Source organism: Somniosus microcephalus, chromosome 8 (genome assembly GCF_052327205.1).
Source record: "Somniosus microcephalus isolate GS21.2 chromosome 8, FLI_Smic_1.0, whole genome shotgun sequence".
Classification (NCBI taxonomy): domain Eukaryota; kingdom Metazoa; phylum Chordata; class Chondrichthyes; order Squaliformes; family Somniosidae; genus Somniosus; species Somniosus microcephalus.
Genome location: NC_140994.1, coordinates 27,736 through 99,824, shown reverse-complemented (window position 1 = coordinate 99,824; position 72,089 = coordinate 27,736). Strand labels below are relative to the sequence as shown.

The following is a 72,089-nucleotide window of genomic DNA, read 5'->3' as shown; positions in this document are numbered from 1 at the left end:
GGTTAGCCTGAAGGCGAGCCTGTCTCTGCTCATCAGTTTCAGCAGCTCTCCGAGCCTTATCTCGGCATGCATCAGAAGTGCTGCGTCCAAGTCTGCAACGTTTTTTTGAGCCCATGTTGTTAAGAAAAAAGTACAAATCTATATACAGGAAACTTTGTGCTATCCGGTACCCATGGGACTGAGCTGCTGCCATTCCCTCAAAACTGCCGTACACTCCAGAGTTATCTGACAACAACCACTGTTGCTTAGCAACAGCTTCTAAACACTCGGGTGTGGCTGCAAGCCTCTGTAGCTAAAGCTGTTGCTATAGCTACAGACCTTGCGAAGCTTGACTGTTCAAATAAAGCAAAGAAAACAAACAAATAGAATAAAAAATGGCTCCTGATTTTTGCCGGTGGCTCCAGATTGCCGGATAGTTCACCTTCGGATAGCACTGTATATAAATGAGTTTGTCTGTCTGTCTGTCTGTCTGTGTGTATGTGCACGGTGAAATGAGCGGATTTTGTCCGTTTTTTGTACACTGTCTGAGCAATTTTTGTCTGACCAAAAAATAAAAATGCCTATGACACTCCCCTAATCATAAGCTTTCTTTTGATATAACATATGTGTAGGTACGCTCTATAACTTTTGAGTTTACCGCACGCATACACACAGACAGACAAACTCATTTATATATATACTAGCTGGAGTGCCCGGCGGTGCCGAGGCTTTTTCGAGGGCATGTTGTTATTGGAAGAGAGAGAGAGAGCGACTGGGGGGAAGAGAGAGTGCGACTGGGGGAAAGAGAGAGCGACTGGGGGGAAGAGAGAGAGCGGCTGGGGGGAAGAGAGAGAGCGACTGAGGGGAAGAGAGAGAGCGACTGGGGGGAAGAGAGAGAGCGACTGGGGGGGAGAGAGAGAGAGAGCGACTGGGGGTAGAGAGAGAGAGCGAGTGACTGGGGGAAAGAGAGGGAGAGCAAGCGACTGGGGGGGAGAGAGAGAGAGCGAGCGACTGGGGGGAGAGAGAGAGCGAGCGACTGGGGGGGAAGAGAGAGAGAGAGCGAGCGACTGGGGGGAAGAAAGAGAGCGACTGGGGGAAGAGAGAGAGCGACTGGGGGGGAGGGGGAGGGGGGAGGGGGAGGGGGGAATGGGGGGCGAATGGGGGGAGGGGATGGGGAGGGAGGGGAGGGGATGGGGAGGGGGGAGAGGAGGGGGGTGTGGGGGGGGAGAGCGGGGAGGGGAGGGGGGAAGAGGGGGGAGGGGAGGAGGGAGGAAGCGGAGAGGGGAGGGGAGGGGGGGTGTGGGGGGAGAAAGGGAGTGGGGGAGCTAGCAGACCCGATGGCTCCGCAGAGCTCCGTGCCACCCCACGCACTGACATGGCTCAGCCCGAGCCCCGCCCTCCCGAGCACCGGCCTCCCGCTCTCTGGAGCCCCGCCCTCCCGCTCTCCGGAGCCCCGCCCTCCCGAGCACCGGCCTCTGGAGCCCCGCCCTCCGGAGCCCCGCCCTCCCGCTCTCTGGAGCCCCGCCCTCCTGCTCTCCGGAGCCCCACCCTCCCGCTGCGCTCTCCCGAGCCCCGCGCACGCGCCCTCCCGAACTCCGCCTTCCCGAGCCCCGCCCCCCGCCCGAGCCGGCTTCAAGACCAGAGAGACGCCGCCGCGCAACCTACCGCGTGAGGCCCGGCCGGACTCAAGTCGCGCTCCGGGCGGAAGATGACGCGGACGCTGACTCCCGCCCCGCCCGCCTTTACTAAGATGGCGGCGGTGGCGACGCTCGGCTCAGGCCCACCCCCTCCAGCCTTCACAAAGATGGCGGCGATCGCTGGCCTTTTGTCGATCGTGACGGGAGGCGCCTAGCTCGGGCGTGGCTGGTCAACAGACGCCCAGGCTTTGAGGCCTGGAAAAACGGTGAAAGGTAGGAAAATTATAGAGGTTAGACAAAAGATTTGCAAATGAATTAACTTTTTTAAAAAACAATTTGTCTTTTAAAAGCAACTTTTTTTTTGCTGGAAATGTAGATTTGAAAAGAAACACGCAGAAAGCGGGAAAAAGAAATGAAAAGTTTGGAATCAAGATGGCGGCGACTCACCTCGGTTCAGAACGATAAGGCCCGCCCACACACGCACCGATTGGTGGACCGTCAGGTCACCGAAGCGTAGGATTGGTCAATCGTCCCATCACTTGACCGTAGGAGGGCCCGCCCGCACGCGCCAGGAACCCGCCATACGATTGGTCGACCTCGACGTCACTCGATGCTAATGAGCGGATAATGAGCAAAATGTTGAACGTTTTTTGGATGCCGCAGGCGCACTTTTTGTCCGGCCGAAACGTAAATATGCTTAGGACGGTTCTGGAATCGTCAGCTTTCTTTCGATGTAACACACGTGTAGATACGCTCTATAACTTTCGAGTTTATTCAATACAGACAGACAGACAGACGGAATGACAGACAGACAGATGTATCCTTTTATATATATAGACTAGCTGGAGTGCCCGGCAGTGCCGAGGCTTTTTCGAGGGCATGTAGTTATTGGAAGAGAGAGAGAGAGCGACTGGGGGAAGAGAGAGAGCGACTGGGGGGAAGAGAGAGAGAGCGAGTGAGCGACTGGGGGGAGGAGAGAGAGAGCGAGCGACTGGGGGGAAGAGAGAGAGAGCGAGCGACTGGGGGGAAGAGAGAGAGAGCGAGCGACTGGGGGGAAGAGAGAGAGAGCGAGCGACTGGTGGGGAAGAGAGAGAGAGCGAGCGACGGGGGGAAGAGAGAGCGAGCGACGGGGGGGAAGAGAGAGAGCGACTGGGGGGAAGAGAGAGAGCGACTGGGGGGAAGAGAGAGAGCGACTGGGGGGAAGAGAGAGAGCGACTGGGGGGAAGAGAGGGAGGGGAGGGGGAGGGGGAGGGGAGGGGGAGGGGAGGGGGGAGGGGAGGGGAGGGGGAGGGGAGGGGGAGGGAGGGGAGGGGGAGGGGGGTGGAGGGGGAGGGGGGTGGGGGGGAGGGGGGAGGGGAGGGGAGGGGGGAGGGGAGGGGAGGGGGGAGGGGAGGGCGGGGAAGGGAGGGCGGGGGGGGAGAGGGAGGGCGGGGGGGAGGGGAGGGGGGAGGAGGAGAGAGGAGGGTGGGAAGAAGGGGCGGGGGAGGGAGGGGAGGAGGGGGAGGAGGGAGGAGAGAGGAGGGGGGAGGGGAGGGGAAGGGGGAGAGTCCACGAGCCCCCTGATCCCCGTCCCCCCGAACTCCAGAGGTTGGCCCCCCCCGAGACTCGCACCCCCACCCCCACCCCCGAGGCTCGCCCACCACCCACCCCCACGGCTCGCCCACCACCCACCCACCCACCCCCGAGGCTCGCCCCCCCCCACCAGCCAAGCACCGAACTCCGGAGGCGCGATCTTCCGAGCACCGGCCTCCCAAGCTGGCTTCAACATTGCGGCTGTGCGAGACGGCCGGAGGGCCCGGTTGCCAGGGTAACCGTGACGCCGACCAAGCCCCGCCCCCCGGCCGAGCCAGAGAGAGAGATGCCGCGTCTCAGCTGCTCCTGCTGCGCGCGCGGCCCCCCCCGAGGGCCGCGGCCCCCCCCGAGGGTCGCGGCCCCCCCCCCCGAGGTGAAGACCGCCGATTGCGGCTGTGCAAGACGGCCGGCGGGCCCGGTTGCCAGGGTAACGCTTGACGCTCAGCAAGCCCCGCCCCCCGGCCGAGCCAGAGAGAGACGCCGCATCTCAGCTCCTGCTGCGCACGCACCCTAGCGGCGCTGGGCTGAGGCTCGGCCCTCCAGCCTTCAAGTGGGGCCGGGAGGTGCCTAGCTCGGGCGTGGGTGCGGAGGAGACGCCGAGGCTTCTAGGCCTACCTGGAAAAATGGGGAAAGGTAGGAAAATTAATGAGATTAGATAAGTTAATTACTTTCTAAATCTTTTTTTTAAAAAACAATATGTGTTTTAAAAGCAACGTTTTTTTTTAAGACGCAGAAAGCGGGAAAAAGAAAGGAAAAGTTTGGAATCAAGATGGCGGCGACTCACCTCGGTTCAGAACGATAAGGCCCGGCCACACACGCACCGATTGGCCCGGCGGCACACGCCAGCAACCCGGCGTACGATTGGTCGAGCTCGAGGTCACTCTGTCGCTAATGAGCGGATAATGAGATGCTAATGAGTGGAACGTTGAAGGTTTTTGGGATACCGCGGGCGCGATTTTAGCCCGGCCGAAACGTAAATACGCTTAAAACCGTCTCGGAAGCGTAAGCTTTCTTTGGAGGTAACGCGCGCGTAGGTACGCCCTGTAACTTTCGAGCGCATAGCCTGACAGATGCACACACGATGACAGACTGACAGAATGACAGACAGACAGACAGAAGTACTGATTTATATATATAGATATATATATATAGATATATATGTTTCATAGAAGAGGGGATAGTGCCAGAGGAATGGCGGAGAGCTAATGTTGTTCCTATATACAAAAAGGGAGATCGAGCAAAACCTGGGAACTACAGACCAATCAACTTAATGCCAGTGATAGAAAAATACTGGAATCGACACTAAAAGAAGTGATAGAAGAGCATCTAGAAACAGAAAATATAATTAAAAATAGTTAGCATGGATTCCGAAAGACTAAGTCATGGTTAACTAGCCTGATAGAATTATTTGAAAAGGTAACGGAAGGAGTAGACAAGGGTAATGTAGCGGATGTCATATACCTGGATTTTCAAAACAGAGTGACTGCTGCCAACGAACCGGAAGCTGCGCAGAAGCATTTTGCGCATCAAATTTTAATTTTAATTTTCTTTTCAGCTCAGTTCGGCAGCGCATAAATGTTAACTTTCTCTCTCAGCTCAGTTCAGGAGCAGCGATCTCTTTTCCCCACCCCTCCCTTGTTGATAGTGTAATGTTAAATATTACCATCAGCTATGTCTATTATTACTTAAATTTAAAGCTCGGTGGATGCTGATTGTTGACAAACTCCAGGAGCTTTCACTTCTCAAACTCCCCAGCTACATGCGAGGAACCCGGTGCCGAGCCGGACCCCACCATCAAATCACCACATCGGCGACCAGAAATGCGTTAGACATTACTGGAATCCACGAGTATCTTTACTTCTAATAATTACAAAGATGATTTATTTCACGAACAAACCACATTAACATAACAGAGTGACTGCTGCCAACGAAGTCCGGCGAGAACAACCAAGAAACCATTGGATACGCAACTACTTTATTTTGTTGGCAGCAGTTGCGTCCTTTTCAAAAGGCCTTTGATAAGGTGCCACACGGTAGGCTCATGACAAAGGCTAGGGTATGTGGAATCAGGGGACAAATAGCTGAATGGATAGCAAATTGGCTACAAAATAGAAAACAGAGAGTAGGGGTAAAGGGTAGTTATTCAGATTGGAGGAAGGTAGAAAGCGGTGTTCCACAAGGATCAGTGCTGGGACCTTTGTTATTCATAACTTACATTAATGATTTGGATTTAGGAATAAGTAACTCAATATCAAATTTTGCAGATGATACCAAACTGAGGGGTGTGGGGTGGGTGGGGGCAGTTGGCAGGGTACAGCTAACACTGAGGAAGAAAGCAACATAATACAAGAAGACATTAGAAAACTTGCAGACTGGGCAAATTAACTTTAACATAGGTAAATGTGAGGTGATGCACTTTGGTAGGAAAAACAGAAACAACACCTACACCTTAGATAATAGGAAACTGAATGGGGTAGAAGAGCAAAGGGATCTAGAGATACAGTTGAACAAATCATTAAAAGCAGCATCGCAGGTCAGCAAAGCAATTAAAAATGCTAAATAAGCACTGGGATTTATTTCTAGGGATATAAAATTGAAAAGTACTGAAGTTATGTTAGGCTTGTATAAGACCCTTCGAGCCTGCTCTGCCATTTAATATGATCATGGCTGATCCTCTATCTCAATACCATATTCCCGCTCTCTCCCCATACCCCATGATGCCTTTTGTGTCTAGAAATCTATCTATCTCCTTCTTAAATATATTCAGTGACTTGGCCTCCACAGCCTTCTGTGGTAGAGAATTCCACAGGTTCACCACCCTCTGAGTGAAGAAATTTCTCTTCATCTCAGTCTTAAATGTCCTACCCCGTATCCTGAGACTGTGACCCTTGTTCTAGACCCCACAGCCAGGGGAAACATCCTCCCTGCATCGAGTTTGTCTAGCCTTGTCAGAATTTTATACGTTTCAATGAGATCCCCTCTCATTCTTCTAAACTCTAGTGAATACAGTCGACCCAATCTCTCCTCATACGAAAGTCCTGCCACCCCAGGAATCAGTCTGGTGAACCTTCGCTGCACTCCTTCTATGGCAAGTATATCCTTTCTTATGTAAGGAGACCAAAACTGCACACAGTACTCCAGGTGTGGTCTCACCAAGGCCCTGTATAACTGTAGTAAGACATCCTTGCTCCTGTACTCAAATCCTCTTGCAATGAAAGCCAACATACCATTTGCCTTCCTAACTGCTTGCTGCACCTGTATGTTTTCTTTCAGTGACTGGTGTACAAGGACACCCAGGTCCCTTTGTACATCAACATTTCCTAATTGACGGTCATTGAGTCATATAGATGGTCATTGAGTGACATGGATAATGTTGGATGACAACACATCTACAGCTTCCCACCACCTTCTCCAATGACTGAATGTGTGCAAGAAAAAGGTGAAGGCCAAGCACCTCAACCAGATCCAGGGCCATCTCAGGACCTGCTCACCCAGATCCAGGGCCATCTCAGGGCCTGCTCACCCAGATTTATGGCCATCTCAGGACTTGCTCACCCAAATCCAGGTCCATCTTAATTCTAAGAGCCCATCACAGACACAAGCAGCCAATCAGTTAATATACTCCTGCCCCTGAGTAAGCATTTAGATAAAGCACTAAATTAGAAGAAACATAGAATCATAGAACATAGGAGCAGGAGTAGGCCATTCGGCCCCTCGAGCCTGCTCCGCCATTCAATGCGATCATGGCTGATCATCTAAATTCAGTACCCGGTCCCTGCTTTCTCCCCATACCCCTTGATCCCTTTAGCCTTAAGAAATATATCCAACTCCTTCTTGAATATATTTAATGTATTGGCCTCTACTGCCTTCTGTGGTAGAGAATTCCACAGGTTCACCACTCTCTGGGTGACGAAATTCCTCCTCATTTCTGTCCTAAATGGCCGACCCCTTATCCTTAGACTGTGACCCCTGGTTCTGGACTCCCTGACCATCGGGAACATCCTTCCTGCATCTAGTCTGTCCAGTCCTGTCAGAATTTTATAAGTTTCAATGAGATCCCCTCTCATTCTTCTAAACTCCAGCGAGTACAAGCCCAATCGACCCAATCTCTCCTCATACGTCATTCCAGGTATCAGCCTGGTGAATCTTTGCTGAACTCCTTCCATGGCAAGAACATCCTTCCTCAGATAAGGCGACCAAAACTGCACACAATACTCAAGATGTGGTCTCACCAAGGCCCTGTACAACTGCAGTAAGACATCCTTGTTCCTGTACTCAAACCCTCTCGCTACAAAGGCCAACATACCATTTGCCTTCTTAACCGCCTGCTGCACCTGCATGCTTACCTTCAGCGACTGGTGCACAACGACACCCAGGTCTCGTTGCACTTCCCCTTCTCCCAATCTATTGCCATTCAGGTAGTAATCTGCCTTCCTGTTTTTGCCACCAAAGTGGATTACCTCGCATTTATCCATGTTATATTGCATCTGCCATGCTTTTGCCCAATCACCCAACCTGTCCAAATCATTCTGGAGTTTCTCGGCATCCTCCTCACAGCACACACGCCCACCCAGCTTTGTGTCGTCTGCAAATTTGGAGATATTACATCTAGTTCCCTTGTCTAGATCATTAATATATATTGTGAATAGCTGGGGCCCAAGGACCGATCCCTGCGGTACCCCACTAGTCACTGCTTGCCACTCGGAAAAAGACCCGTTTATTCCAACTCTTTGCTTTCTGTCTGCCAACCAGTTCTCTATCCAAGTCAATACCTTGCCCCCAATCCCATGTGCCTTAACTTTACACGTTAATCTCTTATGCGGGACCTTATCAAAACCCTTCTGAAAGTCCAAATACACCACATTCACTGGTTCTCCCTTATCTATTTTACGAGTTACATCCTCAAAAAATTCCAGTAGATTAGTCAAGCACGATTTACCTTTTGTAAATCCATGTTGACTTTGTCCGATCCTGTCACTGTTTTCCAAGTGCTCTGCTATTACATCTTTTATAATGGACTCTAGCATTTTCCCCACTACCGATGTCAGGCTTAGCGGTCTGTAATTCCCCGTTTTCTCTCTACCACCTTTTTTGAATAGTGGGGTAACATTAGCTACCCTCCAATCCATGGGTACTGTTCCAGATTCCATCGAATGCTGGAAGATGATCAGCAAAGCATCAGCTATTTCTAGGGCCACTTCCTTAATACCCTAGGATGTAGATTATCAGGCCTTGGGGATTTATCGGCCTTCAATCCCATCAATTTCCCTAACACCATTTCCCTACAAATACTGATTTCTTTCAGTTCCTCCCTTTCATCAGACCCTATGTTCCCCGACATCTCTGGGAGGTTATTTGTCTCCTCCTTTGTGAAAACAGAACCAAAATATGTATTTAATTGGTTTGCCATTTCTTTGTTCCCCATTATAAATTCCCAGATCACAGATCACAACGTTGTAACGCTGTCACCAAGAGGAAGCACTGGGATGGGAAAGATTAGCAATATGCACTGACCATAGCTAAGAAAATAACATTTAGCAGTGCTTTAGTTGTACTGTGTCCACGGGGGACAGAAATGGCATGTTTGGCAGTTCAGCGGAAGGTGAAAACTCTGTAGGTGAAGATGCATTTGTTGAGGAAATAGTGACCGTGTTGGGCTATTCAGTAAAGGATTAGAGGCAGTGATCATAAAGGAGGTTTCTGCATTGAGAGTCTGGCAAAGGGCTCTTGCAGTTCCTAAAGGTGTTTGAGCAGTTAACTCTCCTGTACATTGTCTGCTTGCTGTTGTTCATTGCTCAGGTGTTTCATGATGATTCCTTGTTACACTGTGAAGTTGTGCAACATACAGCAAACCATGATGATGTGTGAGACTCTGGCTGAGCTGTACTGTAACACAGCCTCTGATCTGTCTAGGCATCTGAACCTCTGCTTGACCAAGATTATGGTGAGGTATGGTGATTGATAGTTGCATGTACCTCATTATGCCGCAGCTCAGCTGGTGTGATGGGTTCTTGCAGAAGTTCTTGAGTCTGATAGAAGCTAATTTTGCACTTTTCCTTCTGGATCAAATAATGGGGGCGTGGTAGATTGTCCTAGAATAAAGGCACCATGGCCACTGCCAGGGAATCATAGAATCATACAGCACAGAAGGAGGCCATTTGGTCCATCGTGCTAGTGATGGCTGTTTAAAAGAGATATCCAATTAATCCCACTCCCCTGGTCTTTCCCCATAGTCCTGCAAATTTTTACCCTTCAAGTATTTATCCAATTCCCTTTTGAAAGTTATTATTGAAACTGCTCCCACCACCCTTTCAGACAGTGTATTCCAGATCATCATAACTTGCTGCATAAAGAAATGTTTATTCATGTCACCTCTGGTTCTTTTGCCAATCACCTTAAATCTGTGTCCTCTGTTTACTGACCCTTCTGCCACTGGGTAACAATTTCTCCTTATTTACTCTATCAACACCATTCATGATTTTGAACACCTCTATCAAATCTCCCCTTAACCTTCTCTGCTCTAAGGAGAACAACCCCAGCTTCTCCAGTGTCTCCACATAACTGAAGTCCCTCATCCCTTGTAACATTCTAGTAAATCTCCTCTGCACTCTCTCTAAGGCCTTGACATCCTTTCTAAAGTGTGGTGTCCAGAATTGGCCACAATACTCCAGTTGAGGCCTAACCAGTTATTTATAAAAGTTTAGCAGAACTTCCTTGCTTTTGTACTCTATGCTTCTGTTTATAAAGCCCAGGATCCCGTGTGCTTTTTTAACAGCCTTTCTCAACTTGTCCTGCCACCTTCAAAGATTTGTGTAAGTACACCCCCAGGTCTCTTTGTTCCTGCACCCCCTTTAGAATTGTACCATTTAGTTTATATTGCCTCTACTTATTCTTCCTACCTGTGGTGATTATTCTTGTTTTATAAGAAGCATTGTAATTGGTTGCCTGTTTTCCTGCCTTGAGATATATGCTGTAAACTTATTGGTTAGTTGATTCCATGTGACCTGTGGTGGCCATCTTAAATTCAGTTTTCTACAGTTTGGTTGAGACTGGGTGCTCAACATGTACTGCTGGTTTTTTAAGGTTAATAAAGCCTAGCTTTTGAAAGGCAAGCTACTCTTTATTTCACTACCAAAGTGCATCACTTCACACTTCTCTGCGTTAAATTTCATCTGCCACGTCTTTGCCCATTTCACCAGTCTGTCTATGGCTTCCTGAAGTCTGTTACTATCCTCACTGTTTACTACATTTCCAAGTTTTGTGTCATCTGCGAATTTTGAAATTATGCCCTGAATACCAAAGTCCAAGTCATTAATATATATCAAAAGAGCAGTGGTCCTAATTCTGACCCCTGGGGGACACCACAGTATAACTCCCTCCAGTCTGAAAAACAATTTTGACTCATTTTCCAAGAAGTATGTGACCTCCTTATTCCATCTACCAAAATACACCACCTCACAATTATTTATATTGAAATTAATTTGCCATTTACACACCCATTCTGCAAGTTTGTTACTTGGTCTCAACTGAATGCTACAATTAGTCTCAGCGCACATCAGCTTAAGAGGTGAAGAATCAGCCAAGATGCTTTCTCCTGATCGGTATGCAGTGGCTGGTGTTGGAAGTGAGTGTGTGGACATTCAGAACGAGGCCAGGATCAGGCTCTGCCTGATGCAAACTATGGTTACATAGCTCACTTTGAAGATTCACCAATGAATAATGGGCAAGATACTGTAAGGCAGTCATGGAATTGTACCTCAGAATCAAAGCTTACAGGACAGGAGGGAGTGGAGAAAATCATAGAATCATACAGCACAGAAGGAGGCCATTTGGCCCATCGTGCCTATGCCAACTCTGAAAATTAATGAAGAAAAGTGGTGAATTAGTGAGAAAAATGACTGAACAAACACATTGATTAATACACAGATAAATAAAAATTCCACAATGCAGTGATAGCCATTTTCAATTTGCTTAGCAAATAGTTAGAGTCCACGGAACCAGTCCTACCATCACAGATCAATGTGCATCATAAGAAAGGTCCTCAACTAGAACCTGAATTAGAATCTGAGGACAAGGAGGGCATTTGGCCCATGAAACCTTCTTGCTCTGTAATGGGACTCCTCAGTCGAACACTTTGAACTGAAGCTGGTGTGTGAGACAGGACCATGTTCCAGAAATGACACTAAACTGTCAGTAGTGCAGGAATCTGTCAGTCTGCAGTCACTCAGCACCAGAACATAACCCAGCATTCTATGCCAGCTACCCAATAAAATAGAAGAATTTACATTTATACAGCACCTTGTGTCTCAGAACTGTTACAGAATGTTTCACATACAATGAATTGCTGTTACTGTACATTTTGCAGCCAACACTGAGATGCTTTGGTGATGGTTTTTGAGGGAATGAGCAATACTGGAAGAATTCTATGCACCTTGAAAAGAAAGACTTGCATTTCTATAGCACCTTTCACAACCACCAGACATCCTATGGGATCTTTTACATCCACCTGAGAGGGCAGACGAGGCCTCGGTTTAACACCTCATCCAAAAGATGGTACCTCCGACAGTGCAGTGCTCCCTTAGTACTGGAGTGTCAACCTTGATTTTTGTGCTCGAGTCTCTGGAGTGGGACTTGAACCCACAACCTTCTGACTCAGAAGCAAGAAGTGCTACCCATTAAGCACGGGCTTGAGTAGCACTGTGCGATTTTTAACCAACAGACATGGCCTTCATTTAACACCCACTCAGGGCCTCTGACAGTGCAGCACTTAGTACAACACCAGCTTAGATTATTTGTCCCTCCTAGGTTGGAGTTTGAATCCACAATCCTCTGACTCTAGACACCAGTTCAAGCTACTAAATCAAACTGCCATTCTTCCAGTGTCCTTGAAACAAGTTCCTTCATCCCAAATCACAGTGGTTAACACCCAACGAATCTGTCGTTCATTCAACCTTGGCACTCAATACCTCTGCCTCAATCCAACTGGGTGCTGGTTAAAGACTCGAGCCCTGTATGGACATCCTCTGGTCGTACCTGTCTACAGGTGAGCCGCACACCTGTCTTCACAGTTCTTACCTTGAAGCAAGTTGTGCTGGGAAGTTGCAACATTTCTTTTCTGGATTTTCTTGAAGAAAACTGCAAGGTGGGAGATCCTGTTGCCCATGAGGATCACGGCGCAAAGGGGCCTCTTCTTTCTACCTCTTCCTCTCACTCCCTCTTTCCAGCTCTCTTAAGAACATCGTCCGTCCGTTTCTCTCATGTCTCCTGGAACTTCCTGGTCATTGGCTACAACTCACGTTGGAGAAGTGGATTCGGGCCCCGCTCCGTCTCCCTGGGGTTTGATATTCCAATTCTTTCTCAATCTGTCTTTTCCCGCTATTTTTATCTTAGATTTTTCTCTTTCTATATTTCCTCAATCTACATATATTTCTCTCATATATATATATTACCTTCCTTCTTTCCTGTATTTTCTTTCCCCCGCCCCCCGGTATTTTCTCGCTGCTATAGAAACCCTGGGTTTAATTATTAAATATCGCTCCGTCACTTGGCCGGAGATGTGTCACTGGCGGGTCAGAAAGTGGTGGCGGGTCAGGGTCGATCCTAACCTCCTCGTCACGGTCGGCGGCGGGGAATCTGCCCTGTACCCCTGGATCTTCCCATTATCTCCGGCGATCTCCCCATAACCCCTGGATAACCCCTTACCCCAGGGATCCCCTTTATCCCCAAGGATTTCCCCCTTAGCCGTGGGATATCTCTATTTCCCCCATATCCCTTTTATCCAAGGAGATTTCTCCCTTATTCTCAGGGACCCTCCCTTACCCCAGGGATATCATAGAATCATAGAAAGTTACAGCATGGAAGGAGGCCATTTTGGCCCATCCTGTCCACACCGGCCAACAAAGTGCTATCCAGCCTAATCCCACTTCCCAGCTCTTGGTCCGTAGCCCTGCAGGTTGGAGCATCCCAAATGCACATCCAAGTACTTTTTAAATGTGGTCAGGGTTCCTGCCTCTACCACCCTTTCAGGCAGTGAGTTCCAGACCCCCACAACCCTCTGGGTGAGGAAATTTCCCCTCAAATCCCCTCTAAACCTTCCCCCAATTACTTTAAATCTGTGCCCCCTGGTTTTTGACCCATCTGCTAAGGGAAATAGGTCCTTTCTATCCACTTTATCTAGGCCCCTCAATTTTATACACCTCAATAAGGTGCCCCCCTCAACCTCCTCTGTTCCAAGGAAAACAGACCCAGCCTATCCAGTCTTTTCTCATAGCTAAGATTCTCTACTCCCGGCAACATCCTTGTAAATCTCCTCTGTACCCTCTCTAGTGCAATCACATCTTTCCTGTAATGTGGTGACCAGAACTGCACGCAGCACTCTAGCTGAGGCCTAACTAGTGTTTTATACCCTGGGGAAATTCCCCTCATCCCCAACAACCCCCAACCTCCGGGAGAACCCCTTTTCCTGGAATATTCTACTTGCTCCGCAATCAAATCCAGTTTAGTTCCAGCCTGACAAGGTCCTCAATGGAAGAACCCAGAATAATTCATCCCTTCCTGAGATTTCTCCACAGTCAAGCGCCCCTCTTAAATTATAAAGGAATGCATCAATATCTGCAGAAATTCAGGGTTCAGCATGGGAATGAATTGAATGAATCCACCCGCCTCTAGAGTGTGAACCCTGAACTGATTGAGTGCGCGGATTCCCCGGAATGTGACCGTTCATTGTCGGTCAGAAAACTGGAGAACCGCAAACTCAGAATCCTAAATTGGAACAGCTTTAACCAATCAGAGTGCGTGACATCACAGGCAGCTAGTGACATCAGAGCGAGATGGTGAAATCACAGAGACGTCAGATACAATAATAGGTTATCGAAGTCACTCATCATAAAATAGACCCTCTTATCCCTATGTTACTGGACTGATAATCCAGAGAATGCGAGCTCAAATCCTACTGATAGTTTGAGAATTTGAATTCAATTAAAAGAAAATATGGAATTAAATAAAAAGCTGGCAGGACTAAAAGTATCCAGCTGTCGGAAAAACCCAACTGGTTCACTAATGTCCTTTAAGGAAGGAAACCTGCCAGCAGCAACGGCGGCGGCAGTGCGGACCTGGGAGGAGCGGCGAGGCGGCAGTACCAACTCAGCACCGGCAGAATTTTGAAAGAGTGATGTCAGAAGTCAAAAGTGACGGGAGCTGATGGAGGCCAGTGTCGGGAGCGGCTGTACAAGGCTTACCAATCTCACAGATCGGCGACGGCGTTCCAGAGCAACATCACGATTCAAAAAGTGACGCGAGCAAGAGGAAGCAGCTGATTGGGTGAGTACGGCCAGATGAGTATTTATACTACTCTGTAGTTTGACAGTTAAGATTAATAGTTTATAAAATTTAGAAGGTCTTAATTTTTGTGGTTATAGTTTCTAAGGTCCCTATTGTGTATCGGGGAGTGCTAGTAACGAAGGGCCCTTGATTATATCATTTAATTGTAGTGCAATTAGTGGTATTGCTTTGATTTAAACTAATTTAAATTAATTAAAGGGTAAGTCATGGCAGGACAGCTCAGCCCCATGTGGGAAATCAGGGACACTTCCTGTGTCCCTGACAACCATGTGTGCGGGAAGTGCAGCTACTGGCAGACTGCATTGCGGTGCTGGAGCTGCGAATGGATACATACTGGAGCATTCGCGATGCTGAGGACATCGTGGATATCACGTTTAATCAGTTGGTCACACCGCAGGTAAAGGCTGCACAGGCAGGAAGGGAATGGGTGACCGCCAGCCAGAGTAGTAGGCGCAGGCAGGTAATGCAGGGGTCCCCTGTGGCCATCCCCCTCTCAAACAGATATACCAATTTGGATATAGTTGAGGGAGATGGCTTAATCGGGGGAAAGCAGCAGCAGCCAACTTCCTGGCATCATGCGTGGTTCTGCTGCACAGGACGGGAGGAAAAAGAGCAGGAGAGCTATAGTGATAGGGGATTTTATTGTAAGGGGAATAGATAGGCGTTTCTGCGGCCGCAAACGAGACTCCAGGATGGTATAATAGCAAAATACTGCAGATGCTGGAAATCTGAAATAACAACAGAAAATGCTGGAAATACTCAGCAGGCCAGGCAGCATCTGTGGCGAGAGAAACAGAGTTAACGTTTCAGGTCTGGGGCCCTTCATCAGAACTGGAAAAAGCTGGAGATGTAACAGATATTAAGCAGGTGCAGAGATGGCGGGGTGGGGGGGAGGTTTAGGAGGGGAGGAAGGAATTGAAAGAACATCCTGTACTTTTGTAAGAGGCAGGATAGATAAAATGTTGCAAATGGGAGTGGCAAAAATCATACTGCATGAAAAATGGGGGCAGGGATAATTATCTGAAATTGTTGAACTCGATGTTGAGTCCGGTAGAATGTAAAGTGCCCAATCGAAAGATGAGGTGCTGTTCCTCGAGCTTATGTTGTGCTTCATTGGAACAATGTAATAGGCCGAGGACAGAGAGATCAGAACGGGAGTGAAGCGGTGAATTAAAGTGACAGGCAACCGGAAGCTCAGGGTCACCCGTACGGACTGAACGGAAGTGTTCTGCAAAGCGGTCGCACAATCTGCGTTTGGTCTCCCCAATGTAGAGGAGACCGCATCGTGAGTAGCGATGGTATGTTGCCTCCCTGGTGCAAGGGTCAAGGATGTCTTGGAGTGGCTGCAGGGCATTCTGGAGGGGGAGGGTGAACAGCCAGTTATCGTGGTGCATATAGGTACCAACAATATAGGTAATAACCGGGATGAGGTCCTAAAAGCTGAATATAGGGAGTTAGGAAGTAAATTAAAAAATAGGACCTCAAAGCTAGTAATCTCAGGATTGCTACCAGTGCCATGTGCTAGTCAGAGTAGAAATGGAAGGATATTTCAGATGAATACGTGGCTAGAGGAATGGGGCAAGGTGGAGGGATTCAAATTCCTGGGGCATTGGAACCAGTTCTGGGGAAGGTGAGACCAGTACAAACTGGACGGTTTGCACCTGGGCAGGACCGGGACTGATGTCCTAGGGGGAGTGTTTGCTAGTGCTGTTGGGGAGGGTTTAAACTAAAATGGCAGGGGGTTGGGAACCTGTGCAGGGAGACAGAGGAAAGGGAAGCAAGGATAGAAGCAAAAGACAGGAAGGAGAAAAGCAAAAGTGGCAGTCAGAGAAATCAAGGGTTTAAATCAAACATGGCAACAGTAAATAATAATTCTAAAAGGTCTAAGAGTATTAAAAAAACAAGCCTGAAGGCTTTGTGTCTTAATGCGAGGAGCATTCGTAAGAAGGTGGATGAATTAGCTGCACAAATAGATGTAAACGGATATGATATAATTGGGATTACAGAGACATGGCTCCAGGGTGGCCAAGGCTGGGAATTCAACATCCAGGGGTATTCAATATTCAGGAAAGACAGGCAAAAAGGAAAAATAGGTGGGGTAGCATTGCTAGTTAAAGAGGCGATTAACACAATAGTAAGGAAGGATATTAGCTCTGATGATGTGGAATCTGTATGGGCAGAGCTGAGAAATATCAAGGGGCAGAAAACATTAGTGGGAGTTGTATACAGACTCCCAAACAGTAATACTGAGGTTGGGGATGGCATTAAACAGGAAATTAGAGACGCGTGCAATAAGGGCACAGCAGTTATCATGGGTGACTTTAATCTACATATAGATTGGGCTAACCAAATTAGTAACAATACCGTGGAGGAGGAATTCCTGGAGTGTATACGGGATGGTTTCCTGGACCAATATGTCGAGGAACCAACTAGAGATCAGGCCATCTTAGACTGGGTATTATGTAATGAGAAAGGATTTATTAGCAATGTTGTTGTGCGAGGCCCCTTGGAGCGGAGCGATAAGAATATGATAGAATTCTTCATTAAGATGGAGAGTGAAGTATTTGACTCAGAGACTAGGGTCCTGAATTTAAATAAAGGAAACTACGATGGTATGAGGTGCGAGTTGGCTAGGATGGATTAGGGAACGTTACTTAAAGGGTTGACGGTGGATTAGGCAATGGCAAACATTTAAAGATCGCATGAACTACAGAATTTGTTCATCCCTGTTTGGCATAAAAATAAAACAAAGAAGGTGTGGTAAACCACTGTTATAGTTATCACTGTATATTGTTCTCACTGTTCTCACTGTCACATCACTACACGAGGTCGCCTCTTGTCGCACTGTTATACCTGGGCTGACCACCTCCGACTCCGCCCATTACCTGCCCAGGTATAAAGGTAGCTGACTGGCTAGTATTCCTCCCTGTTGGATCGGATCACCCACGAGGGTGGGCTCTGTTATTTAGCCAATAAAAACCTTCAGTTACGTTCTTAACTCGTCGCCTTTTATTGGACTAATTGATAGGCATATCAATTTTATTGACTAAATTTTAAAGATGTCTGATAATGAACAGCAACAGCAAGGAGCTCACCCAGCAGCACAGCAACAGCAGCCTCCAGACAACGGGCCACACCAGCCGGCTTGGCTGCAAGCCTTGAAACCACCATACCTGGATCTAAACCCACAGGCACCAAACTCAGCCAACGACTTCAAACACTGGCTGGACTGCTTCGAATCGTACCTGGAGGAAGCCGTCGTCCCTCAGAGATCCAAACTAAGAGTCCTGAAAGCCCAAGCGAGCCCGAGAGTATATACACTCATCCAGGACATGACTACGTACGACGACGCCATCAACCTACTGAAACAGCAGTACCGGAGCCCGGTAAACTACATGTACACTAGGCATCTCTTAAGATCTCGCCAGCAACAGCCAGGAGAATCGATAGCTGAATTTTCACGAGCGCTGAGACAACTCGGCAGGAACTGTGACTTTAAAGCGGTGACGGCTACTGCGAACATGGAAGACAATGTCCGCGACGCCTTGGTGAGAGGCCTACGTTCCGACTACACACGGCAAAGACTGCTTGAAGCTAAGGACATAGACCTGGACAAGGCCGAAGCCCTCGCCCTCACCCTAGAGGCCACCCAGCAAGACCAGGAAGCGTTTGCCAGGTACTATTCGCGACCCTGGGACTCGGGCCGACCCCCACCCCACCACCCTTCACAGCGCTGCCCCCGGGACCTACCTCAGCGTCTGCATCACGGATCCGACCGGGCCCGCTAGCCCCGGTACCGGCCCCGACATCAGGCAACCCCGATCGGGCCGCTGGCTGCTTCTTTTGCGGCCAGGAGAAGCATCCGAGGTCGCGCTGCCCAGCCAAAAACTCGACCTGCAAAACCTGCCTCAAGAAAGGCCACTTCTCCAAGGCCTGCAGAAGCAAATCCTCAGAAGCCAGCAGTGCCTCATGCGAACCCTGGGGGCGGCCATCTTTGTGCGGGGCAGCCGAAGCCTGCAGAGCCTCATGGGAAAACCAGGGGCGGCCATCTTTGTGCGGGGCAGCCGAAGCCTGCAGAGCCTCATGGGAAAACCAGGGGCGGCCATCTTTGTGCGGGGCAGCCGAAGCCTGCAGAGCCTCATGGGAACAGCAGGGGCGGCCATCTTTGTGCGGGGCAAACGATTTAAACAGAGCCTCATGTGAACTACGGGGGCCGCCATCTTCGCCGCCATCTTGTCATGACAACGACGCGCTCATCTACACCCTAGCTTCCGTGACCCTGGATCAAGCCCGCCCGCACCACCTGGCCAGCTCAATGATGGACATCAAAGTCAACGGCCACGCCACGACCTGCCTGTTCGACAGCGGAAGCACGGAGAGCTTCATCCACCCAGACACGGTGAGCCACTACTCCCTCCCCGTCCTGCCAACGCGCAGCCGCATCTCGATGGCATCGAGGTCGCACGCCACAGACATCAGCGGCTACTGTGTCGTGACATTGTCGGTTAAAGGGACAGAGTATAAAAATTTTAAACTCCTCGTACTCCCCCAGCTGTGCGCTGCTGTCATACTAGGGCTGGACTTCCAATCCCACCTCCAAAGTGTAACCCTAGCATACGGTGGACCCCTCCCCCCACTCACAGTCGACAACCAGCGAAAGTTAAACCGCCCACCGCGTAACACCTGCAGCCTATCCACCCTCAAGGTACCGCCACCTTCCCTGTTCGCTAACCTCACCCCCGACTGCAAACCTGTCGCTACTAAGAGCAGGCGGTACAGCGCTGGGGACAGAGCCTTCATTAGCTCTGAGGTGCAGCGACTCCTGAAAGAGGGCATTATTGAGGGGAGCAGCAGCCCCTGGCGTGCCCAGGTGGTGGTAGTCAAGACCGGCGACAAAAATCGCCTGGTTATCGACTACAGCCAGACCATAAACAGATACACCCAGCTGGACGCATACCCCCTCCCCCGCATATCGGACATGGTCAATGAGATTGCACAATACCGCGTATTCTCGACCATCGACCTCAAGTCGGCCTACCACCAACTCCCCATCAGCCCGGAGGACAGCCAGTACACCGCCTTCGAGGCGAATGGCCGCCTCTACCAATTCCTTAGGGTCCCCTTTGGTGTCACCAACGGGGTCTCGGTTTTCCAACGGGAGATGGACCGGATGGTTGACCAGAACGGACTACAGGCCACTTTCCCCTATCTCGATAACGTCACCATCTGCGGCCGCAACCGGCAGGACCATGACGTGAATCTGGAGAAATTCCTCCGTACGGCCCAACGGCTGAACCTCACCTACAATAAGGAGAAATGCGTGTTTAACACAGCGCGCCTTGCCATCCTTGGCTGTGTAGTAGAGAACGGAGTCATCGGCCCCGACCCCGAAAGAATGCGCCCCCTCATGGAGCTACCCCTCCCCCACTGTCCAAAAGCACTTAGGAGAACCCTGGGGCTTTTCGCCTACTATGCCCAATGGGTACCCAATTATGCGGACAAAGCCAGACCCCTCCTGAAAACCACATCCTTCCCCCTCACGGAAGAGGCGTGCGCGGCCTTCTCCCTCATTAAGGGAGACATAGCCAAGGCCACAATGCACGCAGTGGATGAGTCAATCCCCTTCCAAGTGGAGAGCGATGCATCCGACTTCGCCCTAGCCGCTACCCTTAACCAGGAGGGTAGGCCGGTAGCCTTCTTCTCAAGGACCCTACAGGGCCCCGAGACCCAACACTCGTCGGTCGAGAAGGAAGCCCAGGCAATTGTGGAGGCAGTACGGCGCTGGAGGCACTACTTGGCAGGCAAACGATTTACCCTCCTCACCGACCAACGCTCGGTTGCCTTCATGTTTAATAACAAGCTGAGGGGCAAGATCAAGAACGACAAAATCTTGAGGTGGAGAATCGAGCTTTCCACCTATGATTATGAGATCTTGTACCGGCCCGGTAAACTGAACGACCCCCCTGATGCTCTTTCACGCATTACATGCGCCAGCGCGCAAAGTGATAGACTTCAGACCCTCCACAATGACCTCTGCCACCCCGGAGTCACCAGACTCTACCATTTCATTAAGGCCCGCAACCTGCCATACTCCATCGAGGAGGTCAGGACCATGACCAGGAACTGCCAGATCTGTGCTGAGTGCAAACCGCACTTCTATAAGCCGGACAGAGCAAGCCTGATCAAGGCCACCCGCCCCTTCGAGCGTCTGAGCATCGACTTCAAGGGGCCCCTACCGTCATCCGACCGTAATGTGTACTTCCTCAACATCGTTGATGAGTACTCCCGTTTCCCCTTTGCCTTCCCCTGCCCAGACATGACCAGTAACACGGTCATTAAATGCCTGCACAAACTCTTCGCCTTGTTCGGGTTCCCGAACTATATACATAGTGACCGGGGCGCCTCCTTCATGAGCGAGGAACTCCGTCAGTTCCTATTGGAGAGGGGTATTGCAGCAAGCAGGACCACCAGCTACAACCCCCGAGGGAACGGCCAGGTGGAAAGAGAGAACGCGACGGTATGGAAGGCCACCCTCTTAGCCTTAAAGTCTAAGGGCCTCCCAACCTCCCGCTGGCAAGAGGTCCTCCCGATTGCGCTGCACTCCATCCGGTCACTACTTTGCACTGCCATTAACACCACCCCCCATGCTCGAATGTTTGTCTTCCCCAGGAAGTCGACTACGGGAACCACCCTACCAACCTGGCTGACCTCTCCGGGACCCGTCTTGCTGCGAAAGCACGTGAGGGCCCATAAAACGGACCCCCTGGTCGAGAAGGTGAACCTCCTGCACGCCAACCCCCAGTACGCCTATGTGGCTTACCCAGACGGACGGGAGGACACTGTCTCCTTACGAGACCTCGCACCCTCACCCCCCCCTCCCAACCCCCCGAGTCCAGCCGAGGTAGACGGCATGCCGGAACCCCACGAGCCTTTGCCGACTACGCAGACACCAGCTTTAACACCGGATAATGTAACACCGCCGCTGCGACGATCGGAGAGGCTAACGAAGCCTCCGGACAGACTGACATACCAGAGCTGGTAATACACTTCACCCCGCCGGACTCTAATCTAAACAAGGGGTGAATGTGGTAAACCACTGTTATAGTTATCACTGTATATTGTTCTCACTGTTCTCACTGTCACATCACTACACGAGGTCGCCTCTTGTCGCACTGTTATACCTGGGCTGACCACCTCCGACTCCGCCCATTACCTGCCCAGGTATAAAGGTAGCTGACTGGCTAGTATTCCTCCCTGTTGGATCGGATCACCCACGAGGGTGGGCTCTGTTATTTAGCCAATAAAAACCTTCAGTTACGTTCTTAACTCGTCGCCTTTTATTGGACTAATTGATAGGCATATCAGAAGGTGACTCAACCATGGCTAACAAGGGAAATTAGGGATAGCATAAGATACAAGGAGAGGACATATAAATTGGCCAGAAAAAGCAGCAAGCCTGAGGATTGGGAGCAGTTTAGGATTCAGCAAAGGAGGACAAATGGATTAATTAAGAGGGGGAAAATAGACTGTAAAAGCTTCTATAAATATGTGAAGAGAAAAAGATTGGTGAAGTCAAGCGTAGGTCCCTTGCAGTCAGAATCAAGGGAATTTATAATGGGGAACAAATAAATGGAGGACCAATTAAAAACATACTTTAGTTTTGTCTTCACAAAGGAGGACACAGATAACCTCCCAGAGATGTCGGGGAACATAGGGTCTAATGAGACGGAGGAACTGAATGAAATCAGTATTTGTAGGGAAATGGTGTTAGGGAAATTGATGGGATTAAAGGCCGATAAATCCCCAGGGCCTGATAATCTACATCCTAGGGTACTTAAGGAAGTGGCCCTAGAAATAGTAGATGCATTGCTGGTCATCTTCCAAAATTCTATAGACTCTGGAACAGTTTCCATGGCTTGGAGAGTTGCTAATGTAACCCCACTATTCAAAAAAGGTGGTAGAGAGAAAATGGGGAATTATAGACCGGTAAGCCTGACATCGGTAGTAGGGAAAATGCTAGAGTCCATTATAAAAGATATAATAACAGAGCACTTGGAAAACAGTGACAGGATCGGACAAAGTCAACATGGATTTACAAAATGTAAATCATGCTTGACTAATCTACTGGAATTTTTTGAGGATGTAACTGGTAGAATAGATAAGGGTGAACCAGTGGATGTGGTGTATTTGGACTTTCAGAAGGCTTTCGATAAGGTCCCGCACAAGAGATTGGCGTGTAAAGTTAAAGCACATGGGGTTGGGGGTAAGGTACTGACTTGGTTAGAGAACTGGTTGGCAGACAGGAAGCAAAGAGTTGGAATAAATGGGTCTTTTTCCGAGTGGTAGGCAGTGACTAGTGGGGTACCACAGGGATCGGTGCTAGGACCCAAGCTATTCACAATATATATTAATGATCTAGACGAGGGAACTAGATGTAATATCTCCAAGTTTGCAGATGACACAAAGCTGGGTGGGCATGTGTGCTGTGAGGAGGATGCTGAGAAACTCCAGTATGATTTGGACAGGTTGGGTGATTGGGCAGAAGCATGGCAGATGCAGTATAATGTGGATAAATGCGAGGTAATCCACTCTGGTGGCAAAAACAGGAAGGCAGATTATTATCTGAACGGCAATAGATTGGGAGAAAGGGAAGTGCAACGAGACCTGGGTGTGCTTGTGCACCAGTCGCTGAAGGTAAGCATGCAGGTGCAGCAGGCGGTTAAGAAGGCAAATGGTCTGTTGGCCTTCATAGTGAGAGGTTTCCAGTACAGGAGCAAGGATGTCTTGCTGCAGTTGAACAGGGCCTTGGTGAGACAACACCTTGAGTATTGGGTGCAGTTTTGGTCACCTTATCTGAGGAAGGATGTTCTTGCCATGGATGGAGTGCAGCGAAGTTTCACCAGACTGATACCTGGGATGGCAGGAATGACGTATGAGGAGAGATTGGATCGATTGAGCTTATATTCGCTGGAGTTTAGAAGAATGAGAGGTTATCTCATTGAAACTTATAAAATTCTAACAGGAGTAGACAGACTAGATGCAGGAAGGATGTTCCCGATGGCGGGGGAGTCCAGAACCAGGGGTCACAGTCTAAAGATAAGGGGTAAGCCATTTAGGACAGAGATGAGGAGGAATTTCTTCACCCAGAGAGTGGTGAACCTGTGGAATTCTCTACCACAAAAGGCAGTTGAGGCCAATTCATTAAATATATTCAAGAATGAGTTGGATATATTTCTTAAGGCTAAAGGGATCAAGGGATATGGGGATAAAGCAGGGACAGGGTACTGAATTTGGAAGATCAACCATGATCTCATTAAATGGCAGAGCAGGCTCGAGGGGTTGAATGGCCTACTCCTGCTCCTATCTTCTATGTTTCTACGTCCTTCCCTGGTCTGGCCTATATGTGACTCCAGTCCCACAGCAACGTGGTTGACACTTAACTGCCCTCTGGAGTGGCCCAGCAAGACACTCAGTTGTATTAAACTGCTACTAGAAGGCGGCCCACCACCACTTTCTCAGGGAGACTAGGGATGGGCAATAAATGTGGCCTTGCCAGGAACACCCATATCCTCAGAATGAATAGATTTAGCATAGTTATGGATAAGGACTAAGACAGACCACGAGTAAAAATTCCCAATTGGGGAAAGGCCAATTTCACTAAGCGGAGATGTGATTTAGCAAAAGGCCAGTTAACCTAATCTCGGTGGTGGGCAAATTATTGGAAAAAATTCTGAGTGACAGTATTATTCGTCATTTAGAAAGGCACAGATTAATCAAGGGCAGTCAGCATGGATTTGTTAAGGGAAGGTTGTGTCTGAATAACTTGACTGAATTTTTTGATGAGGTAGCGATAGGGGCGATGACGGTGGCACGTTTGATGTAGTCTACATGGATTTTAGTAAGGCTTTAGACAAGGTCCCACATGGCAGACTGGTCAGAAAAGTAAAAGCCCATGGGATCCAAGGGAAAGTGGCAAGCTGGATCCAAAATTGGCTCAGTGGCAGGAAGCAAAGGGTGCATAAGAACATAAGAAATAGGAGCAAGAGTAGGCCATACGGCCCTTCGAGCCTGCTCCGCCATTCAATAAGATCATGGCTGATCATCGACCTCAACTCCACTTTCCCGCCCGATCTCCATATCCCTTGATTCCCCTAGAGTCCAAAAATCTATCTATCTCAGCCTTGAATATACTCAACATCCAGAGCCCTCTGGGGCAGAGAATTCCAAAGATTCACAACCCTCAGTGAAGAAATTCCTCCTCATCTCAATCTTAAATGGCCTACCCCTTATCCTGAGACTATGCCCTCTAGTTCTAGATACTCCAGCCAGGGGAAACAACCTCTCAGCATCTACCCTGTCAATCCCCTTCAGAATCTTGTATGTTTCAATGAGATCACCTCTCATTCTTCTAAACTCCAGAGTATTGGCCCATTCTACACAATCTCTCATCATAGGACAATCCTCTCATCCCAGGAATCAATCTAGTGAACCTACGTTGCACCGCCTCCAAGGCAAGTATATCCTTTCTTAGATAAGGAGACCAAAACTGTGCCCAATACTCCAGGTGTGGTCTCACCAAGGCCCTGTACAATTGTAGCAAGACTTCCTTACTCTTATACTCCAACCCCCTTGCATTAAAGACCAACATGCCATTTGCCTTCCAAATGCAGTTATCCACTTCGGTAGGAAAAACAAAAAGGCAGAGTATTATTTAAATGTTGATAGATTGGGAAATGTTGATGTACAAAGGGACCTGGGTGTCCTTGTACACCAGTCACTGAAAGCAAACATGCAGGTGCAGCAAACAGTTAAGAAGGCAAATGGTGTGTTGGCCTTCATTGCAAGAGGATGAGAGTACAGGAGCAAGGATGTCTTACTAGTTATACAGGGCCTTGGTGAGACCACATCTGGAGTAGTGTGTGCAGTTTTGGTCTCCTTACCTAAGAAAGGATATACTTGCCATAGAGGGAATGCAGCGAAGGTTCACCAAACTGATTCCTGGGATGGCAGGACTGTCGTATGAGGAGAGGTTGGGTCGACTAGACCTGTATTCACTAGAGTTTAGAAGAATGAGAGGGGCTCTCATTTGAAATGTATAAAATTCTGACAGGGCTAGACAGACTGGATGCAGGGAGGATGTTTCCCCTGGCTGGGGGGTCTAGAACGCGGGATCACAGTCTCACGATACGGGGTAGGACATTTAGGACTGAGATGAGGAGAAATGTCTTCACTCAGAGGGTGGTGAACCTGTGAAATTCTCTACCACAGAAGGCTGTGGAGGCCAAGTCACTGAATATATTTAAGGAGATAGATAGATTTCTAGACACAAAAGGCATCAAGGGGTATGGGGAGAGAGTGGGAATATGGTATTGAGATAGAGGATCAGCCATGATCATATTGAATGGTGGGGCAGGCTTGAAGGGCCGAATAGCCTACTCCTGCTCTTTTTCTATGCTTATTGCTTGCTGAACCTGCATGCTAGATTTCTGTGTTTCTTGCACGGGTAATGGTCGACGGGTGTTTTTGTGACAGGAAGGCTGTTTCCAGTGGGGTTCCACAGGGCTCAGTACTAGGTCCCCTGCTTTTTGTGGTATACATCAATGATTTAGACTTCAAATGTAGGGAGCATGGTTAAGAAGTTTGCAGATGAAACAAAAATTGGTCATGTGGTTGATAATGAATAAGAAAGCTGAAGACTGCAGGAAGATATTAATGGACTGGTCAGGCGGGCAGAACAGTGGCAAATGGAATTCATCAATCCGGAGATGTGTGAGGTAATGCATTTGGGGAGGGCTAACAAGGCAAGGGAACACACAATAAATGTTAGGATACTGAGAAATGTAGAGGAACAGAGGGACCTTGGAGTGCATGTTCACAAATCCCTGAAGGTAGCAGGACAGGTAGATAAGGTGGTTAAGAAGGGATGTGGGATACTTTCCTTTATTAGTCGGGGCATAGTATATAAGAGCTGGGACATTATGCTAGAACTGTATAAAACACTAGTTAGGCCACAGCTAGAGTACTGCGTGCAGTTCTGGTCACAACATTACAGGAAGGATGTGATTGCAGTAGAGAGGGTGCAGAGGAGATTTACGAGGGTGTTGCCAGGACTGGAGAATTTTAGCTATGAGGAACGATTGGATAGGCTGGGGTTGTTTTCTTTGGAGCAGAGGAGGCTGAGGGGAGACCTAATTGAGGTGTATAAAGAAATTATGATGGGCCTAGATATAATGGATAGGAAGGACCTATTTCCCTTAGCAGAGAGGTTAATAACCAGGGAACACAGATTTAAAGTAATTGGTAGAAGGATTAGAGGGGAGTTGAGGAGAACTTTTTTCACCCAGAGGGTGGTGGGGGTTTGGAACTCACTGCCTGAAAGGATGGTAGAGGCAGAAACCCTCATTACATTTAAAAAGTACTTGGACATGCACTTGAAGTGCCATAACCTACAGCGCTACAGACCAAGAGCTGGAAAGTGGAATTAGGCTGGATAGCTCTTCTTTGGCTGGCGCAGACATAATGGACTGAATGGCTTCCTTCTATGATTCTATGAATTTAAAATAAACCTTCTCTTCAAATATCTATCATTAGTTCACAATACAATAGTGACACAGGGCGCGCTCTCTTGCCCCTGGTAGAATAACGATTATGGTTTTCTTCCGTATTTGCAGTTGGTTACACTATTTGCCCAAGTTCCTGGATTGTTTCAAATGTCAAAAATATATGTTGAGGATTAATCACATGACCAGTCATTTTTATTTTCATGATCAGTGCCAGAATATTCATTGACATTTGGGATATTTTTATGGTGTTTATAAGCCCTTTTGTTGGATGTTATTAAGTTTTAAACACAATTGTAAATGCGTGTTGTAACTTTCTTTGCAAAGCCAGGGTTGTAAATTTTTGGTACATCTATCTGTGAAAGTTTGAGTTCTAAATCTGGGAAGTCAATCAGTTGTTTCAATGTTTTAATTAAGTCCTAATTCGAGTAAACAGGTATGTAACCGCGTTCTTCAGCTCCTCTCTGAATTTAGTCTGGGTCACGGCGTAAATACATGTGTTGGTGCAGCAACTCAGGCGCTGGAGCATGCGGCCGGTTTGCTATAAAATAAACACCGGATCATAGGGACCTTTATAATAATAATATGCATTTGTGATTCTCAAAAATAGGAAATATAGAACACCCGTCATCCACAGGATTACCAAACTTCCAGATATAGCGAAGAGTAAAACGATGGATTTCCTTCTGTTCTTCATCTCAGGGTCACTATCTTTCTCACCATGCTGTGAGCCCGGAGTCTCCTGCGAACTCTGCTCGTCCCTAAAATGTGTCTGACAGTCAGAACATTGAGCAGCAGAATCAAAGTGAATGGAAGCAATGGGGTGAAAATACGATGGGGCCAAACAGTGGCCACCCAAAGGAGGAAAAATAACTTGGCTTTATGCTGCAATCCCAAAGCCTGCAATCCCACGATATGTTGTTGATTATATACTGAGGTCCAAATACAAAGTACCAGGGAATACATTTTAACAAGCTCAGCACAAGCACAGTCACTATGATCATGGCTGCCATTTCCTTGGTGCAATATCTTGTTTTCAGCTTTTGGGAACAAACAGCCACAAATCGATCAAAGGTTAACCATTTGGAAGTGTCTGTGGCCATGTTAAGCAGCATGATGATGATACAACACACAGGAGTGATGTCCAGGAAAGAACCTCGGAAATAAATATAACTAATCCGGTACAATATCACATCAAAGATCACCGCCAGTAGATCTGCCCCCGCCATCGCCACCAGGTAGCGGCTGATGCACTGGGAGAGGCCGCACTTTCCACGGGACAGGATCACCAATGCCACCAAGTTCACGGTAAAAAAAAAAGTATAGAAATTGGTGATCAGGATTGGAGCAAAACCAACAGTCTGATGGGAGTGTTCCAGGGGTTCACGTTCGACATTCTCACAGGTACAACAGTGCTGCTCACTCCCGTAAGTGGCCTGAGCATCTTATGTTCAGAAGTGTGTCTGCTGCCAAATATCTAATTACACAGGGTGAAACACCAGTGGTCAATTTTCCCAGCCCCGAGGAGGCGGGACAGTTGGGGAAAAAAAAATTTTAAATCGCAAAATTGAGGGCGGGTTCAGAACCTGCCTCCAACCCACCTCCGCACAATTTTGCCGGAGGCGGGGTTCATGAGTGCAATTCGGTCCCACCTCTATCAGTCAGGAGAGGGAGTTAAGACCCTTAAATAGTCATTAAGGGCCTCTATAATCCTTTTGACAGGCCTTTGTTATTTTGCCAGCTAATCCTGGGGGGTTGACAAGTGGGTGGCCTCCTCACAGCTGCAGCTTCACCATTAAAATGGAGCTTTCATCAGGGATCAGTTGCAGGTGGTAGAACTTTTGTTCCACAGGTCTTTCAGCACATTTAGCAGGCCTACAGAAATCAGAGGTGCTGCAGCTTCTATTGGCTCAATTTTGCCAGGCCTGAGGAGGTGGGATTGGAGGCGTGGGAGTTGTTAAAATCGCCAAAAATGGCGTGCAGGCCCGATCCCGCCTCCATCCCGCCTCCGAGCAATTTTCCCAAATGCGTGTTTTCTGACCCCCTTTCCATCCCACCTCCAAGGAGGCGAGATAGGCCCTTAAGGACCACTTAATAGCCTCTATAATCCCATTTTGAGAGGCCGTTCCGATTTTTAGTCATTCCCCCCATCCCTCACGCCTCCTCTGGAACACGCCAGGTAATGCTGGCAGCATCACAAGTGGATTGCTTACGAACAACTGCAGCTCTACCATTACAAAGGAGTTTTCACCAATGATCATTTGCAGATGGCAGAACTTGTTGTCTCAGGTCTGGGGGATCTTTTAGCAGGCATACTCAGTGTTGTGGAAGTTTGGAGCCTGACACCCATCTCCAGTGTGACCTCCTGGGAAACCCCTCTCCACCCCCCCCACCCTTGACTAAGCACTTCCTCAACCGAGGCATATACCAGAAGCATGGCGACCATTTAATTCCTTTCCTCCTGGACATCAGATTCGGATGAAGACCAGCCGCAGCAGCAGCAGAACCATGAGCAACAGCAGCACCAACAGCAGGAGCATCAACAGGAGCGCCAAGCTGCTAGTCACCCACCTGAGGCTGCACAGGCCAGAAGTCACCAGGGCGCGACCATATTGCTGCCGGGGATGCAAGGGATGCACTCCTGTTGGTCACATTTGCTTAGCCTGTACAATCAAACACTTTTGCCTCGCACCTTCTTACTAGAGCATCGACAATGGACAAGAACCTGCGGATTCCTATCACTCTGACCACCATACTGACAATTGCAAGTCGCTCTAAGCCCTCAATGTGGAAGTCCCATTTGCGAAATGACACAGGCCACAACTTCAACAGTTTGCCATTAAAATTTTTTATCACAACAAACAACTGGTAGCATTTCAAAAATAAACACATGATACCCAAGTGACTACCCTTGTGACTATTTGTGCAGCATCTTCCTCTTACGCGTGCTCCTACGTGGTGCTTTCCCTGTGGCTTCAGCAGATGTGGAGGCCCCTTGCTCACTTTCTTGCTGCTCCTGTCTTGACACCTTTGGCAGGCGCCCTCTGGGATTGTGAACCTGTGAGGGCTCGGCAACAGTCTGCTGCTCCTGCGGCTGCGCAGGGGTTGAGACGCCGATCTCAGTTGGGTGGGGACTCTGACCGAGGACTCTGCAGTGGCATGGTCGTGTGAGCGCTTGGAGAGGAGCCACCACTTCCTTGTTGTCCGCCACCAACATCCCTCTCATGGGTCAGCCCCACTACTGAGCTAGCAAGTGGCTGGACAGCACCTTGCTGCACTGCAGGGGGTCCATGAGGACCCATTTCTGCACTGGAAGTCCTACTCCAGAGAACTTGCATGAAGGTCTGGTTTGTTTGCTCAATAGCTGACCATCGCTCCTCAAGAGATGTCAGTCTATTCTGAACAATGACCATGCTTTCCATTCCCTGGCGACTAAGCTCCTCCATGGACGTAGCCATCCTCTTCTCTACGGTAGCCAGCCTTACCACGGAGGTAGACATCCTTTCCAAGGAGGTTGCCATCCATTCCGTGGTGATGCGTTCATGCGTCAACGCCTCCACAAAGGCTCTGCTCATGTTAGCGATGGACTCCTCCATTCGCTCCACACTCGCAGCGACCCTGGAGACAAAACCTGCCAGAGGCTCCTGCACCTGTTCCTGGAGTTCCAACACTGCTCTCCTTCTGGATGGACCTGGAGGCACATGGTCGACATGCAGTGGAGCCGAGCTGGGAGCGTCCTCTCCACTGCGACGAGGACTCTCCATTGCTGTCCCTGTCTCCACCATCTGCTGATGCTCACTTGTGAGCTGCGATACACCAGGTGACACCTCTACTCTATGTCCCGAAGGTCCCACCGAGGTGTGAGTGTCTGCGCTGGTGCTGGGTGCGCTTAATTCTGCTGACGGAGCGCCCTCAGGAGGTTGCAGCTTCCTCTGAGGAGTCTGGCAGCTCAGGCTCTTCCTCCTGGACAGTGGGGATGGGGGCTCTCGATGGTCCTGTGGGGGAGTAAAGGAAAGAGTTAGAGATGTGAGGTAAAGGTTACATGCACATTGAATTGTGCAGATGATCATAAGTCAATCTGTTAGAGCATCAGAATCATTATCAGTCACTCATGCAATGTCAATGAGAGATATGTTAAACTATTCTGTCACCAGCATGCTGTGATGCGCCCGCCTGTCCATCCCCCACTTGGGAATCCTCCTCGACCCCGGCAATTTCCAGGGCTGCCTCCTCCGAGGTGGTGAGCTGGGCTACTGAGTGTGGCCCTCCTCCTGTCCTCGCTCTTTCCCTCTTATTGTGGGCTCTCTTTTCCTGCAATGAGGGACACAAGTAGAGTTTGAGTGAGAATGAAGGAGTGAGTGTAGAGATTCCATAGCATAGATGCTTAGAAGGAAAGAAAGGGCCGTCCCGGTGTGTTGTCAGTTGTTGTCATTGCATCACAGTGATAGGGAGTGTGAGGGCTGCATGGTCGAATAGTTAGGTGAATGTGACCATAGAGAGAGAGGGAATGGGTAAGGGTGCAGGGGTGTCAGTGTCAAGTGGGATGTGGAGGAAGAGGTTGGCAAAGCAGAGTGCTGGTGAGGAGTGGTGATGGGGATGAGATTGAGGGTGATGAGAAAGTCATACTCACTTTTCCTGTGCGCAGAAGGTCATGAAACCTCTTCCTGCACTGCAGCCAGGTTCTGCGGCACAGAGATGGCATTGACCTCCTGGGTCACTTGCAGCCACACAGCTTTAGTGTGGTGGCTTTTTTCTCCGCGGAAGGGAAGAGCACCTCCTTATTTGATCTTGCTCCCTGCACCAGAACTTGAAGGGAGGGCTCATCAAAGCGAGGTGCACACTTTTGCTTGCTGGTGGACATATTTGCTGAATGAAGCGATCACAACAATGGGCATAAAGTTTGCAGTCTCTAGAAGAAGCAAGGCTGCTTGCAGGCCTTAAATCCAGCAGCATTGATGACATAATCGGAGGTGACTTTCAGGATGGAAAGACTAATTGGGCCAGGGGTTCCCACACGCTGGAAATCAATTGCCCAATTAGGGGAAAATCCCACTTTTTCAGCACTTCAATTAGGAGTTGGGGTCCTGACACGATTTCCACCTGACACGCCCCCAGCCCGCCCCAATGGCAAAATCCAGCCTTATCTCTCAACTGTGGGACCTCCTTGGAAGACCCTCTCCCCGCTTGGACTAAGCGTTCCCCCAACGGAGGTATATGCCAGCAGCATGGGAATCATTTATTTCCTTTCATCATGGACCTCAGATTCGGATGAGCAGCAGCCACGGCAGCAGTAGAACCAGGCAGCTCAGCAGCTACAGCAGCAGAAGTGCCAACCTCCTGCTCACCCACCTGATGCTGCACAGGGCAGAAGGCGCCAGTGCATGGAAGCATATCGCCGCAGGAGATACCCCCCTCTCAGGGTTTACAGACATGTTGAGGTAGCTCATCCTCTGAGTGAGCAGCAGTGCCAAAAGAGACTTGAGACTTTCGCGAGAGGTTGTCGCAGACATCTGTGCACTGCTGCACCAACACCTGGAGCCCAGAGAAGCGGGTGGACACCCCTTATCAGTGGCTGTCAAAAGTCACCACCGCACTCAACTTTTTTGCCTCAGGCTCCTTCCAGGGATCATTAGCAGACATCAGCGGCATCTCCCAGTCGGTCGCCCACAGTTGCATCATGCAGGTTACCGATGCCCTTTTTGCAAAGGCACACAATTACATCCACCTCAAGGGATCAAGCAAGTATAACCGCCCATTCAGTTGGCTTTGCAAATATGGCAGGCTAGCCAATGGTGCAGGGCATCATAAACTGCACACGTGGCCCTTAGGGCACCTCATCACAACCCAGCTATCTTTGTCAACCGCAAGGGCTTCCACTCCCTCAACGTACAACTGGTGTGTAACCACAAGGAGGAGATTTTGTATGTTTGCGCCAAGTTCTGTGGTAGTTGCCATGACACGTTCATCCTGCGGAACTCTAGTGTTCCTCTGCTCTTCAATCCGCCAAACCAACTTAACGGATGGCTCCTTGGTGACAAGGGCTACCCCCTGAAGAAGTGGCTAATGATGCTGATCAGGAGGCCAGCTAACGAGGCTGAGGAGTGCTACAACACCAGCCACATTTCGACTAGGTCCATCATCGAGCAAACCATTGGCTCGCTGAAGATGCGATTCCGATGCCTTGACAGATCAGGTGAAGCCCTGCAGTATTCAGCAGCCAGGGTCTCCAGAATGGTCGTGGTCTGCTGTGCACTGCACAACATGGCACAGCGTCGTGGCTTGCAGCTTCCAGATGAGCAAGTGGATCAGTTCATAGCCTCCTCAGATGAGGAGGAGGAGGAGGAGGACCGAGCGGTGGCGTATCTACCAGCAGCAGCAGCATGTGAGCACATGGCTGCCCGTGATGCAAGGGATGCACTCATCCTGGCCAGATTTGCATAGGTTGCCCATTGTGGCACATGTGCTTGGCTCCTTAACACGACAGACAATGGACCTGACTCTCTGGACTTCCATTCTGACCACCAACATGACCATGCAAGTGTTGCAGAGCCTGCAATGTGGAGCTGCCTAAGCCGAAATAACAGATGCCATCACCTAATTTTAAAATATTCACACAGGGATGGCATTTCATCAATAAACAGAAACAATCACCCAATCTGCAGTGATATACCTATCAATTCCTCCAATAAAAGGCGAAGAGTTACGAAGGTGACTAAAGGTTTTTATTGACTAAATAACAGAGCCCACTCTCGTGGGTGATCCGATCCAAGCAGGAGGAATACCAGCCAGTCGCTCACCTTTATACCTGGCCTGGTGGGTGGAGCCAAGGCGGAGTCGGCAGTGGTCATCCCAGGTATAGCAGTGTGGCAAGAGGCGACCTCGTACCGTGATACAATAGTGGTCAGTGATACAGTTATAACGAACAGTGGTGAACAGTGCTAACTACTAACAGTGATACGATAGTGAACGTGGTTTACCACATTCACCCCTTGTTTAGAATTAAGTCCGGCGGGGTGAAGTGTACTACCAATTCTGGTAGGTCAGTCTGTCCGGAGGCTTCGTAAGCCTCTCCGATCGCCGCAGCGGTGGTGTTGCCTTATCCGGTGCTGGTGCCTTATCCGGTGTTGATGCTGGTGTTTGCGTGGTCGGCGAGGGCTCATGGGGTTCCGGCATGCCGTCTACCTGGGCTGAGGTTGGGGGGGGTGGTGGCGGTGTTTCCGGATCGGCTGAGGGTGCGAGGTCTCGTAGGGAGACAGTGTCCTCCCGCCCGTCTGGGTACGCCACGTAGGCGTACTGGGGGTTGGCGTGCAGGAGGTTCACCCTCTCGACCAGGGGGTCCGTTTTATGGGCCCTCACGTGTTTCCGCAGCCAGACCGGCCCCAGGGCGGTCAGCCAGGTTGGTAGAGTGGTTCCCGTAGTCGACTTCCTGGGGAAACCGAACATTCGTTCATGGGGGGTGGTGTTAGTGGCCGTGCAAAGTAATGACCGGATGGAGTGCAGCGCTGTCGGGAGGACTTCTTGCCAGCGGGAGGTTGGGAGGCCCTTAGACTTTAAGGCTAAGAGGACGGCCTTCCATACCGTCGCGTTCTCTCTTTCCACCTGACCGTTACCTCTGGGGTTGTAGCTGGTGGTCCTGCTTGCTGCAATACCTCTCTCTAGGAGGTATTGCCGGAGTTCCTCGCTCATGAAGGAGGAGCCCCGGTCGCTGTGTATATAGTTCGGGAACCCGAACAAGGCGAAGAGGGCATTCAGGCACTTAATGACCGTGCTACTGGTCATGTCGGGGCAGGGGAAGGCAAAGGGGAAACGGGAGTACTCATCAACGATGTTGAGGAAGTACACATTACGGTCAGAGGACGGGAGGAGCCCCTTAAAGTCGATGCTCAGGCGCTCGAAGGGGCGGGTGGCCTTGGTCAGGCATGCTCGGTCCGGCCTATAGAAGTGCGGTTTGCACTCCGCACAGGTCTGGCAGTTCCTGGTCATGGTCCTGACCTCCTCGATGGAGTAGGTCAGGTTGCGGGCCTTAATGAAATGGTAGAGTCTGGTGACTCCGGGGTGGCAGAGCTGGTCGTGGAGGGTCTGAAGCCTATCGATATGCGCGCTGGCGCATGTCATTCGTGAAAGGGCATCAGGGGATTCGTTCAGCTTGCCTGGCCGGTACAAGATCTCATAATCGTAGGTGGAGAGCTCGATTCTCCATCTCAAAATCTTGTCATTCTTGATTTTGCCCTTCAGCTTGTTATTAAACATGAAAGCCACCGAACGCTGGTCGGTGAGGAGGGTAAATCGTTTGCCTGCCAGGTAGTGCCTCCAGCGCCGTACTGCCTCCACGATCGCCTGGGCCTCTTTCTCGACCGACGAATGTCGGATCTCGGGGCCCTGTAGGGTCCTTGAGAAGAAGGCCACTGGCCTCCCCTCCTGGTTTAGGGTGGCGGCTAAGGCGAAGTCGGATGCGTCGCTCTCCACCTGGAAGGGGATGGACTCGTCCACTGCGTGCATCGTGGCCTTGGCTATGTCTCCCTTAATGAGGGAGAAGGCCGCGCACGCCTCCTCCGTGAGGGGGAAGGAAGTGGCTTTCAGGAGGGGTCTGGCTTTGTCCGCGTAATTGGGTACCCATTGGGCATAGTAGGCGAAAAGCCCCAGGGTTCTCCTAAGTGCTTTAGGGCAGTGGGGGAGGGGTAGCTCCATGAGGGGGCGCATTCTTTCTGGGTCGGGGCCGATGATTCCGTTCTCCACTACGCAGCCGAGGATGGCAAGGCGCGTGGTGTTAAACACGCATTTCTCCTTATTGTAGGTGAGGTTCAGCCGTTGGGCCATACGGAGGAATTTCTCCAGATTCGCGTCATGTTCCTGCCGGTCGCAGCCGCAGATAGTGACGTTATCTAGGTAGGGGAATGTAGCCTGCAGTTCGTTCTGTTCAACCATCTGGTCCATCTCCCTTTGGAAGACCGAGACCCCATTAGTGACACCGAAGGGGACCCTAAGGAAGTGGTATAGGCGCCCATTCGCCTTGAAGGCGGTATACTGGCGGTCCTCAGGGTGGATAGGGAGTTGGTGGTAGGCCGACTTCAGGTCGATGGTCGAGAATACTTTATACTGTGCAATCTGGTTGACCATGTCAGATATGCGGGGGAGGGGGGATGCGTCCAGCTGGGTATATCTGTTTATGGTCTGGCTGTAGTCGATGACCAGGCGGTTTTTATCGCCGGTCTTTACGACTACGACCTGGGCACGCCAGGGGCTGCTGCTCCCCTCGATAATGCCCTCTTTCAGGAGGCGCCGCACCTCAGAGCTAATGAAGGCTCTGTCCCCGGCGCTATACCGCCTGCTCTTGGTAGCGACGGGTTTGCAGTCAGGGGTAAGGTTAGCAACCAGAGAGGGTGGCGGGACCTTGAGGGTGGAGAGGCTGCAGGTGTTACGCGGTGGGCGGTTTAACGTTTGCTGGTTGTTGACTGTGAGTGGGGGGAGGGGTCCACCGTATGCTAGGGTTACGCTTTGGAGGTGGGATTGGAAGTCCAGCCCTAGTAGGACGGCAGCGCAGAGATGGGGGAGGACGAGGAGTTTAAAGTTGTTATACTCCGTGCCCTTAACCGACAGGGTCACGACACAGTAGCCGCTGATGTCCGTGGCGTGGGACCTCGATGCCATCGAGATTCGGCTGCGCGTTGGTAGGACAGAGAGGGAGTAGTGGCTCACCGTGTCTGGGTGGATGAAGCTCTCCGTGCTTCCGCTGTCGAACAGGCAGGTCGTGGCGTGGCCGTTCACTTTGATGTCCATCATTGACTTGGACAGATGGTGCGGGCGGGCTTGGTCCAGGGTGACGGAAGCTAGTGTGTAGCTGAGCGAGTCGTTGTCATCTGCGGGCGAGGCGGTCGGGCGTGGTGAGTAAAATGGCGTCTCCCACGAGGTAGGGCAAAATGACGGAGAAGATGGCTGCCCCCGTAGCTCACATGAGGCACTATTGGGGTCGGTTGCCTTAATCAAAGATGGCCGCCCCCATGACTCATGTGTGGGGATGCTGGCCTCAGTTGCCCTAAACGAAGATGGCCGCCCCCATAGTTCGCATGCGGCACTGCTGGCCTCTGAGGATCCGCTCCTACAGGCCTTGGAGAAGTGGCCTTTCTTCAGGCAGGTTTTGCATATGGAGTTCTTGGCTGGGCAGCGCGACCTCGGGTGCTTCTCCTGGCCACAAAAAAAACAGCCGGCGGCCCGATCGCGGATGCCCGATGTCGGGGCCGGTGCCGGGGGTGGCGGGGCCGGTCGGGTCCGGGACGCCGACGCAGAGGTAGGTCCCGGGGGCGGCGCTGGGAAGGGTGCTGTGGTAGGGGTCGGGCCCGAGTCCCAGGGTCGCGAGCAGTACCTGGTGAATGCTTCCTGATCTTGGTGGGCCACTTCCAGGGAGATAGCGAGGGCTTCAGCTTTTTCCATGCTGAGGTCTTTAGCTTCCAGCAGTCTTTGCCGTGAGTACTCGGACCGTAGGCCTTTCAGGAATGCGTCGCGGATATTATCTTCAGTATTTTCGGCTGCCGACACCGATTTAAAGTCACAGTTCCTGGCGAGTGCATATAGCGCCTGTGAGAATTCGGCTACTGATTCTCCTGGCTGTTGCGGCCGTGATCTTAGGAGGTGCCTAGCGTACATGTAGTTTACCGGGGTCCGGTACTTCTGTTTCAGCAGGTTGATGGCGGTCTCGTAGGTAGTCATGTCCTCGATGAGAGTGTATACTCTCGGGCTCAGTTGTGCCTGCAGGACACTTAGTTTGGATGCCTGAGGGACGCTGGATTCTCTCAGGTATGATTCGAAGCAGACCAGCCAGTGTTTAAAGTCTGCGGCTGAGTTTGCTGCTCGTGGGTTCAGGTCCAGGTACGGCGGTCTGAGGGCTCGCAGCCAAGCTGGCTGGTGTGGCTGTGCTCCTGGGAGCTGCGCTGGTGGCTCCTCCGCCGGTTGTGACTCGTTGTCGGACATCATTAAATTTAGTCAATAAAATTGATATACCTATCAATTCCTCCAATAAAAGGCGAAGAGTTACGAAGGTGACGAAAGGTTTTTATTGACTAAATAACAGAGCCCACTCTCGTGGGTGATCCGATCCAAGCAGGAGGAATACCAGCCAGTCGCTCACCTTTATACCTGGCCTGGTGGGTGGAGCCAAGGCGGAGTCGGCAGTGGTCATCCCAGGTATAGCAGTGTGGCAAGAGGTGACCTCGTACCGTGATACAATAGTGGTCAGTGATACAGTTATAACGAACAGTGGTGAACAGTGCTAACTACTAACAGTGATACGATAGTGAACGTGGTTTACCACATGCAGGTTATATCCTTTGCCAGCTGGACCCCCACAGCCTTGGTTTCTTTGGGAGGCCTCTTCCTCCCAGATGAGGGGAAGAGCAATTCAATTCAATTCAATTCAAATCGCTTTATTGGCATGACAAGTTACATCTTATGTTGCCAAAGCATCGAAAAACATTTATGTTTGTACACAAAAATACAGATCTATCCATACAGTGTATAAACAGATATATCCCTGAGTGTATAAATATACTTTCATATAATTTATATATACTCTTTTCTTATATTTAGTGGTTGTCCCTCTGTTTATGGCAAGCTGTAACATAGTGTGCCGCTAGTGTTACACAATTTCTCTCTTCCCCTAGTAGGTATGGGAGTTTTTGGTCGTCATTCAAATTTCTGAATTCCGGGCATATTTTTGTGAATTTTGGGTAGACATTCTCCCTTATGCCCTGATATTTTCTACAAGCTGTGAGGAAGTGCATCTCTGTCTCCACTACTCCCTGACTGCAGTGAGAGCATATCCTGTCTTCTCTTGGCAGCCTGGTCTGCCTGTGTCTACCTTTTTCGATCACCAGGCTATGTTCACTAAGTCTGTACATCGTCAAGGTTTCTCTCAGTTTGCTATCCTTTACCATGGCCAGGTAATCAGCCATGTTGTATTGTCTGTTTAGGGCCAAGTAGCAATTGAGTTTGCTTTGGGTTTTTGTTGTTTCTGCCCAATATGACAGATATTTTTCCTTTTGCTTAGCGACGATTGTGTTGGGTCGAATTCTTTGTGTTACACTGTCACTGTCCTGGAGCTGGTTATTGTTAGTAGTGTTAGTAGTTACTTCACTGAGTCCCAGGACTAGTTGACTGAGGGTACTCTTCTTTATGGTCCTCTCTTGGCATTTCAGGGCTTCATAATGATAGCATTGGGGGTTGCTCATTTCTAGGTGTTTCCAGAATTTGGTGGCTCTTTTTTGGATAGTGATTATTAATGGATATTGGCCTAGTTCTGCCCTGCATGCATTGTTTACGGTTTTCCTTTGAGTCCGGAGGATACTTTTACAGAATTCTGCATGTAGGATCTCAATTGGGTGTTTGTCCCATTTTGCAAATTCTTGTTGTGTTAGCGGTCCCCATACCTCACTGCCATAGAGTGCAATTGGTTCAATTACTGATTTGAAAATTTTGAGCCAAATGCTAATTGGGATTTCTATTTGGATTGATTTTTTAATGGCATAGAAAGCCCTTCTTGCTTTCTCTTTCAGTTCATTCACAGCCAGTTTGAAATTTCCCGCAGAACTGATTTTTAAGCCCAAGTATGTGTAGTTAGTGGTTTGTTCAATTTTGGTTGTTCCTAGTGTGAAATTTATTTTGGGTCCCTGATGTCTGGATCTTTGCTGGAACACAAAGACTTTGGTTTTTTGGGGCTTTATTGTCAGGGCCCAAGTCTGGCAGTACGACTCCAGCAGATCCAGGTTCTGCTGTAGACCCTCCTTAGTTGGTGACAGCAGAACCAGGTCATCTGCATAGAGGAGGAATTTAACCTTGGATTCGTATAGGGTGAGGCCGGGTGCTGTCGATTGTTCAAGTAGTTTTGCCAATTCATTTATGTAAATATTAAAGAGTGTCGGTGAGATTGGCGAGCCCTGCGTCACCCCCCGCCCCTGTGGGAAGTATTTTGTTTGTTTGTCTCCAATTTTAACTGCACATTTGTTGTTTGTATACATTGATTTAATTACATCATATGTTTTTCCCCCTACCCCGCTTTCGATAAGTTTCAGGAATAAACCGTCGTGCCAGATGGAATCGAAAGCCTTCTGGAAATCTATAAAGCATGCGTAGATTTTGCTTTTGTTTTGATGAACGTGTTTGTCGATTAGGGTCTGTAGGGTGAAGATATGATCTGATGTTCTATAGTTTGGCAGGAATCCAATTTGGCTTTTACTCAAGACATTGTGCTCCTCAAGGAAGTTTATAAGTCTTTTGTTTATGATACTACAGAATACCTTCCCCAGGTTACTACTTTGCCTCGGTATTTACCAGGGAGACTGACAAGGTGGACATGACATTAGAAAAGATCAAAAAAGATAGCACCTCCCTGCTAGCTCTCGCCCCCTCAACCAGCATACCCAGTGCCTCATCCGAGATTCTCAGGGAGGCCTTTGCCTTGGAGCTGGCCATTCTTCAAGGAGATAAAAGTTTGGAGGTGGTGTACCATCGACCAAAAACCAGCAGAATGAGCTAAGGCAGCAAGCAGCCCTTAAATGAAGCTGGATGAGTGACGTCAGCAGAGGCGAGTTTCAGTCCCAAAAGACTAATTGGCCCAGGGAACCCACACCTCTGAAATGAACTGGCCAATTAGGGGAAAATCACAAATTTTTCTCACCCGACAGTGGAGGCAGGTTTGGAACCCACCCAAACCAAAACCCGCCTCCAATGGAAAAATCGCCCCCCTGGACTCAATGTGATCTGGATGTTGTATCTTTCACCCGTGTCTCTGAACTGTGCTTCTACAGACACAAATATAGGGATAGGGCCACTAAGGGATGCACAAGATAAACTCACAGGTAATGACAACAAAATGGCAGAAATATTGAATAACTACTTTGCCTCGGTATTTACCAGGGAGACTGACAAGGTGGACATGACATTAGAAAAGATCAAAAAAGATAACATTTAAGATAGAAAGGTGGGAAAAATAATCAAACTTGGAGAGGATAAATATATGCATCAGCACATATTAAGAGGTTAGGGAAGAGATAGCAAAGGCGCTATTGCATATATGAATTCATTTCAGAAAATGGGAATAGTGCCAGAGGACTGGTGGACAGCTAATGTGATTCCTATATTTATAAAAGGGAGATAGAACAAATCCAAGGAACTATGGGCCAATAGATTAATGTCGGTGGCAGGAAAGATAATGGAATCTTGACTCAAAGAAGCAACAGAAAAACATCTAGAAACTGAAAATATAATAAAGAGTAGTCTGCACGGATTTCAAAAGGGATGGTCATGCAGGCAGTGGTGGCTGGGTGGGGGGGGGGCACGGGGGGAGGTGACAGGAAGTGAAGTTGGGCAGCTGAGAGTCGCAAGCAAGTCTGTGGTGGGGGGTGGGGAGGCGGTAGGGAGCAGTGACCAGCAGCAGAGGCCTGGAGTTTTAACATGAAGCCAGGCTCCACATTCCCCATCACTCCGGCCCAGTGACACTCCCAATCACTCCGGCCGCTCCACATCCCCATCACTCCCCATTGGAATGCATGAGAGATGGTTTCCTGGATCGGTATGTGGAGGAACCAACCAGGGAACAGGCTATTCTGGACCTGGTATTGTGTAATGAGAAAGGGCTAATCAATAATCTTGTGGTAAAAGGGCCTTTAGGGACAAGCGACCATAATATGATTGAATTTTAAATTAAGTTTGAGAGTGATGTAGTCCAATCTGAAACTAAGGTCTTCAATCTAAACAGAGGAAACTATAAGGGTATGAAGGACAAGTTGGCCATGGTAGATTGGGAGACTACACATAAGCTATGAAGGTGGACATACAATGGCTAACATTCAAGGAAATAATGTATAATTTACAACAAACATATATTCCTCTAGGGCATAAAAACCCAAATAGAAAAAAGTGATCCAACCATGGCTAACAAAAGAAATGAAAGCTAGTATTAAGTCAAAGGAGGAAGCTTATAAAGTTGCCAGAAAAAGCGGTCAGCCTGAGGATTAGGGTCTTTTTAGAAATCAGCAAAGGGGGACCAAGAAATTGATAAAGAAAGGGAAAATGGAATATGAGCACAAACTAGCAAAAAATATAAAAACGGTCTTTTTCAGGATGGCAGGCGGTGACTAGTGGGGTACCGCAAGGATCGGTGCTTGGGCCCCAGCTATTCACAATCTATATCAATGATTTGGATGAGGGGACTAAATGTAACATTTCCAAATTTGCTGATGATACAAAGCTAGATGGCAGTTGCGAAGAGGACGTGAAGAGGCTTCAAGGGGATCGCGACAGGCTCAGTGAGTGGGCAAGAACATGGCAGATGGAATATAATGTGGATAAATGTGAAGTTATCCACTTTGGTGGAAAAAACAGAAAGGCAGAGTATTTCCTAAATGGTGAATGATTGGGGAATACAGATGCTCAAAGGGACCTGGGTGTCCTTGTACATGAGTCACAGAAAGTGAATGTGCAGGTGCAGCAAGCCATTAGGAAGGCAAATGTTATGCTGGCCTTCATTACAAGAGGATGTGTGTACAGGAGTAAAGAAGTCTTACTCCAATTATATAGGGCCTTGGTGAGACCACACCTGGAGTACTGTGTACAATTTTGGTCTGCTTACCTAAAGAAGGATATAGTTGCCATAGAGGGAGTGCAACAAAGGTTCACGAGATTGATTCCTGGGATGGTGGGACTGTCGTATGAGAAGAGATTGTGTAAACTAGGCCTGTATTCTCTTGAATTCAGAAGAATGAGAGGGGATCTCATTGAAGCATACAAAATTATTACAGGGCTTGATAGGGTGGATGCTGGGAGGATGTTGCCTTTGGCTGGGGAGTCTAGAACCAGGGGCCACAGCCTCAGGATAAAGGGTAGGCCATTCAGGACTGAGATGAGAAGAAATTTCTTCACACACGCATGGTGGTGAATCTTTGGAATTCTCTACCCCAGAGGGCTGTGGAGGCTCAGTCATTGGGTATATTCAAAACAGAAGTCGATAGATTTCTGACTAGTAAGGGCATCAAGGGATATGGGAATAAGGCCGGTGAATGGATTTGAGGCAGAAGATCAGCCATGATCTCATTGAATGGCAGAGCAGGCTCGAAGGGCCAAATGGCCGACTCCTGCACCTATTTCTTATGTTCACAATTTATATTAACGATTTAGAGTTTGGAATCAAAAACACAATTTCTTTATGTTCTTATGTTCTTATTCCCAATCACTCCGGCCCCTCCACATTCCCCATCACTCCGGCCCCTCCACATTCCCCATCACTCTGGCTCCTCCACATTCCGTATCACTCCGGCCCAGTCACATTCCCAATCACTCCGGCCCAGTCACATTCCCAATCACTCCGGCCCAGTCACATTCCCCATCACTCCGGCCCCTCCACATTCCCCATCACTCCAGCCCCTCCACATTCCCCATCACGCTGGCCCCTCCCAGCTCCACTTTCAGGTTAGTATATCATTTTGTTCTTACCTTTTGGGTAGCTTTAAGGACCATTGATTTGGCTGCTTTGCTCAGTCACAATCCAATTATGCAAAAGGTCCTGAAACAGGCAAAGGCCCCCAATTTATACAAACAATGGGCCCAATGTGTGTTTCAGGCAGGCGCCCTGGATCCTTAACCAATACGGTGTGCTGTGTACACCTGGCATGGGCCACACACCATATTGGGCCCTTCAGCACCCGAGAACTCATTTTTAGTGTGGAAGCAAGTCATCTTCGGTTCCGAGGGACAGCTCAAGAAGAGAAGATGCGTTGGTATGATGACACAGCCTTGCTTGACCCTGGTCCGTTCGTGAATTGGGGCTGTGGTGGATCCATTGGTCAGATCACAGCTTGCATGTCATCGTGAAGCAGGCGGAGGATGGTGATAAACTTTTGAGGGCAGCCGAATTTGAGGAGGACACTCCATAATCCCTCATGGTTGACTGTGTCGAAGGCCTTTGCGAGGTCAAAGGAGGCCATGTAGAGCGGTTGGTGCTGTTCCCTGCATTTCTCTTGTAGTTGACGCGTGGTGAAGATCATGTCCATTGTGCCCCTTAGTGGGCGGAATCCGCATTGCGACTCTGGGAGGAGCTCTTCAGCCACTGGGAGAAGGTGATTGAGGAGGATTCTTGCAATGACTTTCCCTGTGGCAGACAGCAGGGAAACTCCTCTCATTACCACAATCGGACTAGTCACCTTTCTTGAAGATGGTCACAATTATGGCATCTCAGAGATCCTCTGGCATGCTCTCCTCCTTCCAAATAAATGTAAGAAGTCACACAACACCAGGTTATAGTCCAACAGTTTTATTTGAAATCACAAGCTTTCGGAGCGCTGCTCCTTCGTCAGGTGAAGTGGAGAGATGCCTATAGACACAGATTATATAGTCAGAGAATAATGCCAGATGATTACAGGTAATCTTTCCAACTGCCATTTATCACACCTCGGCAGAGAGATAATCACAGCAATCAAAGGTGTGAATGGTGTCCAAACAGGTCAGTCAGGAAAACATTACATCAAAGAACAATGAGGTGGGGTCACAAGGGGTAAAATGTTGCAGATGCAAGGGTCTGTATGAAAAACAAAAAACAGACAAAAAACATTTTCTTTGCTGGAAATCACAGCAGGTCCGGCTGCATCTGTATAGAGAGAACAAGCCAACGATGACTCAAGTCTGGATGACCCTACATCAGGTGGGGTTACATGTAGCGCGACATGAACCCAAGATCCCAGTTGAGGCCATCCTCATGAGTGCGGAACTTGGCTATCAGTTTCTGCTCTACGATTTTGCGTTGTCGTGTGTCTCGAAGGCCGCCTTGGAGAATGCTTACCCGAAGATCAGAGGCTGAATGTCCATGACTGCTGAAGTGTTCCCCGACTGGGAGGGAACACTCCTGCCTGGCGATTGTTGCGCGGTGGACCATCCCCCACTTGGGAATCTTCCTCCACTCCCACGATCTCCAGGATTGCCTCCTCCCAGGTGGTGAGCTGGGCTACGGAGGGTGGCCCTCCTCCTGTCCTCGCTCTTTCCTTCTTATTGTGAGCTCTCTTTTCCTGCAATGAGGGAGACAAGTGGAGTTGGAGTGAGAATGAAGGAGTGAGTGTAGAGAATCCATAGCATAGATGCTTAGAAGGAAACAAAGATGGAGTGAGGTGGCCCTCCCTGTGTGTTGTAAGTTGTAATTGCATCACAGTGATAGGGAGTGTGAGGGCTGCATAGTTGAATAGTTAGGTGAACGTGACCATAGAGAGAGAGGGAATGGGTAAGGGTGCATGGATGTCAGTGTCAAGTGGGATTTGGAGGAAGAGATTGCTAAAGCTGAGTGCTGGTGAGGAGAGGCAATGGGGATCAGATTGAGGGTGATGGGAAATTCATACTCACTTTTGTAGTGTATGTACCCGTCTACCTTTAAGGGAACTATTGAATGTAACCGTTCACCTTTAAGAGAACTACTTTAGGTGTGGCACTATTTGTTTGGCTTCTGTATACTGTAATACCGATAGTGACCACACCAGTATATAAGTGTTGTGGCAGGATTGCTGGGGCAGATTCGCCCGGACCTTCGAATAGTAAAGGCCTGTTTTGTTTGTTACTTCTGAAGTCTGTGTATTTATTAACTGCACAACCCACAGACTTTACAGTGGCGACGAGTCCGATCGTACCCTGCGGCAAGATTACCAAAGCAAGAAGAGCGTCGAAGAGAGGCAACCGCCCTCGTCGTGCTGCTGGAAGAAAACACAAGGCTGCAGCAGGAGAAAGGTGGAAGACTTTAGCAACAAAAGCTTCCTTTAGCAACAGGCACTGACTACCCATCTACCACGGTGCGGAGTGAGCCGATCAGCAGGGAACAAGGCGGCCGAAGAGACTGTGAGTAGGGGAAGGTGTAGAAGTATCCGGAGGATAAGGGCAGAGCACGCGACCTCGGTCGAGGGGGAGCTGTGCCGGCCAAAAGTCGGGTCCAACGGCGTCGGGTGACAGCCGGACCGCGATCGGCGGGAAAAATTCGGGCAGCGACCGCAGCCACGAAGCGCTGAGCCTGCGAGTAGGCGCGGGAAGAGAAATCCAGCCGCAGCCGGGGAGGGAAACACCGGTCTGCGAGAGGGCTGGGGAGGCGAACGGGAACCGTGCGGGTGAGAGCCGGGTGCGGAGAGAGAGACTGCGAGGAGCCAGTCCAGCGGCTGAGCTGTTCTCCACCAACGGGGTACTCAGAGCCGGCAAAACCGAACGTGCGGGAGTGGGTGAGAGACACAGCCGAAAACGGGGTGAGAGACTGCGCGGGAGCCAGTCCAGCGGCTGAACTGTTCTCCACCAACGGGGTACCCAGGGCCGGTAGCACCGAACGTGCGGGTGAGAGAGCGACAGAGCCGGGGACGGAGAGAGAGACTGCGCGAGAGCCAGTCCAGCGGCTGAACTGTCCTCCGTTAACGGGGTGTACCCAGCACCGGTAGAGCCATGCGGGCGGGAGGAAAAGACATAGCCGAGTAAGGGGAGCTGTGCGGAAGCCAGCCAGTGGCTGAACCTGTCCGCTGTGGGGGAAGTGTACCCCTTCCACCGGGAAGAAACGCGGGAAGCCGCCATTAGGCGGAGAAGACGCCAGAAGCAGGAAACCGCCATTGAAGTGGGCGGGGCGAGAAAGGAAGAGCGGGAAACCGCCATTTTCGCGGGAAAACCGCCATCTTGATTGACATACCGCCATTGAAGCGGACGGGGAGAGAAGGAAAGAGCGGGAAACCGCCGATTTCGCAGGAAAACCGCCATCTTAGAAACAAACAAATAAATAAGAATACTTAAAGAAATACTGGTGCTGCTCCCAAGGGAAGAAAAATGCCTAAGCGAGGGAATATTAACGACTTTAATTCTGAAATAGAAGACTGGGCCACGTACGTGGAACGCATCGAGATCTATTGTGAAGCCAACAAAATAGAGGAAGACGACAAGGCGATAACATTGTTAAACTCGATGGGCGCAAAGACATACGGGCTCTTGAAGGATTTACTAGCACCAGCTAAATCGGCGGATCAGTCTTTCGAAGAGATTGTGGTTGTTCTGAAGGACCACTTGAACCCCACACCGTTGATGTTGGCTGAACGATTCAAATTCTATGCAAGAACGCAACGGAAAGACGAAAACAACGCAGAATACTTGGTCGAACTGCGTAGGCTAGCGAAATACTGCCAGTTCGGAGGGAATCTGACAGAGGCACTGCGAGACAAGTTCGTAGGCGGATTGTCCAAGGAAGGGACGCAAAAGCGCCTACTAGAAGAGAATGACCTTACACTTGACAGGGCTGTCCTTATAGCCGCATCACACGAAGCCGCAGCGAAAGGAACGGCGGAAATGCAACTAAAGGCGACGGCGCTCGGGGTGGACCAAATTACCTCGAGTACAACAAAATGCTATCGTTGTGGGAAGACGACACACGACCAGAATCAATGCTGGTTTAAGAACCAAGAATGTAGGAAATGTGGCAAACTGGGTCACATCGCTAAGGTATGCCGGTCAGGGAAGAAGACCAACAACCAAAGGAAGCCATCACAAGAAAAGTACAACAAGGTATACAAGGGGGCTGAGAAGAGTTCAGACGAACAGAATCCAGACTCAGATCCAAACGGCCAGGAGCTGGGTAGTCTGAGTATCCACCATGTGAGTAAGGAAGCTGACCTACAAACTATCTGGGTCATGCTAAAAATAGCTGGAGTCCAAGTGAAAATGGAGTTGGACACTGGATCAGCTGTATCAGTCATAAATCGAGGGGATTACCACCAGCTATTCTCACACATACCCTTAAGAGATACCAAGTTCGTATTGCAGACATACACGGGGCATAAAGTATACCCCATGGGAAAAATAAGAGTCAAGGTGAGAGATAGGGGTAAAGAACACCCAAGAATGAACTTGTATGTACTACATGAGGGAGGACCACCACTTCTAGGACGGGAGTGGATCAAGAAAATAGACATGGAATGGCACTACCAACAAGCAATGACGAGTGAGGACTCGGTGCAGACAAGCAGCTCAGACTCTGAGCCGGAAGACGATAAGTCCAGCCCACGTATGAAAAACAAGGTTAACATGAACTCACTGACTAAGGTTGGAAAAACGATGGTGTGCATAAAGACAGAGAATTCTGAGTCTGTTCAAGTCACAGACATATGCATTACGGAGGAACACCGAGCTCGAACTCAACGTTATTTCAAAGTACGACAACAATTCGAACAATTAAGTTACCGTCTCGTACAGGAGATGAAAACAATGAAAAAGTTCTATGACACCGAATGGGAGAGTCTGGAAAGACAACAGAACCTGCTGGCTCAAGCAGAGAGCGACCATAGAGCCATCGTGACCAATTACCGATCACACCTCCCTTATGATGTTCAGGAGTTAGAATATTTGCATGATCTAGAGATACAGCATAAAGGCAAACCACGCTACACTGAGGATTTTGTTCTGCAATTGGAGACGGAGCTAGTGCAGGCAAGGTTAAGAGAAGTTGAATCGCAGTGTGCACTTAAAGAGATGCAGAAAAAAATCTTGGACATGGAAAAGAGAAACGCTTCTTTACCTGATGTGAATAATGTGGCCATGTTGCAAGAGGAGCTTATCACTCAGTTAAATGAAAATAAAGGGAAAATGACTGAGATAGACTGCAAGAATAAAGAAGATTTGATGGCAGTGAGACTTCAAGAGGCAGATGGCATAGCAGCCTTGGCTGAACTCCAACAGGAAATTGCGAAAGAAGCAAATGAAGAGGAATCTTCAGGAAGCCGGGATTTTATTCCAGTTCTTCTCTACGACTCCTTACAAGCAGAGTGTGAGAAGTGGAAAGAACAGTATGAACAGGCCCAGGCTACAATTCTGGAGGGGATTAACTTGGCAACCTCCGAAAAGCTAGTTTCAGTAGAAGCATATGAACAACTAAAGGTTGAACATGAGCAAGAAGTCCAAAGGCTGCAGGAAATTCTTGATGAGCTCAAGGCCAAGACAGACTCATCGGTAGAAGTTCCATCCATAGATGAAAATTTAGCGGTGAAAGACATGGCAGAACATGAAAGACAAGATGTCCAAGAACTCATAAAAATATTGGAGGAAACCCAAGACAAATATGAGGCGGCAATGACCGAGGTTCAACGACTTGAAGAGCAGAGTCAACTGGGAATCCTTTCAGTGGAAGGAAAGGAAACTGTAAGAAACACAGAGACTGTAAGAATGGGCTCTGAACATGAGCTTGGGAGCATCAAGGCACAACTTCTTCGAGCGCTTGAAACCAAAGTACAAGAGGAAAGGAAGGTGAAAGCATTGGAGGGAAAGGTGGATGAAATGGTGAAGACTCTGATCCACAGAGTCCCTGCGGAAGAGTTAACGGTCAGCCAACTCCTTCACATGCTGAGAGACAAGACTCCACAATGGGAACACGAGCTTCAATCTGCAAAGGGAAGGAATTCGGAGCTCCCAAAAGTTACAGAAATAACTGAGGTGGCAACACAGATTTTGTGTTGCAGTTTACTCTATGAAGAGTTTGTTGAATCACGTCAATATGAACAGAAGAATGTTGAAACAGCTGCTTCAGTAGAAGGATTAAATAGCCTGATACCGCAATCCCCGGTGGAAGGGAAGGTATTGAACTCACAAATGAGGTCAGTAGTGAAGGAATGGCAGACAACCCAGGAAGAGCGGGATGAATATGAATGCATGAAGAAGTCTTTTCAAGAAAGATGTCTAGGGAAGGAACCACCGTCAGCTAACGTCCAGACAGGTGAGGAGGAAGAAGAAGGCTCTCTCGCTGGCCTAACTCAGGACGAACCCGAATATTACCATGACCTATTGAGTGACACTGAATATTACGAGGATGTGGTCTGCCCAGCTTGTGATGAAAACTCCCAAAGTGCTGAAATCCGGAGGAAGCACTTAAGGTCTAAGGAACATAGAGAGTTGGTGGCGCTACAGCTGGCAGCCGAGAAAGGAGCTCCGAGAGTTTCAAAAAGGCAGAAAAGAAAAAGAAGAAGCAGAAGATAATAACTGTCTAAAATATTAGCACTTCTACCATCGCAGGCGGAACACTACGAAAGGAGCTAAATTAGTTGAAAAACTGGAAAATGTCAAGACAGCCAGTTGGTTGTAAAAGTCCGCACTGCTGGTTCAACAGGACGAAAGTTCAAGCTGTTACGTCAAGAAAAAGGCTATGGAGGAGTCACGCTAGCCAGGTGAACCGGCTACACCAAAGAAATGTTGTTCGGAACGAGTCAAGATCAGAGACTGAATCTATGAACTGTTTCCGCAGAGACTGAACCTGTGAACTGTTCCCACCGAGATTATCTCTGTAAATTGTTTTATATGACATTGACTCCACCGAGATTATATCTGTAATTGTTTATAGGAAGTTGAAGATATGTATGTTTAACGGAGACTCTGTAAGTAATAAGCTAAAAAGGGAGGATTGTAGTGTATGTACCCGTCTACCTTTAAGGGAGCTATTGAATGTAACCATTCACCTTTAAGAGAACTACTTTAGGTGTGGCACTATTTGTTTGGCTTCTGTATACTGTAATACCGATAGTGACCACACCAGTATATAAGTGTTGTGGCAGGATTGCTGGGGCAGATTCGCCCGGACCTTCGAATAGTAAAGACCTGTTTTGTTTGTTACTTCTGAAGCCTGTGTATTTATTAACTGCACAACCCACAGACTTTACAACTTTTCCAGTGCGCAGGTCACAAAACCTCTTCCTGCACTGAAGCCAGGTTCTGCGGGTTATTCACAAAGTTGACCTCCTGGGCCACCTGGATTCACACAGCCTTGGTTTGCTGGGGAGGATTCTTCCTCCCTGAAGGGAAAAGCACCTCTATGTGCTCTTGCTCCCTCTACTAAAGCCTGCAGAGCAACATTATCAAAGCGGGGTGCAGACTTAGGTCTCTGGCTGGCCATTCTTCCTGCAGGTGCCTCTAACATGCAAGGGCAAAAGCTTGGCAGTCTGCAGAAGAAGCAAGGCTTGTTGCTGCTGCATTTAAGGTCTGCAATGATGACGTCATCAGAGGCGACTTTCAGACTGGAAAAACTCATTAGCCATGGGTTCCCACATGTTGGAACTCAATTGGCCAATTAAGTTAAAATGGCATCATTTTCCCACATCGATTTAGAATCGGGTGGCTAACACGAAATGCGGATTACACGACCCCAGCATCAAAATCCAGCCCAGTATCTCTGCCATTGATTACATATACTAATTGCATGCCTGTACGAGATTGGTATCGCACCCGCACACAGGGATTGCTGGCATCAGTTGGATTTGAAGGGTTGAGAGTTAGCCGAGGTTGGGTTGTCTCCTCTGGTGCCCCAGTTGGTTGCAACACCACCTGATTCAGGTTTAAATTGGATGTCAGAAGGCCCAATGATGGCTTCAGCTTTTATCTGATTCAGTCGGGTAGCAGTCAGGAAAAGAACATATTTTGTTAAACTGCAACAGTTGAGTTTATTTTACGGCAAATGGAATAAATAATAGAAAATGTTTCAAGAACCTGGTTGTATCAAACCAACTCTACAGCCAATTTTCTACAGTGTTCACTTGTTATGCAATGCAGGGAATGAACACTTTGTAATGCACAAGTATCAGCTCTCAGCCCAGTTCAAACACCATGGACTGGATTTTTCCAACCTCGGCGGGTCCGGGGAGGGCGATGTCCATGGCGTGTGGGGACCCCGCATTTGTGTCAATCCTGGCCTCCAACAAGATATTCTGTTGATGGGACTTGTTAAGCTCGCCCTGCGAGGTTCCTGGCCAATTAATAGGAAGCGGGTCTGATGATGTCATTTGATGACACATCATCAGCCGGTTTCCTTAAAGGGGCCATGTCCACAATCATTTTGACAGGTGTGCTATCAGTGTTCTGCAACATTGAGGTGCTGCTAACACTGACAAGCACTGCACAAAGGTGCACGGCTGCACCCAGGCTCTCCCATTATATGCTTATGGAGGGAGTCATAGCACACAGGGAGGTTCTCTTCCCTTCCAATGGGCAGAAGACACCTCCCCAGGAAACCAACGCAGCCTGGTTGCACATTGCACAGGAGGGCACAAGCAGGGATGTCGTCAGGAGGACCTGGCTGCAGTGGTGCAAACTTTTCAATGATCTCAGTAGATCACAAAATATTACTGCAAACTTCATCCTGCTGTGCCACTCATCATATCCCCATCACACTGCCTTCCCTACCCTAGTCCTGCACATCCTTACTCACACCAACTTACCTTGCACCTCTACCCATCCCTCTCTATCTACATTATCACTTCCCCATCTCACTAGCCACCCTTCATACTCACCTTCATCCGTGTCCAATCATACCAACTAACAGCACACAAGGGTAGGCAGTTGGGTGTTGTGGTGATTATTTCCTATGTTTAATAAGAAGTATTGTGATTGGTGAATGGGGTGGTTGTTCTCTGTATTAGTAAGAAGGATTGGGATTACGGAAACATGGTTGCAGGGTGAGCAGGGCTGGGAGCTTAACATACAGGGGTATTCAGTATTTAGGAAGGATCGACAAAAAAGAAAGGGAGGAGGGGTAGCATTGCTAGTAAAAGAGGGGATAAATGCAATTGAAAGGAAGGATATTAACTCAGTTAATACAGAATCTATATGGGTGGAGCTAAGAAATAGCGAGGGGCGAAAAACATTAATAGGAGTGGTATATAGGCCTCCAAATAGTAAAATAGAGGTTAGGGAGGGCATCACGAGGGAAATTAGAGAAGCGTGCAATAAGAGCACAGCTGTCATCATAGGTGACTTTAACTTACATATAGATTGGACTAGCCTAATCAGTAAAAATAATGAGGAGGAGGAATTCCTTGAGTGTTTAAGGGATGGTTATCTGGATCAATATGTCGAGGAACCAACTCGGGAACAGGCTATATTGGACTGGGTACTGTGCAATGAGAAGGGACTAATCAGTAATCTTGTTGTACGGGGACCCTTGGGTCAGAGCGATCATAACATGATCGATTTCTCACTCGAAATGGAGAGCGAAGAAATTGACTCAGAGACTAAGGTCCTGAATTTAAACAAGGGGAATTATGATGCCATGAGACGGGAACTGAGTAGGTCTGATTGGACAACGTTCCTGAGAGGACTGGAGGTAGATAAACAATGGCAAACATTTAAAGATAGAATGACAAAATTGCAAAAATTGTTTATACCAATCTGGCATAAAAGGAAATCTAAAAAGGTGACTCAACCGTGGATAACAGGGGAAATTAGAGACAGCATAAAATCCAAAGATAGGGCGTATAAAATAGCCAAAAAAAGCGCCAGAGCGGAAGATTGGGAACAGTTTAAGATAGAGCAACGGAAGGCAAAGGGCATGATCAAGAGGGGCAAAATAGCTTACGAAAACAAGCTGGCGGAAAATATAAAAACTAACTCCAAAAGCTTTTATAAATATATCAAAAGGAAAAGACTGGTGAAAACCAAAGTTGGTCCATTGCAGTCAGATACGGGGGAATATATAATGGGAAATAAGGAAATGGCAGATCAACTAAATGCATACTTTGGGTCAGTCTTTACGAAGGAAGACACAAAAAACCTCCCTGGGATATCGGGAAAAATAGGGACATTGGCAAAGGAGGAACTGACGCAAATCAATATCTCTAAGGATATGGTGTTAAGGAAGCTAAAGGGATTGAAGGTGGACAAATCCCCAGGGCCTGATAACATGCATCCTAGGGTACTGAAGGAGGTGGCCCTAGAGATAGCGGATGCACTAAGGATGATTTTTCAGAATTCATTAGACTCGGGAACAGTGCCGATGGATTGGAGGGTAGCTAACGTTACCCCACTATTCAAAAAGGGGGGTAGGGAAAAAGCAGGTAATTACAGACCTGTAAGCCTTACATCAGTTGTGGGCAAAATGCTGGAGTCCATCATTAAGGATGAAATAGCGGAGCACTTAGCAAATGGGGACAGGATAGGACAGAGTCAACATGGATTTACAAAGGGTAAATCGTGCTTGACTAATCTATTGGAATTTTTTGAGGGAGTAACTGGTAGAATAGATGGGGGAGAGCCAGTAGATGTGGTGTACCTGGACTTCCAAAAGGCCTTCGATAAGGTCCCACATAAAAGATTAGCATGGAAAATTGAGGCTCATGGGATAAAGGGGAAAGTTTTGGCGTGGATAGGGAACTGGCTGTCAGATAGAAAACAGAGAGTTGGAATAAACGGCTCATTTTCTGAATGGCAGGCAGTAACAAGTGGGGTACCACAGGGATCTGTCCTGGGCCCCCAGCTGTTCACAATTTACATTAATGACCTGGATCAGGGAGTCGGATGCAGCATTTCCAAATTTGCAGACGACACTAAACTAGGAGGTGGGGTGGGCTCAGAGGAAGAGACCAGGAAGCTCCAGAGCGATTTGGACAGACTGGGCGATTGGGCGGATAAATGGCAGATGCACTATAATGTGGACAAGTGCGAAGTTATCCACCTTGGGTGCAGGAACGGGAGGGCAAATTATTATTTAAATGGCAATAGATTGGGAGAGGGGGAAGTACAGAGAGACCTGGGTGTTCTTGTACACCAGTCACTGAAGGCGAGCATGCAGGTGCAACAGGCGGTCAAGAAGGCAAACGGTATGCTGGCCTTCATAGCAAAAGGGTTAGAATACAGGAACAGGGATACCTTGCTGCAGCTGTACAGGGCACTGGTGAGACCACACCTCGAGTACTGTGTACAGTTTTGGTCGCCTCATCTGAGGAAGGATGTTCTTGCCATGGAGGGGGTGCAGCGGCGATTCACCAGGCTGATACCAGGAATGGCGGGAATGACCTATGAGGAGAGACTATGTAGTTTAGGGATGTACACACTGGAGTTTAGAAGATTGAGAGGGGACCTCATAGAAGTGTATAAAATTCTGACAGGTCTAGACAGACTGGATGCAGAAGGAATGTTTCCCTTGGCGGGTGAGAACAGAACTAGAGGACATAATTTAAGGATAAGGGCTAAACCATTTAGGACAGAGATGAGGGGGAATTTCTTCACTCAGAGAGTGGTGAACCTGTGGAACTCATTGCCACAGAGGGCAGTGTACGCCAGCTCATTAAATATATTTAAGAGGGAATTAGATATATTTCTACGGGCAAAAGGGGTTAAGGGTTACGGAGAGAAGGCGGGGACGGGATACTGAATTAAAGGATCAGCCATGATCTCATTAAATGGCGGAGCAGGCACGAAGGGCCGAATGGCCTACTCCTGCTCCTATCTTCTATGTATCTATGTAAGTATTGTAATTGGTTGTTTGTTTCTACCTTGAGATATATGTAGTAAACTCATTGGTAGTGGATGTCAGGTGATTTGTGGTGGCCATCTTAAATTCAGTTCTCTCTAGTCATTGTTGGAGACTGGTGTTGAAAGATGTGCTACTGGGTTTTTAAAGTTAATAAAGCCTAGATTAGAAAGGCAAATCTATTCTTTATTTCAATTTATTAACTTTTTATCAGAATGGAGTGATATCTTCAACCGGAACGATTCAATGCTGACCTTAATTCTGCAGGAGTGGATGATAAATGGAAACATTGGTATTGTACATTTACAAACTTCTTGGGTGTGTTGGAACAAGAGTCTCTGAATAAGCTGAATATGCTGATCAACTACATTGCTCCGGATGTGTATAAGTATATTTTGGACTGTAAAACTTACGAATTGGCTATTTCTACATTGGAGAAGATTTTTGTTAAACCAAAGAATGAGGTATTTGCATGTTACCTTCTATCTGCCCGTAGGCAGCAGGTGGGAGAATCTTTGGATACTTATTTACAAGCACTTCGGCACCTTGGTGCTAACTGTAATTATAAAGCCGTGACGGCCGAAGAATATAAGGAAGAATCGGTACGGGATGCTTTTATTAATGGACTACTGTCTAGATCAATTCATCAGCGGTTGTTAGAAAATAAGACTTTGGATCTCAAGAGTGCTTTTGAGCAAGCTTCTACATTGGATATGGCTCAAAGAAGTTCGGATTCTTATGCTCTTTCTAATCAGCCTGTGACTGTGGTTTCGGCAGTTCCGGACGAAAAGGAATTAGGTGGACTTAATGGGAGTGGTTTACTAGATTCTGAAATAGTTTCTACTCCAACAGCTCCACCTTTTACTTCGGCGGCTGTTGCCTCTAGGATTCAGAAGTGTTATTTTTGTGGGAACGTCCGGCATCCTCGTTTGAAGTGTCCTGCCCGGGAGGCTGTATGTAGTAAATGCGGCAAGAGAGGTCATTATGCACGTGTTTGTAAATCATTAGGTTCAATTACCTCCTCTTCTGCGACTATTCAACCTGTAGAGAGGGCGTTTATTGCATCAATTTCTGCTGCATTTGCTCATGGCCTAAACAAAGCTATAGTTATGGCCCAAGTTAATGGGTTAGAAGTGAAGGTTCTCATAGATACGGGCAGTACCGAGAGTTTTATAAGTCTTCAGTTTGTGAAGGAAAAGTGTTTGAAAATCTTGCCTGTTACTTATCAGGTGTGTATGGCTCAGACGACCCTTACTTCACAAGTAGCTGGTTGTTGCCTTGTGAAATTGATTCTTCTAGGTAATATGTATACTGATATACGCCTATCTGTTTTGCCTAATCTTTGTGCGGATATTTTGATTGGTCATGATGTGCTTAAATTACACGAGAGTCTTAGTCTTTCATTTGGAGGGACTAAGCCACCCTTATCCATTTGTGGATTAACTTCTTTATCCATTCCTCCATTATCACTTTTTTCCAATTTGATGCCGGAATGTAAGCCAATTGCTACCAAGTCAAGAAGGTATAGCAGTCAGGATAGAGAATTTATTAATTCTGAAGTCCAACGTCTTTTATTGGAAGGAATCATTGAACCTAGTTGTTCGCCTTGGCGGGCTCAGGTAGTTGTCACCACTAACGAGAGGCATAAGAAACGAATGGTGATAGACTACTCTCAAACTATTAATAGGTATACTCAATTAGATGCGTACCCTTTGCCTAAGATTGATGAGCTTATCAACAAAGTATCTCAGTATAAGTTTTTTAGCACTATTGATTTAAAGAGTGCTTATCATCAGATTCCTATTGTTAAGAGGGATCAACCATATACAGCCTTTGAGGCTGGTGGAAAGCTGTATCAGTTTTGCCGAATACCATTTGGTGTTACTAATGGTGTTGCTTGTTTTCAACGGGCAATGGATGCTTTTATAAGTGATAACTCTCTCTCTGACACCTTTTCATATTTAGATGATATTACGGTATGTGGTAAATCAAGGGTGGAGCATGATTCTAATTTAGAAAGATTCCTTCAAGCTGCGGAAAAAGTTGGTTTAACTTTTAATAAAGAGAAGTGTATCTTTTCGACTACTGAGGTAAATCTACTGGGGTATATTATCTCGGGAAATAAGATTAAACCAGATCCAGAACGTCTGTGACCATTGATCGATTTACCTTATCCTACTAATTCTAAGGCTTTGCAACGAGTTGTTGGACTGTTTTCTTACTATTCTAATTGGATTGCAAACTTTTCACAGAAGATCCGGCCCCTTATACGGGTTACGACATATCCTCTATCATGGGAGGCCAGGACATGTTTTGATAAATTTAAAAAGGATATCCTAGGAGCAGTTGTGCATTCTATTGATGAGCAGGTTCCCTTTGTGATTGAGACGGATGCTTCTGATTTTGCAATTGGGGCTACTCTGAACCAAAATGGAAGACCTGTGGCCTTTTTCTCACGTACTTTGAACAATAGTGAAAAAAGACATTCTTCAATAGAGAAAGAGGCATATGCAATAGTAGAAGCACTGCGTAAATGGAGACATTATTTATCGGGGCGACATTTCACGTTGGTAACCGATCAAAAATCTGTGTCCTTTATGTTTGATGTTAAACATTTTGGAAAGATTAAAAATGATAAAATAATGAGGTGGAGGATTGAGTTGGCATGTTACCATTTTGATATAGTTTATCGTCCGGGGAAGGATGATGTTGCTGCTGATGCACTGTCGAGGGCTTATTGTTCTGTGATTCACGGAGATACGCTTATTAATCTTCACAATGCTTTATGTCATCCTGGGGTTACGAGGATGATACACTTCGTACGCAGTAAGAATTTGCCCTTTTCAGTTGAAGACGTCAAGCGGATGACTTCATCATGTTCTATCTGTGCTCGGTGTAAACCGAATTTCTTTAAGCCTCAACGAGCTCATCTTATAAAGGCTACTTCTCCTTTTGAACGTTTGAGCGTTGATTTTAAGGGGCCTCTACCTTCAACAACTCAAAATCGATACATATTTACTGTTGTGGATGAGTTTTCAAGGTTTCCTTTTGCTTTTCCTTGCGCAGATGTATCAGCTGCTACAGTTATCAAATGTCTGACTCAACTTTTTGTCATCTTTGGGATGCCTGCGTATATCCATTCGGATCAAGGAAGTTCTTTTATGTCTTCCCAGTTGAAGGAATACCTTCAGAGTCGGGGAATTTCTACTAGTAGAACTACCCCGTATAACCCCCAGGGTAATGGACAGTGCGAACGATATAATGGGGTGATCTGGAAGGCAGTTATGTTGGCTTTGACATCCCGGAATCTTAAGAATACACAGTGGGAAATGGTACTGCCTGATGCCCTGCATTCCATTAGATCATTGCTTTCAACGGCTACTAATGTGACCCCCCATGAAAGGCTCTTTAATTACCCGCGGAGGTCTACTACGGGATATTCGGTACCTTCATGGCTTACTATGCAGGGACCTGTGTTGCTTCGACGCCATGTTAGATTGTCAAAATATGATCCTTTAGTGGAGGAGGTGGAGCTGTTGGAGGCAAATTCCCAATATGCTCATATTCGATTCCAAGATGGGAAAGAAAGTACTGTTTCAATTAAAGACTTGGCTCCTTGTGGTGGCCAGCCCTCTTCCGAGGATACTAATAATAGTCATGATTCAGATAATGTGGATGTTGTTATAGATACTACGAATGTTTCCAATCCTATTGCAGATAATTATACTTCTATTAGTCAGCCTTTGATGGATGTTCATGACCGTCCTAGTTTACTTCCTGATGGGATTTCCAATCCGGAAACCGTTGATAATCGGGATATGGATAGCCTGTCTGCAGAAGATACTTCGGTGCCTCCGGGTGTGGGAGGGCAAGGAATTTCACCAAGGTTAAGAAGGTCGACACGAACAAGATATCCGGTTGACCGATTAAAAATGGACTTTTAAATTGATAGTAATGTTTTAAAGTTGTTGAAATATTATATTTGTATTTTAGTTGTAAATAAATTAATTATAAATTGTAAAGGTTATTTAGGTTGGAGCATGTTTTAAAAGGAGGGGTGAATGTGGTGATTATTTCCTATGTTTAATAAGAAGTATTGTGATTGGTGAATGGGGTGGTTGTTCTCTGTATTAGTAAGAAGTATTGTAATTGGTTGTTTGTTTCTACCTTGAGATATATGTAGTAAACTCATTGGTAGTGGATGTCAGGTGATTTGTGGTGGCCATCTTAAATTCAGTTCTCTCTAGTCATTGTTGGAGACTGGTGTTGAAAGATGTGCTACTGGGTTTTTAAAGTTAATAAAGCCTAGATTAGAAAGGCAAATCTATTCTTTATTTCAGTTGTTATCGCCAATGTTCATGTAAAGTTTCTGTTAATGTGTTGTCAAACAATGAAATCTTTATTTTCAACACTTTGCCTTCTTGGCCAGATCTGTGTGCACCTTTGGAAGTGGCTTAGTGAGTTGTAATGAATGGTGAGTCATAACGGTAGCCCCCCCCCCCCCCCGATGGTGATGACTGTGAAAGGAATGGCTTGGGCATTGTAGGGATGCTGGTGTGGGGTGGTGCCAACCTGGCACATCATGTGTCAGCCACAGTGTACGGCGTCAAGTGAAGTAAATCTGCCCATGGTGAGACCATCCCTGGCTTCCCGGGCAGCAATGTGCTCGGGTGCTGATGCCCTGTGTCCTGTGCAGCATCAGGTGATTGCGGAGAAGGTTGGTGCTGTTTGTGTGCCTGGTGATGCTGGTGTTGGGGCTGATCGTGGTGGGATTCTGAGGACCAAGGTGAGATTTTTTCCAAGGGCACCGATGCTGACGGAATAGCTGGCAGCTGAAGTTGAGATGACAGAAGCGATCTGTCAATGGTGAGAGAGGTTGCTCCAAGGAGGTGACACTGGATAGAGAATTTGCTCCAAAACACTTCAAACCTCCATAAAGCTGATAAGTGTATTCCAAATCCTGAAGGATCCAGCCTCCAAGATTGGAAAGTGACCAGTTGTGAAATGGTAGCTTTTATACCACTTTTGCAGCTGTCACCTATTCACAGAAATGGAGATTGTTTAAAACCAAACACGCTTACCTGGCATGATCCCCGAGTGATATGAACCTCATGGAAAACTTGAGAAAATGGTTTGTATCTGGTTAAATACTGATTAAATTGCTTTAAACACACTCTTAACTATCTGAATTGCCTGACCTGTCGCTTAGTGCTGGGTCTGCAAAGCACAGGCAGAGCCGGCACTAGGGAAACTCACAAGGAGGTGGGTTCAGAGCAGGATACCACCCCGCTGTCAATCTTTTTGATTGACAGCGAACCCGCCCTCTGAGCGCCGGCAAAATTCAGCCCTATGAGTGAGTTAAGCTGACACATCAGTGCAGTCCTGAAGGGCTCCTTCATTGCCTCAAGTGGCATCTTTCAGATGACATGTTAAACCGAGATCCTCCTTTTCACACTCAGATAGACGTAGAAGATTCCAGGGCACTGTTTGAAGAGCAGGACATGCCCCCGGTGTCCTGGACAAGCTTCCTCCCATAACCATCACCATTCACTTTCTGAGAGACTTCTGTCCAAATTAGCTGCCATGTTTCTCTACACAATGCTTGCACTGCAAAAGGAATCTAATTGCTTGTAAAATGCATTGGGACATTTGGAGGGTGTGTGCAAAATAAATACAAATTCTTTCTTTCTCATTTGCATCTTCCAGGCAGCCTTTATAATCACAGTATTAATAACTTAAAATACCCGTGGATTGTATCATTCAGACTGTATAATACTCAATGCAATAAACAGCCCAGGGTTCGTTGCTGCTGCCAGTCTATTATAAATAGTTAACTTGGGTTTATAACACGCAGATGCATAAAAAACATCAAACACATTTCAGAGTGCGCTAGAATTATTCACTAAGAAAACACTGTATAAAATGAGAAAGTCAACCCAAGTCGGAACAAAGACTCAAACTTTCAGTAATCCCAAATGCCCATTCGGTGTCCCATTTATTGATTGATCTGAACCCACCTTCTCACTAATTCCTCGTCACAACATCCAATTGTCTCAACACATTGGCCCAGAATTTGCTGGGAAAATAATGGCAATTTAAATGTGTTCTGGACCATGTTTACATGCAGATAGCACCCTCTGGTGGTGGTTATTGTGTTAGCTGTGTGTTTGTATGAAGCAGAGGTCATTTGACCTTTGTTCCTTTCTTCCTGTGTGAGGTTATTTGACCTTTGTTCCTTTCTTCCTGTGAGAGGTCATTTGACCTTCGTACCTTTCTTCCTGTTTAACCCAGGAAGTAGAATCCCAGGAAGTAGAATTCCAGGAAGAACCTGGCAGTAATGGAGGATTCCATGAGGGTTTCACAATCCAATGTAATCTGATTTCATATGTTAGGCCAAGTGCAATATCTGTGAGTATCTTTGTTTGTTAGCATAATAGCAACGTTGTCAGAGTAGTATTTTGACAATAATATGTTTATAAAAGGTTCATATTTGATAGTTAGAAGTGAGTCCAAATGTTAGTTAGTTATACAATTAATCTATTCTACTGTTGTAAATATGTTATATCTTATGTAATATCGAATGTATAGTACTCAGTTTATGTACAAAACATACTTTGTCTTTGTTTACAGTTTCACAAAAATTGTTCAAGTAAAGGCTACAAACAGCAAACGGCTTCACGAAGAATTATTTTGAATAAGTGTTTAACTTGCTGGATAACTAGATAGGAGCACGTCTAGCGCGGCCAGTACAAAATGCATTACCAGTGTGTAAAAAAACCCCAGCAATTTGTGGTGAGGAAAAGACAGTCAGCTGGACAATTTGTGCCACTCCACATTAGCATTGCAAAAACCAGAGCTCACCCTCAAACCCTTCCCCACCAAAATGAGTGTCAAGAAATTGCTGCATTTGTGCTGATAAAAAAATTAAACTCACTGCAGAAAGTTAGGGCTGGTACTTAATGACATAAGGACCTTTTTAATGATGAGATTTATGTTCCTGCAATGCCACTCAACCTCTCCGGCCCAGAAAGGGAACAACTGAAACTGTGGCATTTCATTCCTGCAGGCAGTAATTTAACATTTAAACTTTAACATTTAAACTTTAAAATTTTAACTTTTTTTCTTACTTTTCATTTCTGTTTCTTCTTTCTCTCTTAATCCAATCTGTCTTTCCCCCTCTTTCTCCTTCTGTACCTGATTTGACTAATTTGCCCACTTTAATTCACCCTCCTTCTCACATTCCTGTTTATTTCTTAATCCTTAAATCGTGTTGGTCCCATCAGGCACTAAGCTCCCAGATGCCCTGCAGCATGCCGTTATCAGCTCGCATTTCCAGAAAGTTATGGTACCAAAAATTTTCAAGCTGAAGGTTGAGGGAAAGTAAATCTAACAAACGGGGCACACTGCGAGATGGCTCGCTCCAGCAAATTATGGGCCATTATTTATTGCAATAGGGTTCAATGGTGACGTATGGTAGATATGTTCTTAATTAAACCTTAATTAGGAATAGAAAATAAACATGCAATACAGAAATTTTTACAACAGAGTATAGATCTTCTCTCTGGAGGAGATAGCCTCACAGCATGGAGTACAATTCCAGTTCAGAGTCAAACCTGGTTTGAAAAGTGATCGGGGCTGCTGGTAGCTTATAAACTAATTTAAAACATTGACAATTCTCCAACAACAATTAAAACCTGAAATAATGAGACTCCACACTCGTAATAGTTAATTCTCGGTGCCAGAGAGGTTGATTGGCAGTAATTCACACTCATCACGTCGTTAAAAGCATACTTAGACTGGAATGGACGAGACTTAACTTTCTGTGGCGAGTTTAGTTTGTATCTCGAAGAATTGTCCTTGTTAGCATAGTGGTGAGTATCCACGCCTGTCACGTGGGAGACCGGGGTTCAATTCCCTGACAGGGAGGATTTTTAAGGGACAGGGTACTGAGTTTGGATGATCAGCCAGGATCTCATTGAATGGCGGAGCAGGTTTGAGGGGCCAAACGGCCTACTCCTATCTTCTATCTATGTTTCTATGTATCTACCGTGCAAATACAGCAACTTCACGCCATTCAATTCACTTCAATGGTGAGCCAGACAGCGAGATACTGTTTTTGCAAAGCTGACGGCAGAGCGGCACAACTAGGACAGCAACTTTTGGATATCCGCATTTAACCGTGCAGCAGCCCCTTGCCTGAAGCTGCTGTACCATTTACACATACATAATCGCGAGTGCCATTCGCCTCAGTGTTACTTTGACAGCAACATTTGGCCCAATTGGAAAGTGGGTCCCACAGTCTGTGATCCAACATTTGAAATTTATTGGCCAGAGGAGTCTGGTGTAGAATCAGATGCTGTCAGACCCATTTTCGCCGGGCAGTTACCAGTCTGGAGCCCTTTAGTTGGCGTATAATACCTGCTAAAAATGGAAGCATTTGCAGTCTCCGAATCACCGAGAGAGTTGAGGTTTCACCTTTGAAACAAATGCTACCGAAAGGGGTGGGTCGGGTGTAAAAGATCCTTATGAAGCCGGAGAGTGTGTTCCAGCCTGTCTAATTAAACATCCTCAGTAAAAGCTGAACAATCAGTAAGAACACGGATAAGCAAATACTGTGAAGTGAGTCCACGTCAACCACGTAAACAGATCGAGACACACATCGTATTATTGAACGCCCAGGGGCTGAGATGGAGTTACACACCGACTGCACGTTACACACACGGTAACGGTTCCAGTGACTTACCAGGAACACCAACGGCTGCAAGAATGGGATAGTAAATGAGGTCCAATTGGTGAATCACATCTTGTCGGTGCATTTTCTGAGAGCTGATGTTGTGACTGACAGTCTGGGACACACTGAGAGGAGCCCTTATTTACACCTGTAGTATATGTATCCGTCTACCTTTAAGAAAACCATTGTATGTAACCACTTACCTTTAAGAGAACTATTTTAGGTGTGGCACTACTTTGTTGGCTTCTGTATACTGTAATACCGACGGTGACCACACCGGTATATAAGTGCTGTGTCAGGAATTATTGGGCAGATTCGCCCTGACCTTCGAATAGTAAAGTCCTGTTTTAAGTTACTCTTGGAGTCTGTGTATTAATTAACTAAACAACCCACAGACTTTACAGTGGCGACGAGTCCGATCGTACCCTGCGGCAACAATACTTCCGAAGCAGTTAACGAGCATCGAGAAGAGGCAACCGCCCTCGTCGTTCTGCTGGGAGAAAACTCGAGGCTGCAGAACTAGAAAGGAGGAAGAATTTAGAGACAAAGACTTCCATCAGCAACAGGCACTGACTGTCCCTTCTGCCACGGTGAGGAGTGAGCCGATCAGCACGAGAAGCAAGGCGGCCACGGTGACTGTGAGTAAGGGAAAGTAAAAAGAATAACCGGAGGATAAGGGCGGTGCACTCGACCACGGTCGAGGGGGAAAGGAGCCGGACAGAAGTCGGGTCCAGAGGCGCTGAGACTGGGGCAGCGTGGAGCAAGGAAGCCGCGGTACAGACAGACTGGGGGACGCAACGGCGTCGTGAGACAGCTAGACCGCGACCGGCGAAAAAGGCCGGGCAGCGACCGAAGCCACGAAGCGCTGCGACCGGGAACGTAGGCGCGGGAAGAGATAAACTCAGCCGCAGCCGGGGAAGGAAGCACCGGACTGCGAGAGGGCTGGGAGGCGCGATTGGGAGCCGAGCGAGCGGGAGAGGCAGAGCCGACCAAGGGAGACTGAGCGAGAGCCAGTCCAGCGGCTGAAACTGTTCTCCGTCAACGGGGTGTACCCAGCGCCGGTAGAGCCGAGCGAGCGGGAGAGAGACAGAGCCCGAGCAAGGGAGACTGAGCGAGAGCCAGTCCAGCGGCTGAAACTGTTCTCCGTCAACGGGGTGTACCCAGCGCCGGTAGAGCCGAGCGAGCGGGAGAGAGACAGAGCCCGAGCAAGGGGAACTGAGCGAGAGCCAGCCAGCGGCTGAAACTGTTCGCCGTCAACAGGGTGTACCCAGCGCCGGTTGCCCTGCCGAGAAAAGGGAAAGCACTGAAGCCGACGCGCAGGCTTGAAACCTGAAGGCCAGCGGCCGTCGCCCGTGGGGAAAGTGTACCCCTCCCGCCAGGGAAGAAACGCGGGAAGCCGCCATTAGGCGGGGAAGAAGACAGAAGCGGGGAACCGCCATTGAAGTGGGCGGGGAGAGAAGATAAGCGCGGGAAACCGCCATTTTCGCGGGAACCGCCATCTTGAAAAAATTTTTTTTTAAAGGAATAATTCGTGGTGTTTATCAGGAAGAGAGGAAGATGCCTAAGCGTGGTAACATCAACGATTTTAATTCCGAGGTAGAAGACTGGGCCACGTATGTGGAACGCATTGAGATCTATTGTGAGGCCAATAAAATAGAAGAAGATGACAAAGCTATAACCTTGCTAAACTCGATGGGCGCGAAGACATACGGGCTCTTGAAGCATCTACTATCACCGGCTAAACCGGCGGATCAGACTTTCGATGATATTGTGGCTGTTCTGAAGGATCACTTGAACCCCACACCGTTGATGTTGGCGGAACGATTCAAATTCTATGCGAGAACGCAACGGAAAGACGAAAGCAACGCAGAATACTTGGTCGAACTGCGTAGACTAGCAAAATACTGCCAGTTTGGAGGGAATCTGACAGAGGCATTGCAAGACAAGTTCGTGTGCGGATTGGCAAAGGAAGGAACGCAAAAGCGACTACTCGAAGAGAACGACCTTACACTTGACAGGGCTGTCCTTATTGCAGCATCGCACGAAGCCGCAGCGAAGGGAACTGCGGAAATGCAGCTAAAGACAGCGGCACTCAGTGTGGATCAAATTACCTCGATAACAACAAAATGCTATCGTTGTGGGAAGACAACACACGACCAGAACCAATGCTGGTTTAAGAACCAGGAATGTAGGAAATGTGGCAAACTGGGTCACATAGCTAAGGTATGCCGGTCAGGGAAGAAGACCAACAACCAAAGGACCAACAGCCAAAGGAAGCCATCACAGGAAAAGTACAACAAGGTACACAAGGTGGCTGAGAAGAGTTCAGACGAACAGAATTCGGACTCAGACCCAAACGGCCAGGAGCTGGGTAGTCTGAGAATTCACAATGTGAGTAAGGAAGCTGACCTACAAACTATCTGGGTCATGCTAAAAATAGTTGGAGTCCAAGTGAAAATGGAATTGGACACTGGATCAGCTCTATCAGTCATAAATCGAAGAGATTACCACCAGCTATTCTCACATATACCCTTAAGAGATACCAAGTTCGTATTGCAGACATACACGGGGCATAAAGTATACCCCATGGGAAAGATAAGAGTCAAGGTGAGAGATAGGGGTAAAGAACACCCACGAATGAACTTATACGTACTACACGAGGGAGGACCACCACTTCTAGGACGGGAGTGGATCAAGAAAATAGACATGGAATGGCACTATCTAAAAGCCATAACGAGTGAGGACTCGGTGCAGACAATCAGCTCAGATTCTGAATCGGATGACGATAAGACCAACCCAAATGTGAAAGACAAGGCTAAAATGGACTTGCCGACTAAGGTTGGAAAAACGAAGGCATGCAGAAAGGCTTATGCTTCAGAGAAGAACAAAGTTTCAGAACAGATCTCCACCGAACAACGACAACATAGTTTGACAGAGAATTCTGAGTCTGTTCAGTTTAAGGACATATCCATGACGGAAGAACACCGAGCTCAGACTCAACTTTATTTCAAATCACGACAACAAGTAGAACAATTGAGTTACCGTCTCGTACAAGAGATGAAAACAATGAAAAAGTTCTATGACACCGAATGGGAGAATCTGGAAAGACAACAGAAGCAGCTAGCTCAAGCAGAGAGTGACCATAGAGCCATCGTGACCAATCACCGATCACATCTCCCTTATGATGTTCAGGAGTTAGAATATTTGCAGAAAGAAGCAAATGAAGAGGAATCTTCAGGAAGCCAGGATTTTATTCCAGTTCTTCTCTACGACTCCTTACAAGCAGAGTTTGAGAAGTTGAAGGAACAGTATGAACAGGCCCAGGCTACAATCCTGGAGGGGGTTAACTCGGCAACCTCCGAAAAGCTAGTTTCAGTGGAAGCATATGAGCAACTAAAGGTTGAACATGAACAAGAAGTCCAAGGGCTGCAGGAAATTCTTAATGAGCTCAAGGCCAAGACAGACTCATCGGTAGAAGTTCCATCCATAGATGAGAAATTAGAGGTGAAAGACATGGCAGAACATGAAAGACAAGATGTCCAAGAACTCATAAAAATATTGAAGGAAACCCAAGACAAATATGAGGCGGCAATGGCCAAGGTTCAACAACTTGAAGAACAGATTCAACTGGGAATCCTTTCAGTGGAAGAAAAGGAAACTGTAAGAAACACAGAGACTGTAAGAATGGCCTCTGAACATGAGCTAGAGAGCATCAAGGCGCAACTTCTCCGAGCGCTGAAAGCCAAAGTACAAGAGGAAAAGAAGGTGAAAGCATTGGAGGGAAAGGTGGATGAAATGGAGAAGACTCTGATCCACAGTGTTCCCGTGGAAGAGTTAACGGTCAGCCAACTCCTTCATATGCTGAGGGACAAGACTCTGCAATGGGAACAATCTGAACACGAGCTTCAATCTTCAAAGGGAAGGAGTTCGGAGCTCTCAAAAGTTATGGAAATAGCTGAGGTTGCAACACAGATTTTACGGGGCTGCCGAAGGTACGCTGAATCACGTCAATGTGAACTACAGAATGCGGAAACAGCTGCTCCAGTAGAAGGATTGAATAGCCCGATCAATCAATCCCCGATGGAAGGGGAAGTATTGGAATCACAAATGAGGTCATTAGTGAAGGATTGGCAGGAAACCCAGGAAGAGCGGGATGAATATGAACGCATGAAGAAGTCTCTTCAGGAAAGATGTCTAGGGAGGGAACAACAGTCGGCTAACGTCCAGTTGGGTAAGGAAGAAGTAGCAGGCCCTCTCGCTAGACTAGTTCAGGACGACACCGAATATTACCATGACCTGTTGAGTGACACGGAATATTACGAGGACTTGGCCTGCCCAGCTTGTGATGAAAACTCCCAAAGTGCAGAAATCAGGATGAAGCACTTAAAGTCTAAGGAACATAGGGAGATGGTGGCGCTACAGCTGGCAGCTGATAAGGGAGCCCCGAGAGTCTCCAAGAAGCAGAAAAGAAAAAGACGAAGCAGAAAGTGATAACCATCTAAATCATTATCACTTCTACCAGATCATGTATGTGGGCCCTACGAAGGGAGCCAAATCAGTTGGCAAGTAGGAAAAATTACCAAGGCAGTCCAGCTGTTTGTAAAAGTCAGCACTGCTGGTTCAGCAGGACGGAAGTTCAAGCTGTTAAGTCAAGGGAAAGACTATTGGATGAGTCACGCTAGCAATGTGAACTGGCTACACCACAGAGATGTACATAGTACATAGAGATAGGAACAGGAGTAGGCCATTCGGCCCTTCGCGCCTGCTCCGCCATTCAATGAGATCATGGCTGATCTTCGTCTGAGATCATAGCTGATCTTACCAGTTCAGTACCCCGTCCCCGCCTTTTCTCCGTAACCCTTAATCCCCTTAGCCTTCAGAAATATATCCAATTCTCTCTTGAAAATATTTATTGAATTAGCCTTCACAGCCCTCTGTGGCAGGGAATTCCACAGGCTCACCACTCTTTGAGTGAAGAAATTCTTCCTCATCTCTGTTTTAAATGATTTGCCCGCTATTTTTAGACTGTGGCCCCTGGTTCTGTGCTCCCCTGCCATTGGAAACATTCTCTCTGAATTCAGCCTGTCCAGGCCTGCCATAATTTTATATGTTTCGATGAGATCCCCTCTCAATCTTCTAAACTCCAGTGAGTACAAGCCCAAACTATTCAATCTCTCCTCGTAGGTCATTCCCGCCATTCCAGGTATCAGCCTGGTGAATCGCCGCTGCACTCTTTCCATGGCAAGAACATCCTTCCGCAGATGGGGCGACCAAAACTGTACACAATACTCCAGATGCGGTCTCACCAGCACCTTGTACAGCTGTAGTAAGGTATCCCTATTCCTATACTCGAACCCCCTTGATATGAAGGCCAACATACCATTTGCCTTCTTAATCGCCTGTTGCACCTGCATGCTCTCCTTCAGTGACTGGTGCACAAGAACACCCAGGTCCCTCTGCACTTCCCCATCTCCCAATCTATTGCCATTTAGATAATAATCCACCCTCCTGTTTTTACCCCCAAAGTGGATAACCTCGCATTTATCCACATTATAGTGCATCTGCCACGTATCCGCCCATTCCCCCAACCTGTCCAAATTGCACTGTAGCCTCCTGACATCCTCATCAGAGCCCACCCCTCCTCCTAGTTTAGTGTCGTCAGCGAATTTGGAAATATTGCATCCAATTCCCTGATCCAGATCATTTATATATATTGTGAACAGCTGGGGTCCCAGGACAGATCCTTGCGGCACCCCGCTGGTCACTGCCTGCCACTCCGAAAATGAGCCGTTTATTCCAACTCTCTGTTTTCTATCCGCCAGCCAGTTCTCTATCCATGTTAATACTTTGCCCCCAATCCCATGAGCCTTAATTTTGCATGATAATCTTTTGTGTGGAACCTTATCGAAGGCTTTCTGGAAGTCAAGGTACACCACATCCACTGGCTCTCCCCCATCTATTTTACCAGTTACTTCCTCAAAAAATTCCAGCAGATTAGTCAAACACGATTTACCCTTTGTAAATCCATGTTGACTCTGTCCGATCCTTTCCCCATTTGTCAAGTGCTCCGCTATTTTATCCTTAATAATGGACTCTAGCATTTTGCCCACAACCGATGTAAGGCTTACTGGTCTATAATTCCCTGCTTTCTCTCTACCCCCTTTTTAAATATTGGGGTAACATTAGCTACCCTCCAATCCACGGGTACTGTTCCCGAGTCAATGGAGTTCCGGAAGATGATCCTTAGAGCATCTGCTATCTCCAGGGCCACCTCCTTAAGTACCCTAGGATGTAGTTTATCAGGCCCCGGGGATTTGTCGGCCTTCAGTCCCCTCAACTTACCCAACACCATATCCCTAGAGATACTAATTTCTGTCAGCTCCTCCCTCTCATTAGTCCCTATGTTTGTCGATATTCCTGGGAGGTTATTTGTGTCCTCCTTTGTGAATACAGAACCAAAGTATGAGTTTAATTGGTCTGCCATTTCCTTATTCTCCATTATATATTCTCCCGAATCGGACTGCAAGGGACCGACTTGGGATTTTACCAGTCTTTTCCTCCTGATATACCGATAAAAGCTTTTGCAGTCTGTCTTTATGTTTGCTGCAAGTTTACTTTCGTATTCTATTTTCCCCTTCCTGATTAATCCCTTTGTCCTCTTTTGCTGTATCCTGTACTGCCCCCAATCTTCCGGTCTGGTGCTTTTTTTTGCCAGTTGATATGCCCTTTTTTTTGATTTTATGCTGTCCCTAATTTCCCTCGTTATCCACGGTTGAGTCACCTTTTTAGGTTTATTTTTATGCCAAACCGGTATAAACATGTTCTGGAATTCTTCCATTCTATCTTTGAATGCTTGCCATTGTCTATCCACTGTCAATCCCCCCAGAAACACCACCCAATCAATCTTACCCAATTCCCGTCTCATACCCTCGTAATTCCCTTTATTTAAGTTCTGGACCTTAGTCTCTGATTCAATTTCCTCACTCTCCATCTCGACTGAGAGCTCGATCATATTATGATCGCTCTGACCCAAGGGGCCTCGTACAAGAAGATTGCTGATAAGTCCCTTCTCATTGCACAATACCCAGTCTAAAATGGCCTGATCTCGAGTCGGCTCCTCGACATATTGGTCCAGATAACCGTCCCGAAAACATTCCAGGAATTCCTCCTCCTCAGAATTTTTACTAATTTGGGTAGTCCAATCAATATGTAAATTAAAGTCACCCATGATGACAGCTGTGCTCTTATCGCACGCTTCTCTAATTTCCCTTTTTATGCCTTCCCTCACCTCCATATTACTATTTGGAGGCCTATATATCACCCACTAACGTTTTCCTCCCCTTGCTATTTCTCATTTCTACCCATACAGATTCCGTTTCATCCGAGTTAATATCCTTCCTTTCCATTGCATTAATCCCCTCCTTTACCAGCAATGCTACCCCACCTCCCCTACCTTTTTGCCGATCCTTCCTAAATATTGTATATCCCTGGATGTTAAGTTCCCAGCCTTGCCCACCCTGCAGCCACGTTTCTGTAATCCCAATCAAATCATACTTGTTTACCTCTATTTCCACAACTAATTCATCCACCTTGTTCCTAATGCTTCTAGCATTAAGATACAAAGCCTTCAGGCTTGCTTTTTTCACACTCTCATTATGAATTAGTTTGGCCCTTTGTGTTTCTCTCCTTTGCTTATTGCTTCTCACCTTTCTACCATCTATTTCTAACTTCATATGACTTCCCACTTTTCCACTACCTAGGTTCCCATCCCCCTGCCAAATTAGTTTAAATCCTCCCGAACCGCCCTAGAAAATATTACCCCGAGGACATCGGCTCCCTCACAGTTCAGGTGTAGACCGTCCCCTTGGTACAGGTCACTCCTCCCCAAGAACTGGTTCCAATGCCTCAAGAATTTAAATCCCTCTCCCTTGCACCACTGCTCAAGCCACGTATTTAGCTTATCTATCTTACTCTCTCTAAACTTATTAGCTCGTGGCACTGGTAGCAAT

General features: G+C 47.7%; 1 pseudogene; it reads right to left on the bottom strand.

Annotated features, from left to right (window-relative positions):
- Positions 1–27,500: 27,500 nt before the first annotated feature.
- Positions 27,501–64,165, bottom strand: LOC147113225 (putative G protein-coupled receptor 139; annotated as a pseudogene).
- Between the last annotated feature and the right edge of the window lie 7,924 nt (positions 64,166–72,089).